The sequence below is a fragment of the Mya arenaria genome, chromosome 9, assembly GCF_026914265.1.
Source record: "Mya arenaria isolate MELC-2E11 chromosome 9, ASM2691426v1".
NCBI classification, from domain to species: domain Eukaryota; kingdom Metazoa; phylum Mollusca; class Bivalvia; order Myida; family Myidae; genus Mya; species Mya arenaria.
Genome location: NC_069130.1, coordinates 1,673,094 through 1,745,182, shown reverse-complemented (window position 1 = coordinate 1,745,182; position 72,089 = coordinate 1,673,094). Strand labels below are relative to the sequence as shown.

At 35.4% G+C, this 72,089-nt stretch overlaps 2 protein-coding genes across 6 annotated transcripts; one reads left to right on the top strand and one right to left on the bottom strand.

Moving 5' to 3' along the window:
* Positions 1-18,493: 18,493 nt before the first annotated feature.
* On the bottom strand, positions 18,494-50,698 carry LOC128246651 (guanylate-binding protein 3-like). 2 transcript variants are annotated; one of them, XM_052964952.1, is made up of 16 exons: positions 50,478-50,698; positions 46,783-46,901; positions 41,992-42,037; positions 41,704-41,743; positions 40,921-40,980; positions 39,587-39,789; positions 38,845-38,972; positions 36,374-36,483; positions 35,337-35,758; positions 32,428-32,702; positions 31,809-32,033; positions 30,268-30,364; positions 26,378-26,652; positions 25,759-25,983; positions 24,218-24,314; positions 18,494-20,646 (listed from the first exon to the last, which is right to left on the bottom strand). In XM_052964952.1, the coding sequence occupies exons 2-16, from the start codon at positions 46,879-46,881 to the stop codon at positions 20,264-20,266; spliced, it is 2,685 nt and encodes an 894-aa protein (XP_052820912.1). In that variant the 5' UTR covers positions 46,882-46,901; positions 50,478-50,698; the 3' UTR covers positions 18,494-20,263. The 2 variants fall into 2 exon arrangements, with proteins under 2 accessions (XP_052820912.1, XP_052820911.1); XM_052964951.1 differs by lacking the exon at positions 50,478-50,698 and adding an exon at positions 49,965-50,180.
* Positions 50,699-52,679: 1,981 nt separating this feature from the next.
* Positions 52,680-63,359, top strand: LOC128246652 (uncharacterized). 4 transcript variants are annotated; one of them, XM_052964955.1, is made up of 10 exons: positions 52,680-52,745; positions 53,143-53,232; positions 56,137-56,418; positions 57,743-58,025; positions 58,458-58,694; positions 58,918-59,003; positions 59,122-59,226; positions 59,743-59,966; positions 60,216-60,380; positions 60,720-63,359. In XM_052964955.1, the coding sequence occupies exons 3-10, from the start codon at positions 56,191-56,193 to the stop codon at positions 60,967-60,969; spliced, it is 1,578 nt and encodes a 525-aa protein (XP_052820915.1). In that variant the 5' UTR covers positions 52,680-52,745; positions 53,143-53,232; positions 56,137-56,190; the 3' UTR covers positions 60,970-63,359. The 4 variants fall into 4 exon arrangements, with proteins under 4 accessions (XP_052820915.1, XP_052820914.1, XP_052820913.1 ...); XM_052964954.1 differs by having other exon boundaries at positions 53,582-56,418; XM_052964953.1 differs by having other exon boundaries at positions 53,579-56,418.
* Positions 63,360-72,089: the final 8,730 nt, after the last annotated feature.

Below are 72,089 nucleotides of genomic sequence, written 5' to 3'. Positions count from 1 at the left end.
TTTTTTATCACTAAGTATATTTTGATCATATAGTTATTTTAATTATTTTATTTCCATTTAAGTTCACAATATTGTGTTTGTCGTTTGAGTTTGTTTCTTGTCACGGAGAAACATTTCCAATTTGAGAAAAAAAAAACACACACACACACTTAGAAACTGTTTCTGAAAGTTTTAAAATGAACAAAAAAGTACTAAACTAATTTGCACATTTTAACTGTTCAGTTACCTTGCATCGAATGTCGCAGATTGTAGATTGGCAAGCCGTTTATATATATATATATATATATATATATATATATATATATATATATATATATATGTGCTAAACCAATACTCTTGACGTGGCAAACATTTTAACGTATATAACGACGATAAATGAACGAATAACGATAAAGGTTACAAATGAACTTGTTACTTATTATGTGTCTTTGCGATATGTGGAGTTATATCTCTTCAACGTGTGCTTGAATGCTCGTACCAAAATCTACCGTACAGATACGATAAAATCGGTGATGGCACAGTTTTTATATATCCGGCGCCGACTAAACGTTTAGAAGGCCAAAAAAAAAGCAAAATGCCACGCGAATACCTTTTTAACATAACATAACATAACATAACATAACATAACATTTATTCAGCAATAATTGATATAACATTCATAGCCAAAATGCAAAACATATGAAATAAATAATATGAAACAAATCATGATATAGTATACACTAAATCGTAGTTTCAAATTCTTATTAACTTGATTAGGTTCTCGATCGTAACAAAGATGCATGCTATAAGTACTAACATTGTGCATAGTTTTTTCGTTGTCTGAAGACAAAAGGGTAATAAATTTTTGTTTTGTTGGTCAATGGCAAAAGTAAGGTTTAAAGAATTGATTTCGTCGATAATGATATTTTGGTCATACTAAAAAAAAATGATGTTCATTAACGATGGCTTTCATATTAAAAAGGTACATATTCTATCTGTTCTTGGGATGTCTTTTTATTAGCAGTGCGAGAGCTTCAAAATATCTCACGCAATTAAACCAAGTAAAGACATAATGAAACTTTGACTGTTGTTTTTGCTACTGATTATTTGGCGGTTTATAATCTGCACAATGGACATTTTGCTGTCAGAGCACATGTAAATGATTAACTGAGAATCTGTCGGCGAACCTATTGGCATGGGCATACGCCTGTAATAAATTTTATTTGCAAGCTATGGGCCTGCATGAGTGTGGTCTGACTTGCCACTCAGTATGTCACATTTTGCCCAGTACATATTTTCAGTACATATATATCGATGTAATTCAATAAATTCTAAATGATCAATGACATGACCAGACATTGCGCTTGCCACTTCCTCACTTTCATTAAGTTTTATTGGTGAAGTTGATGTAAAATGAAGGTTGATGAACTTTGGTGTTTTATTGAAGTGGTATATTTTACTGATATTTAATTTAAAATACAACTTGAAATTTCGGGGAAAAAGGGCCGTCGACCTCGCACACAAATTTGCACTAAGTTTAAGTGATTAGATAACTAGAAATATTTTTCTTATATAAGCTATTATTCATTACTATGCGAATCGTTCAATATAAATTTCATATAATATGAATGGAGAAAAATGATAACACATCAATGAATATAGGATGCTCAAAATTCACAAATATTTGTCTGATAAGAATATCAATATATATATTGATATGATTTAAACTTTAAATTTTAATACTCAAAAGAAATCCGAGTCTTAAACATAATTCGTTCCTTATTACAATTAATCCAATTACTTACAAGTGCACATTCTTAAATTGATATTTTCTCCTCGAAAAACTATAATGTCAAAATCAGGGTGAGGGTGGTCTGATAGTAATGGTGTCCTCTCGCCCAAGAGGTTGTACCAGGTGTACATCTCATGGCTTCTCAAAGTGGGAGCCGGTACTGGTTTTTACCTAGGAAATGAACTCGATAACACTTGATTCTATCAGCTATAACAGTGTGTGTATACCACGTGATAAATTACGTCATAAATGCCACGTTGGAAGGCAATATTTTGCTTCAAATGAAGACTTTAAACAAAGATATACTATTTATTCACCTTATTAAATGAAACATGGCGCAGTCTACGCAGCTTACACAATTTATCGCGGTATACACACACTGTATAGGCTTTCGCCACAATCGAGCCAAGTTTATAAGGCATTTGTTATATCAAATGTCCCTGGTCCCTGGTCCCTGGTCCCAAACGTGTCTCTGTCGCAAGGTCCGCTATCTCTTCAAAACTGTCGTTTTAGTTGATGCCAAGGCTGTAAATACTTGTCCCATACCTTGTCCACAATGTAGTGAGTACTATCAAATATGTCTTGATAATTCCCACATACGACTGTTCTAGGGGGAGTTGACAAATGGGGTCCCATCATAGGCCTTTATCAATATTTATGCATGCTTAACATTCCATTCTCTTAACAAGGCTCAGATGGATCAGATGTAAACGTTGTCACTGATATCAATTGCTACTTCAGGTTTAGTTGTGATTCCGAGTAATTTGAATAATTTCAACATTGTCAATAAAAAGTTCCGTCTGTAAATTGTTTCCCAACTTTCAATGACAAATTTCACCAATGCCAATAATAGTTTCACAACTGTCATTGAAACTTTTCACCACTATCAATAAATAAATTCACCACTGTAACTAAACAGTTTTACCACTGTCAATGAACAGTTTCACCGCTGTCAATGAATAGTTTCACCACTGCCAATTGGCAGTTTCATCACTGTCAATGAACTGTTCAGCACTGTCAATAAACAGTTTCACCACAGCCAATGAACAGTTTCACCGCTGCCAATGAACAGTTTCACCGATGTCAATGAACATCTCAGGACTGCCAATGAACAATTTCACCACTATCAATGAACAGTTTCACCACTGTCAATGAACAGTTTCACCGTTGCCAATGAACAGTTTCACCGATGTCAATGAACAGTTCAGCACTGCCAATGAACAGTTTCACCACTGTCAATGAACAGTTTCACCACTGTCAATGAACAGTGTCACAACTGCCAATGAACAGTTTAACAGCTGTCAATGAAAAAGTTCATCACTGTCAATGAACAGTGTCACCACTGTCAATGAACAGTTTCAACACTGTCAATGAACAGTTTCACCACTGTCAATGAATAGTCTCATCACTGCCAATGAATAGTTTCACCACTTTCATTGAACAGTTTCACCACTGTCATCTAACAGTTTCACCGCTGTCAATGAATAGTGTCACCACTGTCAATTAAATAGTTTTACCACTGTCAATGAATAGTTTCACCACTGTCAATGAACAGTTTCACCACTGTCATTGAACAGTTTCACCGCTGTCAATGAACAGTTTCACCACTGTCATTGAACAGTTTCACCACTGTCAATGAACAGTTTCACCACTGTCAATGAACAGTTTCACAACTGTCAATGAACAGTTTTACCACTGTCAGTGAATAGTTCCACCACTGTCAATTGGCAGTTTCACCACTGTCAATGAACAGTTAGCACTGTCAATGAATAGTTTCACCAATGTCAATGAACAGTCTCACCACTGTCAATGAATGGTTACACTACTGTCAATGAATAGTTTCACCACTGTCAATGAACAGTTTCACCACTGTCAATGTATAGTTTCACAACTGTCAATAAATAGTTTCACCACTGTCAATGAACAGTTCAAAGGACAATGAATAGTTTCTACACTGTCAATGAATAGTTCCACCGCTGCCAATGAATAGTTTCACCACTGTCAATGAATAGTTTCACCACTGTCTATGAATATTTCACCATTGTCAATGAATAATTTCACTGCTGTCAATGAATAGTTTCACCACTGTCAATGAATATTTCACCATTGTCAATGAACAGTTTCAACAATGTCAATGAACAGTTTCACCACTGCCAATTGAACAACTGTCAAGTTTCAATGAACAGTTACACCACTTTCATTGAACAGTTTCACCACTGTCAATGAAGAGTTTCCCCACTGTCAATGAATATTTCACCAGTGTCAATGAACAGTTTCACCACTGTCAATGAATAGTTTCACCACTGCCAATTGACAGTTTCCCCACTGTCAATGAATAGTGTCACAACTGTCAATAAATAGTTTCATTACTGCTAATTGACAGATTCAGTTTCACCACTGTCAATGAATAGTTTCACCACTGTCAATGAATATTTCACCATTGTCAATGAATAGTTTCACCGCTGTCAATGAATAGTTTCACCACTGTCAATGAATATTTCACCATTGTCAATGAATAATTTCACCGCTGTCAATGAATAGTTTCACCACTGTCAATGAATATTTCACCATTGTCAATGAACAGTTTCAACAATGTCAATGAACAGTTTCACCACTGCCAATTGAACAACTGTCAAGTTTCAATGAACAGTTTCACCACTTTCATTGAACAGTTTCACCACTGTCAATGAACAGTTTCACCACTTTCATTGAACAGTTTCACCACTGTCAATGAAGAGTTTCACCACTGTCAATGAATATTTCACCAGTGTCAATGAACAGTTTCACCACTGTCAATGAATAGTTTCACCACTGCCAATTGATAGTTTCCCCACTGTCAATGAATAGTGTCACAACTGTCAATGAATAGTTTCATTACTGCTAATTGACAGATTCAGATTCACCACTGTCAATGATTAGTTTCACCACTGTCAATGAATATTTTCAGTTTCACCACTGTCAATGAATAGTTTAACAGCTGTCAATGAATAGTTTCATCAGTGTCATTGAATAGTTTCACCAATGTCAATGAACAGTTTCACCACTGTCAATGAATAGTGTCACAAATGTCAATGAATAGTTTCATTACTGCTAATTGACAGATTCAGTTTCACCACTGTCAATGAACAGTTTCACCAATGTCAATGAATATTTTCAGTTTCACCACTGTCAATGAATAGTTTAACCACTATCAATGAATAGTTTCACCACTGTCAATGAACAGTTTCACCACTGTCAATGAATATTTTCAGTTTCACCACTGTCAATGAATAGTTTAACAGCTGTCAATGAATAGTTTCATCAGTGTCATTGAATAGTTTCACCACTGTCAATGAATAGTTTCACCACTGTCAATGAATAGTTTCATCAGTGTCAATGAATAGTTTCATCAGTGTCATTGAATAGTTTCACCACTGTCAATGAATAGTTTCATCAGTGTCATTGAATAGTTTCACCACTGTCAATGAATAGTTTCAGGTTCACCACTGTAAATAAATAGTGTCACCACTGTTAATGAATAGTTTCACCACTGTCAATGAATAGTTCCACCACTGTCAATAAATAGTTTCAGTTTCACCACTGTCAATAAATAGTTTCACCACTGTCAATGAATAGTTCCACCGCTGTCAATGAATAGTCCCACCGCTGTCAATGAATAGTTTCACCACTGTCAATGAATAGTTTTACATCTGTCAATAATGACGGAGGACCTGAAAGCTTTGAACGCCCTTCTTGCACATATTATTGTCCAAGATATTTGAGCTGAATTTAAACACGAGGTCTTCGTGGAAATCAGAGAGGAAATCACAGCTACTATTGACATTATGATAAAACCTCTGAACAATAGATTGACTCTCTAAAAAAGGAAAACGCCAACCTCCAAAATTAGTTATAGTAGCTCGCTCCGAGCACGACGAACTCGCCCATTATGTTAGCCGGATGTGCGATACCGGTTCCACCGACGAGCCTTAATAAAATATTTGACTGCTGTCCCAAAGAAGGTGTCGAACTTTATGCTGCATACATTGACAGCTGGCACCGTGAACGTAGATTACGACCTAAATTTATTAGCCAAAGAAAAGTTATCATCGAATTTACGAACTCTAAGGCCAGACAACAAGAATATGACAATAGAAGGACTTTCGGCGATCATGTTTTCGTAAATGACAATTTGACACCGCTGCGCATAAGCCCGTAAGTTAAAGCAAGAAAATGTATGGATTTCCGGTTGGCGGTGCTCGTTTTACTGAACAAAGAGTCTCGGGGTCAGGTGGTCAGCTCTATGGAACAGAATAAAGCCATTCACGATGGACGCCCACTGCAGAACGCACCCCTGTTCGCCATTTATGATGGCCTCGGTCCTTAGAGTCAATAGAGCTGATTGTTATAATATATTCACTATAAGAAAAAACTGTTAAATTATAGCCGGGATACGTGGTTAGTACGTAACCCGATATAGAATATACGGCTCAAAGGAAACCATATCGGGTGAGAGCATCCCATATCGGGTCACCTACTAATCCAGTAACGTATATATCACGTCGACAACCTACTTACATGTTTTACATGTTTCATTTATTCATCGGAATATTCATCAAAATCGGAAAACAGACGCCATTTTGGTATGATATAAATTTGGTGACCCAGTATGGAAAAATATTGGGTCACCGCGTGACCAGTCCTGGATCAATGGCGTTGCGTCATTTATGTTGGAGGCGTGATATTTACATATATTTCAGGGCTGTTTATATTATTGTTTATTGACCTTTATTTATAACCCTGTTTAAATACTATTTTTCATTATAAATCAATCAATATCATGACATTTTACTACTACTTTAAGGAATGCCATTCATTATTTGAATGCAAAGATGTGTTTGTGAATTTTAGACTATTTCGATATCTTATTTATATAAATTAATCATTTTATTATTATAGTATGTGTTTCATATTTGAATAACATCCATAATGACGCTTCTATATTGATATATGATAATTATTTTTAAGGGAGGAAATAAAAGAGAGTATTATTATGATTATATATCTTTAATATTAATTTGATTATTAAATTACATAATGTTTATAATGTAATATTTATGTGTATAAAACAGCAATCGGTGAAAACTATACATTCAATATTCAAACATAACATTGTGTTACTTAAAAGTAAAACCATTATTATTATTTTATAAGTGGTGGATGGATAACCTAACGAAGTGAAATGATCATACTTGAAAATCAGTGTAATATAACTTATAACGGTTAATCCCTTAAGCTTAATTTATTTGTCAATTACTGATAGACTCCTGTTGTCACTAGCCAGTTCGTCTTTACCTTATATCTTATTATAGTACCTTTACACCGCCATAACGGTTTATAATACTAGTACATCGTTTTGTTTGATCAGATATAATGGGAGACCATGCTTTAAATTAGTTTAGGTCAACTTTACCAGCTGCTTCCCTTGGAAATAGTATGTTATGTTTATATTTTAATTTATATTAATTATACAACATTATTTTTCCTAATATTTATAAGCATTTTTCTGCTTGAACATAAACGTACTATATTCCACACAGAGACATAATATGTTACTTATTGATCAAGATTTTTTCCAGACTTCAAGTTAATACTTCAAGATCACGTTTTACTTGTAAATGTGAATAATTTGTATGCTTTTATCAATCTTCTATCTTTCATCTATTAACAAGTTTGTTAATTTCAGGTCATATCACTGGTTTGAAATTGAAGAAATTCGCACAAGTTCTGCAAATCAGACAATGTCCATATCCCGTGCAGTATATTCAGCTGTTTTGCCCATACCCTCTCCTTCGTGAATCAACCACTGTCAAAAGTATGCCCCCACTGGTAAGTGCATAATTTTTACAGTATTCAAATGTTTCACAACTGTGTCCATTCCGTACAACTCTATTAAAAGACACAAACACCAGCTTACGATTAATGCTAATTTACTTTTTGAAATGTTAACGTGTCTCACAGATAGTTATAAATACCAGTTATCGAACATGACTACATGTTTAGATGGGTTTTCAGTTTTTAAAATATGCACAGGATGTTTATTAGCTGAATAGTCTGTTATTTCTGAAAATAGTTTGAATCTGGCAGATTTTCTTATGCCAACCTAATATAGGTTGTCATGTGATATAGAATCAAATCCTGGATCTGAATCAGACCAGGCTCCATATATTTCAATGTTACATCAAAATATCCCAAGTATTTGTTCAAAAATGTACTGTATAAAACGTCATTTTATAATTGACTTAGACGTTTTTTTTTGTTTTACAGAAACACACCTATCAAACGAAATGAACGACGATTTCACACATTGAAAGTCATAAGTATATGTTTAGAAAAGATTATTCGTAAAGTATTTCTTTTTTTTGTTTCTTTTTGACATGTCTGAGACGGTTTACGGGATATTGTCGCGGGATATTGTCGCGAAACCGCGGTCGGCCAAAGTGCGCTCGGGTGGAAACGGTGACGTCAAATGGGCATACGGAGCCGCTCATGCACACCAGGCTAATAACCATGAACCTCTCGTTGGCCAGTCACGTGCACCCTCTGGTACCCGAGACCAACATTCCAACGAAGAGTACGTGACTAGCCGGCGAAACGTTACCCCCCCCCCCCCGCACTGCACCAGCAGTTACTGCTGCTGACAACAAAACTCAGGGGAAAGCCTTGGCATTGATTAACCAGGCACCATAAGAGCAAGGTTTTATTTCATTAGCTAACGTTGCGCTAGAGCAGGGGTCGAATATGTATATTTCACCAAGCATTAGTAGCCACTTGACATGAGACTCAATTGTTAGACCAAGGTGAGTGGAAATGGATAAAACGTATGATTCAATGATTCCAACAATCGAATAACGGCCTGATGCCTTTTTCGTGTACTGTTCCATAGTCCTCAAAGAACCAAAGAGTTGTTGAAATACGGGCGAGACTTGAGGCAAAGAAATATGCTGTACTTGGCTGGCGCGAATATGATCATCAATTGAGAATGTGCCTCGCAATCGACTCTTCCTCCCTATCCTTTCCCAAAATCGATTATGAGCTTTGGCTTTCGTCATTAGGCCAATCACTTGCTGTCGTCATCAATGCAATCAGAGAGACCAATGCGAAAACATTCGTGCAAGACATATTGCAACGCTCACCCTTCTAGGTCAAGCGCTTATAATAGAGGAGGGAATCATTTCTATGGCGGTCCACAACCGTAGCACAGCTCATACCGCGCGAGACCTGCTCTAAATCGTGGATACTCCCACTCAGTTTCTAGGTAGTACTTGCGCTTGCCCCAAACCAGCAGACCACGTTACTAAATATCTTAGATTAATAATTTCTGGCTATTCGTCTACCAATTTCGAAAAGTTGTCGGACACCTTTTACACTACCTTCATACGGCGCACGCAGAGTCATTAGACAATTGTTTCAAATATGGTTCCAGAGAGCGAAAACATTTTGACGCAACAAAATCTAAGATGAGCCAAGGAAATCCCATACATCATTTTAGACAAAGTAAATTCAAGCAGGTAGAATGGCAGGGCCTTTTAGTGCACCTCCGTTTTCAGTTATTCATATTTCATATCGCCTTATTGAAAAATCGGGGCATGCACCCTAAATGAAATGTTGGGCACCATCTTATTACATGAAATCAAAAGGTCGTTGGTATGATGGTTGATTAAGGTCCTAATCGCTTGTTGGTTGAACGAGAGATAAAATCAGCTTTTCTGCTCCTTTTAATAACACCGAATGACTTTAAGTCACTTGGAATGAAACTACAGGGGAAATATTCATTGATCTTAACTTTCCAGTAGGCGAAAGTTGGGCCCCCTTTATTTTGTGGGTTTTCGCAGCGTTTCTTTATTGGCTTGTTATTAATTAGTTCTTGAACAAATGGATCGGGGTCAAAACTTGTCAGTACGTGGTGTTTGTTTTATAAGAGAACAATATTTTTTAGTGTAGTGTGTTGGTGATGAGCAAAGTTGTTCTGTGTTGTAGGAAGCGATGAGATTAGACATTTTGTTAGTAGGTGATTTCAGAATATTAACATTGAAATCGCAAGTGACTATGACGTTGTCTACTCTTTCTGAAAATCTTTTATCTGTACCTTCTTTGAGAAGTGACCAGTGATTGTTGTTAGAATTATGGGGTCTGTATATGTATTAAGTTCGACCCAGACGCATTCAACGCCAAATACCGAGAGGTCAGGTCGTTTGCGATAGTTAAGACCGTCGCGTAAGTAGATCGTTACCCCGCCACCGACTCGATCTTGTCTGTCACAGCGGACGGAGGTTGAACGTAAAGAATGTGGATTTGATCGTAAGGGGTTTAGGGACGCAACCAGGTTTCCGTGAACACAAGAATGTCAAAGGGTTGTGCTTTGATTTCAAGTAAGTGCAGCTCAGGTTTGAGACTTTGGATATTCAAACACATGATGCCTAACCCGGTGTTAATGAGTTCAGAGTACGATAATGTGGAGGTTTGGTCGCTAGATTCAGATAAAGGGCCGGGGTTAGGAGGAACATCGCCAGAGTGGTTAATCAGTTGCGGTACTAAGTAAAGAGCGACCGTGAACACTTTGATAAATAAAAAGGGGTCAGTTTTGAGTATAAGATGTAATTCCAAGATGCAATTCAGTCAGTGACGTGTACAGAAAGCTAGCTTACGAAGTCATGAACGGTGTTTTCGAGGGATAACATATGGTGCCACGGACCGTGTTTCATGGGATGGGCAAGGAGTACGTCAGCATACCAGGTAACAAGGTTTAAAAAAGGTATGTAAAAATGTTATGGAATAAAACAAAGAAAGAAAAAAACTATCATGGTGGCTTTAATGTTGGACAATAAAATGTAAAAATTAAAATAAATACTAACAACAAAAATACAATTGCGAGTAACATTGATTTAGTGACAATGTGAGTGATATGAATAAGACAAAATTATACTACAATTAGTATGTACAAAATATTGCCAGATAGACAAAAATAATAGTTTGTGAACATCTAAGAATATCTCGGTCTGGTCGTATTGCATGAATTACATTTTACTAGCCGTTCTGTTAAAAAGGTAGAGAACATACAATGGATGACGTACGTTTAAAAAAGAAATGGTGCATATTCACAGACCTACTTGGGTCAGACGATGAACGAAAAGCTTTATAGTATGTACAATGTGCTACTTTTTATTTGCCATGCGCACGATTGAGTAAACACGGTGTTGTTATATTAGTAGTATCTCAATTTATTGAGGTTAATAATGTCGTGTTGGAGTTTATTGGTAGATTTGTTGGAAAGGGTTCTACAAGATTGTCATATAAAAGAAACGTGATTGAATAATATACAACGTATGTTGCATATAAAGGTAGGTAAATGTTATTCTCGTATGTTTTTATAATCTCGGGATGACTTCCCTTGTAATATACAGCTAAAATTTAGGCACACTTTTATAATAATTTACAATTGAGACAAACACCTTGATAACTGATATAGTAGCTACTTGCTACATATCATAATCACATGATACATTATCATTAGTATTACTATTATTAGTAAATTGGTTGCAACCGAATTACAGACAAAAGCAACACACATTAAGATATCTAATACACCTGTTGACCGCGCGTGGTTTAATTAATAGCTACAGTGTATGTTTCATGCACAGTTCGGTCAAGTTTGACTACTAATATATATCGTAAGCCACACATAATATCGGTGAATATTTGGGTCGATCGAATGCTTTAATGATCACACTATAATGGTGACACTGAATGAAGTAGCTGGTCATTCAGTAAACACGTAGAAAAAATTCATGCCGGGGAGAACGTTCAAGCCGAGGCGAATACCCGACTTAAGTTTTAGTGCGTTTAAATCTTGCAAAAATTTAATGCGATATCTGCGCTCATCGCTCGTTTTCAAGATGATGACACCGACTGATGTCTAGGTACGATACACGTGTTTGTCTCTTAAAAGTTGTCGCGCTTGATGGAATATGAGACTTCGGGAACGCGTGAGATCCTCATTCATAAAGACGCCCTTAAACCCTTCAGTTTTGTCTTGTACTGGATTAGTTTGGATCGCGCACGGTAGCTGACAAATGTCCCTTGGTTAAAGGTCGCAATCCCCCGAGGCACCGGGACCTGACTCTTACGACGTGTGCGCAGATGCCCTGAAACGTCGTGACCGGTCGATTTCGTCGAGGTTGATGTGAGAGCCTATGAGTTTTTCAATATCAAGTTTGTCAGTTGACTCGGTTGGTCACTCCTTGATGCCACATACACACAGAGAGTTTCTCCGAGAGTATTGGTCAGACCTGTCCTTGTGAACTTCGACAACTAAGAGCTTGGACTCGAGGTTGGAGAATTTGTCCTGCAGGCGTTTGTTTTTGCCTTCTAGAGCTTCGAATTTTGAATTGAGCTGACCTATGATTCCTTGTACAACATCGAATTCTAACTGAAACGTTGATTTAGAAATAGGCTGATTTTTGTCACGTGCGTGATAATTTCTTGTGAATTACCCAATATCAGAGTAAGGACAGAGCCCTTGGTTGTTTTGCTATCATTTAAGTCAAATGACGATGACAGTTCCCTAGTTGTCTTCAGACACTTTTGGTGATCACTGATTGGGCATTTTGACACGTTTTTATTTTCGTTCAGTATACTTAGGATTTTTTAAGCGTGGCAACTTGACCGATGGTCATTCAGTAATTCACAATTCAATTATTATGAGTATATGGCTGATCAACAGAGCGTGACAGTAGGTAGATGTTCAATAGGAAAATTTAATTTATATAAACTTATAAACTGAGTGAATTTATCAAGTCACGTACTTAAATATGAGGGGCTCTCTTCCACGTTATACCCACTGGAATAGTCGAGTTTGCACTTTTAGACACTTATAGCAGAAGTGATTGTACAACAATTCATAATACTCAAGCAGCCATTTTGGCAACTGGAACCGGAAGAAAGAGGTCCAAGTTATTTAACTACTAACCTGTGGGCACCGCAATTAGCCAAAAAGTATATATATATATCACAAACAAACAAAATGCTAAAATAATTCGCATGTGAAACAGCTAGGTAGAAGCTTTGTTTTGGCATGCATGCAGTTTAATATATTCTTATATTTAAGCATTTCAAATTGACACTGATGCAAATGCAAATGCTTATTCCATTCCATGCAAAAAATCCACTTGCTAGCACCAGTGCCTACTCATCTAGAACAGTTGCCACAAACTTTCTGTCTATGATCTCCGAAATTGTCAGTTAATACACTGGCGTCATATAATGTAGGCCTTACAAAATTTCGAGACTTTCGTCAACTGTATTGTTGGGCACCAGAGTTAGAACACATAGCCATGTTTTTGTCAAATTGTCATTAGAAAAATCATACAATTTCGATTAAGCTTTTCAAAACCGCAAATGGTTGTCAATGCAAGCTTTTCGACCACCCAGACATTACAGAAAATCATATCATAACTCGCATAATTAACATCATTTAAAGAGGAAAGCTACATTCTAGAACAAGGCTCCCTATCACCAAGAGTATAAAAGAAAAACAACCTGGTGGATTACCATCTGTTGCTGTTAATTACTATGGACATCAGTTGTTCACTGTTGCTTTCTGCTTGGCTTTATGTTCTCTTTTCTGCGTTAGTGAAAAAGTCAAATGACCTATAATAACATAACAGGTTGAAAGTAGAGTGATCGAAATTGATGACATTTTCATTGTAACCTCAGACAACTCTCTTCGAGCTCATCTAAGAGGTTCTAAATCAGACCAAACATCCAGGAGTTATAGTATCACAATCTCTTAAGCTCTTAATTATATTTGTCCTGTATATACTATAAAACAGTTCATTGCTAAATGAGGTGCATTTTATGTAGATAGTTGACACGTGGTCGATTCTCATGTGATCTGTGAATACTGAAAATAAAATACACTTTAGGAAAGGTGCTGCAACCGCCACTCTGGCAAACTGCCCTATATAATTACTTTTGTATTGACCAAACATGTACTTCGACGTTTTTCAATTGCCCATATAAGTCCCAGCTCAAACATGTCTGACTATAAAAAAAGTAATATTCAATCACTTTTCAAACTGAGTTAATAGTTTTGTTCAATGCGTAGCAAAAACAACAAACGAACGAGTGCGATGCATATTGTGCAGTTCTCCTCATGCATCGCACTCTCTCCATTACTTGTCGATGCTATAGAATCAAATTGAACAAGCTACTCCTCAAAACGCTCTTTAATTTACCTGTGGCCAAAATATTAAACTGTGACGAGATATTTGGAATGTGAACATATATAGGGCTAGTTGAAGTCCTAATGCCGAGCACAATGGCCGAGCTACCAGTATTGCAGTATTAACAGAGTGAACAACTTCCATTGTCACCACGAAATCCATCGGTATACATATATAATTTAACTAAGAACTCTATCACACTGATATTGTTCACTTGCATCAGTTTCACATTCCTAAAAGTGTGGTTCAAATGTTTTATATATTAGTAAAGTCATTTTAAAAGCCAGCTGAATAGTGAGACAATACATAATAAGTGCTGCTACAATTCAATTTGGTAACAGGTTATGTATATATCATTCCTACAAAAGTAGTTACAGCCTAACTATTATTTCCGAAAACAAAACACAAGAGCTTAAAAAAGTCAGCATTATTAAACTCCTACCACGTATTGGTATGGGCTGTATAGAAATCACATATCCCGACCATTCATATTTTGTAGTGACATCAAACTTTATACACATATTAGCCGTGTTGAGAAGAAGTCTGTATAAAGAAAACGTTATTTTTTGCATGGTATTTTATAGTAATCGCCCTATGTTTTTTGTATAGATCTGATAGAGAAGTGCAGTACACATGAGCCATGTTGTAGCTCCAGTATATTTTAGTTATAACTGGCCTTTGTTTATTATTGTACTTATGTCCGTACCATAATTTGAAAATTGACTTCATATACAGATATATTACACCAAGGAGAAGTGCAGTGAACATGCATTATAAGTGCAGTACATTTTCAGTAATAGTACTTTTTTTTAATTTTATTCCTTGGTCGGAAGGGGAGGTTGATACTGTTTTAATTAGGATGAGAATATTACAGTTTGTGGCAGCCCTGGTTACATTTTTTTTACCTCCCACAATAACCTTATATGATTTTAGGTATTGATTTCAACTGTTTAAAAGAAACATTTCTTTGCATTTAGTAATTTTTGCCATGAAGAACCATTAACTTAATTGATGTTTTCTCACCAAAATAGGGCACTCAGTGAGCACACATTTCTCCCAGTGATATTTCTTATTACAATAACATTACTTAGTGGGAATGGAGTCCAGTTAAGTAACCGTTTATCGAAAGTACAATCAGTTTTTGACAATACCTTAATTGTAGTTTTATGCTTGTACAATAACTCATAATCCTTAAGATTGCTTATGTTATGTGTATGTTTGAAGTTATTAAGTGTTGTTGTTGCTTTCAGCCAGATTGTAAACGATAACATCTGAACACGTCCGAATGCATAAATAAACTCAAAGGAGAAAATTGGTGGAAATTAACTGAATGCGAATTATGATAGAAAATAAGAAAAACAACTCGCTGGTTGAATCGATGACCGATTATGACCAAATACAAGCAACTGTCTCCAAGTTCAGACCCATCCAATTAATTTTCGATTATAATCGATCATCGGAACATCACTAGTAGTGTGTGTAGAAATCACATCTAGTGATACATCTAGTGATAGCTCTAGTTTTGAACTGGTAAACACCTTATTTTCCTTTTAGAGGAAATTTAATATCTGTAAACCTTAAAGCTTTATTAGCTTAGCAGACTTCAGTATTACATTGTTTAAATTAAAAAGAAATAAGGAGTACATAGTGCCACTATTGTATTAGATGCCTTGATATTTATCATAATGAAAATTCCTTGTTAGACATATCAGATGGGTCCTATCCGTGTTGTCCTAGGAGATGTGTCGAAAAATGTTATCAGTCGTACAATCGTATCAGTCTACCTCATTCATCTATTCCTACAGCACTTCTAAGAAAGTAATGGACCAACGAATAAAGCATGCAAGTGCTCAAAAAATGTAGTGAATGAGCAAAAAATCAGTATATTAAGAGTACACTAAAGCAAATGTTTAAGCACAGGTTTATCTTGGTGTATAATTGTATCTTCCTATTTCGATGTTTAATCAGTGTTTACTTATTATGTAATGCCGATCTTATTATTTTGAATGTCATCCAAGTAATTTTTAAAGTTTAACTCGTGTTACGTTATACCAAGTTTGTTTATATATGACTTGAATTCGTGGAGTATCAATTTCCGCTATTATCTGCAAGACTATCTTAAAGTTTAATCATTGGATATGATATAAGTACAGAATTGACTTTGGGCTTCGGGTTTACGTTTATTATTATTTGTTTTATTGATAAGTTTCCTCAAGTAAATGCATACTTAGATAAGATTTAACTTTTGCGTTTTATCTCTATTAAGGATTGTTAGGATTAGAGTGAGGTTAGTGCACATAAACTGGTTAAAATCCCCAGTAAATTTACATTTTACAAACCGTTCCAAGGCAGTACCTAAAATTCTTGATAAACATCCCTAGTTTTTAATATATAGTATGTATGCATTATGCTGTGGGTGGAGTTTGTGTGCTGTTCTTCTATGTTTCTTGGTTGTGATATGAAGTTCTATGTCTTTGGCGTTTACCGTGTGCATAAATATTGATTTAGAATTCTGGAATAATACATGGAAGCAATTTCTCGAAATTACATAATATTAAGTCTTTTATAACATCATCAAGCTTAACTCACTATTTCCTTCTTTAATTTGTGAAATAATCCCCTTTTGGTTTTTCTATTGTAAATTGTTAAAAGTTATCTCTCTGATAGTCACAGAAATCTTATTTTCATTTATCAAAAAAGGTTAAAGTAAGATGATTTCCTTAACAAAATAAGCTACATAAGTCTATCAGGCTTAAGAAGTTTTGAGAAATCAGGGCCTTATAATTAATGTTTTCTGTTTAAATTAAGCGATATTAATCATTATTTTCCAAATCAGACTTTGAATGATGCTTACATTACACTGTTTGTAATGGTTAAAAATCGTTAGTATGTACAAACGAAAATAAATGGTTTGATGCAACGCAGTTTCATTAATGTTTATTTTAATGAAGTACGAACTAACAATCTTCATGGTTTTAGTGGTCTACAATATATTGTGTAAACTATGCCATAATTGGGCCATACAGTATCTATCGATACATCCGCCTATGATCAATAACGGCTGACTGCTGATTCACTAGCATAAATGTCTACAAAAAATGTGATGGAACAAATGAAAACTACTTCCTTCTCGTACTGCCTGGAAAATATTTACAATGTGTACCGCTAAATGTTTATTGCCGATATATTTTACATTCCAAATGTATCGCCACCAAAGTTTAATATGAGTGCCACAAGTGAGTGGAGAGCTTTATTCTTTCAGGAGAAAGTAAAGTTTGGTATTTACGTATAATACGAAAGTGTGACGCATTTTGTTCAATTCGCGTCTACGATCTTAACCACATGTTTTTTTAAAAACACGCCAAAGAATTATGGAATCACCACAATGAAAATTGGGCTACCTCCCCGATAGCTTAGCGGTAGTGCGTTCGATTGAGATACGAAAGGTCGTAGGTTCAAACGCCGCCCGCTTCAAACGTCCTCAACATTTGATTCTAGTAGCTCCCTTGCCTAGCAATCGGGAAGTACTAGGAAAATAATGAACTCAGTACTGGTTAAATCCAGGAAAGCTGTATCCCATGTATCGCTGCTTTATACCGATCACTTTAAAGAACCCAGAGGTCTCATCACAAAGAGCTAAGGTTAACAGTCACTTCAATATCTTGTCATTTAATATGGTATTAAAGTTCAATATAAGTGGTGATTGCTTCACGGCGGGATCATAACGCACATATGGGAGCGGGCAGGCATCGCAAACAAAGTAAAAAAAATCAAGCAAAAGCACGAAGAACTTGATGGCTCTTAATCTTTCAACCTAGTAAAAGTTATAAATCTTTTGAATGAATAAATTTATTGGTTTTTGGCAATGCATCTAGGCATTCAACTAAGATCGAGTATTGTCAAATGTTGTTGTGGAAAAGGTGTTCGAAGAACAAAATTGATATAGCGTTTCAAAACTGTGCACATGATCAACAATGAATTGCTATAGCTTTAAACATAAGAAAGAATGTCAAAATGTCTCAGCCTTGGTCATACGAAGACAACATTTAAATTTGGTTCAAAACTATACACATTGATATGGACATAGCGGTTTCAGAAAAGAAAAGTTTTATATAAATCTATAGGCAAACCCGGGGAGGGGTCAGTTTTAACCCATGGGGGAAAATTTGAACAAACTTGATAGAGGGCGACTTCATAATTTTACACAAAAAATATCAAAGGTCTTGGTATTTTCTTTCAGTTCATGTGGCAGCCAAAAATTGTATGAAATTCCTTTCTTTAAACAATTTTGAAAGGGCACCATCCAAGGAACATAAGGTGGACATGTCGTTTGTAGCATTTGTTGACAGACGAACGACGGACGCTTGTCGCCGGCGGGTCGGCGATGGGAACAGCTCATGCTGAGCACTTCGATCTCAGGTGAGCTTTTAATCGACATTTGGTTTAAAGGACAAAACTATTCAATCTTTTACAAGCATAACATGTGCATTTTATTGCAGGCAAGTTCAGTAGTTTAAAAAGTTTACAATGTTTTAAAAGAAGATGTTTTAAAAATATAGCTCGAAAAACATTTACAGGATATTGGAATGGGGTAACGTTCCAAAATGATTGACAATATCCCGTCAAAAATGTATTGTAACTTTGTGTTTCTCGCTTTGATTTTGAGAAAGAAAAATCACACTTTAGAAACTATGAAGTAAATTTTGAAACTTTTTTCATATTTTCGTTCAATCTTTCTTATCTGAAAATATAGTTAAATCACAAGACGTTATTGATTCGATAGTCTGAAGCCTTTTGACAAAAAACATAAAGACGAATTCATATCGCCGTTAGTGTTTTCCGAGTTTTGTTTCTGTAGATTTTTACATAAATATTGGTTTTCTTTGGGAAACGTTCAAAAGTAAAATAATTCAAAGAAAGCATATGCTAAGAAAACTGACTGTTTGAACTGCTCGCAGATTCGACCCAATATTGATTAAACATTTAAATTTCTGCTTATATATAATTACATTACCAATGTCATAAACTATACATATATACCAAAAGCCGAACATTAATAACACAATGTGTACCACATCAATTTCAGACAACTGTATTTTAAGCCTGAAAACATTACACAACATTTTTCGTGGTAAATAGTAACAATTTGCAAACTTATCTGTTACAATTGATAACATAAGATTAATAACAATAGCATTCTTTCACATTCTCCAAATACCACACATGTATTAGTACAAATATTAACATAAAGATGCTTCATGCTAAAAGGATTCTGTTTATATTCAATACTAGGACAAAAATCATAGCCCGATATTTGGGACCAATAGCATGATATAGGTTAAATCATTGGCCTAATATTTTAAACGACTGTCTTGTTAAAATATTATCAAAAAGCTTTCGAAAATGCTTAATGGCTAATATAGATTTATTAAGAATAAGTTAACAACTTAATTTCAGGTTGTGTCACAGACAATCATGGACTAACCAGTAGCCCCATTTATATTAAAAGCATATGCTGTTTCAAACAAAAGTTATATGGGTTATGTTATTGTTGTCATTTTCAGACTGTTTCTGCACAATTGACTCATGATTTGCAAATATTCTGCAAATAGTTGTTGATTGTTTTATTTGTAATGAAGATCCAATAATAGCAATTATCCCCTTTAAGAAAAAAATACTTATTAATAAATAGGATAAACATTATTTAACTTGACTCGTTCACCGTCTTCTACCTATATTACATGGAAATGAATGAAGTTGACTTTCTGGCGTCTTTACAAGTAAGTTTTTATTGAACTACAAAGATTGTAGGATCCTTAAGAAACTACACTGTACTCCAATATTTTGGAGGGATTAAAATAGTTTTAAAATTTGTTCAGTGGTGGTTCGTTTGGTTAGAAGATTTATTTTCAGATTGTTCATTTATATACTTCCAAAGTTTCTTCGGTAACTTTTTAAACTAATTAACTAGTTTGTATTCTCTCTGCTCATTTGTATATTTTGTAGCTTATTTCTAAAACATAGTGTTTATCCCGTGTATAAAGCTCTCTTTCCCGTCGTATATTTGCATATTGCCAACACTTTACTTTAATTGAAAACAAAAAACAAAAACATAAATGAACTCAGTTTCACGTTTTGCAAACATAATAGTATCAAAAATGAATTACGTGATATTCACGTCTTGCTGGTCAGCAATTTTCACACTGGATTTGTCATATAACGTGGTTTATCAAATGTTACAAATTGCATTCCAAACCCTTGAAAAAATATTCTTCTCTTTTCTTTCCTTGTTCATCTTCTTTAATTTCTTTATTTTGTCCCTTAAACGCTGAATCGTATTTTCATACTCGCTAGCTCGATCTTCTTTTTGCTTTGCTTTTTTTTGATCACGTGCTTTGTTTTGGTGTTCCTTATCTGATTCACTTTCCATTCCCTTTTCCTGTAACATTTTAACATGGTGTTCATGTTCCTTTTCAAGCCTTTCGCGTTCTGCATTCAGCTCCTTTTGTTGCTCCTCTAGCTCATTCTTTTGTTTATCTAAAGCCGTTTGATTTGCTTCCGCCATTTCGACCTTCATTCGTTCAATTGAATTTGAATATTCCATTCTCTCTCCTGTTAAAATAAACCATTTGTTAATGATGATGATGATGATGATGATGATGATGATGATGATGATGATGATGATGATGATGATGATGATGATGTTGATAATGATTACGAAGAAAATAGTGTTGTTGTTGACGATGATGATGATGATGATGATGATGATGATGATGATGATGATGATGATGATGATGATGATGATGATGATGATGATGATGATGAGGAAGGGAATAATGGGAAATATTCACAAGGACTCACAGAAATACTAAGCTGGAAGAGCAATAGAAAGTACTGAACACAAAGCTGTATTCAAAGCTGGGTTACTTTGGGACAAAAGCATTGGATGATCGAACCAGCAAAGTCTAAGTATAGTCTAACTGTAGTGAAAATGAAAAAGAAGGACTACACCAAATATATTTTGCGCTGATTTCTCCACGCAATTACACGCTTCGACACTAAACCAATGGTAAACGCGATTGATATAATAGCCAAGCTAAAGACTGGCCGGTTCTTTACTTAAAATTACTTTACCAATTCGTACTTGCAGTAACCCTTAGAAAAGAAATCCAGTCTTATGAGAGCGTTAACCATTCAGTTTTTTTTAAAGAATTTGTCAGCTTGCTTAGCAGAAAGAAGTTACTCTGCCGAGGCGAAAATACACCAATAGCTATTTCGACGGCTCCTCCGTTGTACAAACAATTTTATATAAGAGCATTGCGTTCTGTGTTGAAAGCAACCTCCTAGGCAATAAGTAGCGGTACTGGTCAACGAAACATAATGAAGCACAGATAGCTTGAACAACCGACATTGTGGTTCTGAGCCGCTTCATATATCACGGGTAACTGTGCCTCCGGAATAGACGGTATTAATATGAACATGTATAAATACACAATAGACATTGTTGAAACATACCTATTAGATCTGTTTAACACAATTTATGACCGTGGAGTGTTTCCGCCCGAATGGAGTAGAAATATAGTTACCCCTATACACAAAAAGGATCAAAAAAGGAGTGTAATAACTATAGAGCTATAACACTATCAAACAGCCTCAGTAAAATATTTGTGAATATTTTGACGAAGAGACTGACATGCTGGTGTGAAATCAATGAAGTTATTGACGAGTCGCAGGCAGGCTTTAGAAAAAAATACTCAACGGTTGACAATATTTTTAATTTAAAATCGGTGATACAGAAATACTTATCCAAAAAGGGCGGTCGTTTCTATGTATTTTACGTCGACTTTCTTAAAGCATTTGATGGTTGCTTACACAATAGACTATGGCAGTCAATGCACAGATCGGGAATTCGTTGAAAATTTATAAGTATTTTTAAATCAATGTATGGGCAACTTGAATCGTGTATAAAACTCTCTTGTGAATTAACTGAGTACTTCCTATGTGAAATAGGGACCAAACAAGGATGCATCTCGTCGCCCGGAATATTTTCACTGTTAATGAATGATCTCATAAACGTACTCAAAGAACATTCAGCAAATGGAATCTACGTCACGGAGGAGACGGGAAATTTGTATGCGTTTATGTTTGCGGATAATGTTGCTAGTTTCGCAGATACAGCCCGTAATCTACAAGCTCAAATTAACCTTATCGATAGGTTCTGTGACAGCACAGGTATGAACATTAATACGGACAAATCAAAAGTAATGGTTTTCCGAAACGGGGGCACGTTGAGGCATTATGAAAGATGGTGGTTCAGGGAAATACAACTTGAAGTTGTGTCATCATATAAGTACCTCGGCTCATTTTTGACACCTAAATTAAGATGGACTATGACAACCGATCATCTTTCAAAACAGGCAACGAAAGCAATTTCAGTTATATTCCGCTACCAAAATCATTTTGGTCATTTTCATATTAAAGATGCGTTTAAACTATTCCACTCTACGGTAACGCCAATTTTATGTTACTCATCAGAAATTTGGGGATACAAATACTGCCAGAACATAGAAAAAGTGCATTATAACTTCTGTAAGAAACTGTGTGGGCCGATAGAACAGTTTCAAACTTTTTTGCTTTGAGCGAGTGTGGTAGACTACCAATGCTGACAATTTATCTTCCAAAATGTGTTAGATATTGGATCAAAATTATGAACATGACCAGTAATAGATATCCACGTCAGTGTTACATTATCCTTTTGAATACGGATAATGCTGGTCGTAGTAGTTGGGCAACACCCATTAAAAATATCATATTTGAACACGGCTTTGGATACGCATGGATAGCGCAAGATGTTGGCCTACCAAACATATTCATGAAAATGTTCACGAACAGGTTGAAAGACTGTTCCCTACAGAACTTGTATGCAAATATTGAGTCGTCACCAAAAGCTGAACATTATAAACACTATAAAACTCTTCTTGACCCAGAGCGTTATTTGTCAATAGACCTAACATATCCTTGGAAAAAAATGTTTTGCAAACTTAAGATGCTTAGGTCATACGCTTATGATAGAAAAAGGAAGACACTTGAATATTGCACGGGAAATCCGATTCTGTCCATTATGCTCGAGTACTGGTTACAATGTAATAGAAGATGAGTACCACTTTCTTCTGGTCTGTCCTTCTTACAATGGTTTACGACGTGAACTGTTCCGGACTACCTGGCTCATTCATTCAAGCTTTCAATTGTTCAATAATATAATGTGCACTGATGCCACTAGTGAGATATTCTCGCTAACTAAATTCGTGTATAAAGCATTCGATTTGAGAAAGCAACTGATTTTACACAGATAATTTATTGTACAACTACTAATACATGAAATAGAACTATCTATATGTATATATATGTGTGTGTGTGTGTGTGTGTGTGTTTGTGTGTGTGTGTGTGTGTGTGTGTGTGTGTGTGTGTGTGTGTGTGGTTATATGTTTACATATATTTATATATGACCATTACTTTGATATGCTTGATTTGTGCTACAACATAAAACATGTTTTGTAAATATCCAATATAGTTCATATTTGACGTACTAAATACTACAATTTGTTACATGTATTCTGGGATGGTGGCCTTATATTACAATAAACACAATGTTATGTTATGTTATGTTAGGTAAGAATACGTGAATCTGAGCAAAAGTGGCCAGGAGACACTCGGGTCTTTTGGCATCGGTGGTTGCACTCGAGAATGAAAGTTTGGTCGTAAGATAAAGTTTAGGCTTGACTTTGTTATTATTGATAAATGATTGGTCAAGTGTAAAGTTGTATGCATATAACTAATATAACCCCAGTAAATTCGAGTCACTGTGATTTCGTGTTTCATTGACCTTTATAAGAAGAAAGTCGCATGATTTATTGATAAAGCTTAAAAAAGAATCGCCGAATGGTTGCCAGAAATTGAAATAGAATTGCACATCATATCATTTCAATAGTTAGCTTCATACAAGGTAAGGAAACACATTTATATAGAGGTTTAAACAACACTTACATAGTTATACGCATCTTATATTAAAAAAAACACTATACTACTGCCGACGAGTTATATAAAACAAAACTCTGGAAACAGTCTCTTACTAAAATCATTGAAACATCGCGTTCAAACTTTACGCTTTAATCAGGGGGCTTACTTTGTTTTTCTTCTTCAGAAAGTGCATCGTCTTTTTCAAGAATTCGGTTCTCCGCCTCACCAAGCCAGTCGGCAACAACACTCCAGGGAAATACTATCTGAAATTAAAACGATAAAATGGGATGATAAGTTCTATTACTTTGAAACCGTTTAATTGTTAATAGTAACATGATTTTTTACGAATGTGCATGTGCATTCAAGCCCTTCAAGTAAATGATTAATGTGCCTAAATCGATTGTTTTATTACTTGAAACGACTTTGTCTATTGTGGGTAATCTATCTTAAGTGGTAAAACACTCAAGAAGTCCAAAGTATAATATAAAAATATCCAATTTACAGATTTTCACCTTCTCTGACTGATGCTGCCATACGGGCAGTTTTTAGTAACATGTCGATGTTAAATGTGGACAAAATGGACTTGTTCTTATATCTGACGTTTGTCTCGAATATGGAATATAAATCTAGGACTAGCGTCTTTGATAAGCGTTTTGCAAGTGTTTTATTTGTATGTTCATCATTGTTAAATAACTTGTTAAGGTAATACATATTATTTGTATTAATGAAATATTAACCTTAGAAAAGTAACAAACGATCACCTCAACAAGATTACACGGCTACATCAAAATAATTCGAAAATATACCACGACACTTACATAAATGACGCAATACCATTGGTCCGGAACTGATCACGCGATGACCCTATATTTTTCCATATTGTTTCACTAATCTTTATAGCGTACCGAATTGGCGTCTATTTTACCGATTCCGATGTATAAATTATACATTGTCAGCGTCTTGATTAATTCATAGAGCATGTCGACGTGACATTCACTTTACGAGGTTAGTATGTGACCCGATATGGGATATACGGGACGCAGGAAGCCATATGATTTCATTGACCCCGTAAATCAAAAATATGGTCACCTTCTAACTGAGTAACTTATAATGTCTGTTTACGTTGCTGACAATGTAAACAATCGCGTCTGTATGTAAATAAGAGGTTATTTTGAGTGTATTTTCATTATATCATTTTCCAGAAACCATTTTTTTGATAATGCTGTCAAGATATGTATCAATAAATTAAAAAAAACCCATATCGATAATGAGTTTATATGTACTTTTGTAAAAGGCATTTTCTGCTGATATTAAAGAAACATTTTGGGACCATCCGATATATCCTTACGATGAAAAGAGCGCATGAGGATTGTCTTATCATATCATACAATTGTAAGTGAATAACCCCTTTATCGCGATGTGCTTGCGTAAACTCCTCTGTGACGAATGTTCAATGGTATGGTATTTCTCAAACGATTGCAATGCACACACTTTAACCATGTTCGCTTTTAATTGGGAACAATTAATTATACTTTGGCAAACCAATGTAAAACGTTTGCTCTTTTGTATACCTTTGCATTTTTAAGACACATGTGTAAGGGTGGTTTAGTGGTTTTGAAAGTACACATTCATCAGAAACGCAAAATGGATTGTTATCTTAGCAACATCTTTCTTTTCTTTTTTTCTCGGTTAACCTTAAATTATTACCTCTCTGTGCTCATAATCTCGAAGAGCTTGCTCATACTCTTGCTTGACTATGTCGACGTCTCGTTTGAAGTTCTTATAACCACCAAGGACTTCAAAAGTCTGGTTCTGCAATTCTGTTTTCAAATCGTTGAGGGACTTTAAACTTGAAAGTTTATTTGTACAATGCTTTCCTATTTCTTCGTCGTTTTCACCTTGCTTTTTATGCCCGATCAATTCCATTTCAATCTATGGATCAGATTAATTACATAGGTAATTAATAGTACAATAAAAATACGGAGACAAACACAGTAGTCAAATAATGTCTGCACAAGCTATGTTTAGGATTGTTTCAAGGAACATGGTTAGAGCCCTAAATAACATGGGCGAGAGAAATACAACGTACAAACAAGCAAGACAGATAACACATGCATCAATCATGTCATAACTATAAAAAACACGTCTTAGATGCCACTCTTCTCATTTTGCGAATCATAACCTAGATACAGGACCTTGTCTCAGCCTGCCCTAAAGTCTAATTAAACTCCTGCTGAAGTATATGTATATCAATTCAAACGATCACTCTTTCGATACAAATAATGAATTATTGCAAGAGTCTCTTAAGTATGAGTGTCCTACAAACCTCGGCATATTTTTCAACAGCATTGGCAACATCTTCGACAGCATTTTCACGCATATATTTAAGTGCACACCACCGGGCTTCCGTAAGATGCTTATTAAACTTCGTTGCTGGAATAGGCAACAATATATCATCCATGCGTGATTGAAAAATCTCCAGGCATTCCTTTTTCACTCTTTCATTTTCCAGTTTAGCAACTGCTGTAAATGCATCGTCAACATCAGGCACAGCTCCTTTTGAAAGATCGTTCACATACTGTTTGGTTAGCGATGCGAACACTGAAAAATGATTTTATAAATTTCATATTTAGTTAGTGTAATCAAAAAAGTATTATATTAATTCGGAAAGAAGTGACAAGCATGTATAAGCTTTAGCATCTTCCATTTTCCACAGTAAGTTAGCATACTTTCCGTTTTTTGGGACTGTTCACGTACAACTGTTCAACGCATTCTAGCAACCGCCCACGGGGTACTATATTTTGAAAATTGTTTTACGATAATGAACTATTTTGTTAACAGCCACCAACGCTCACATATAAGCATCTTTAGGCTATTCATAGAATCTGATAATTATAATAAAGTTTAAGTTTGAGAATATATGAAATTCAATATAATTAATTAAAACAAAGACTAACAATCTAATATTTGTAATACGTTCAAAACGTTTAATTTTTAAATTAAAAAAGTAATAAAATACATCCATATGATGATATGTATGTCAAATTCATAAGTTAATATCAAAATTATAGGGGAATAATCAATTATTAACATGTGTGCATATTGTGCTCTCTTTTGCCTAAGTCTGTTACTACCGCTGAAAACAAACAAAATAAGCCCATTTGTACACAGAACGATCATTACCAAGCCGATATCGTTTGAAAATTAGTAAATTACAGCATAAACGAATACATAAGGATTTATGATTTACACGCCATAAGCCCAAACGAAAAACATATCGCAAACAAGGAACGGTACAATGCGACGAAACTAGGTTTTCAATTATTGTGAACCGCCGTTGAGCGATTTACGTGCAACAACAAAAAGATGGTCAGTTTCCTCTTACTTTATTGTTATCAATTCATGCACACTCACTTGAGTTTAACTTAATGGGAAGCAGCATCAACAATTGTCATTTGGCCAGTTTGCAGCTGATGAGTATTTGCTCAAGCTCACGCTCGCTTCTTTCCACCATTGGCATGCTAGTGTTGATTTTCGTATTGCAGATATTGTTAATACAGTTCCAGAAGCAACTCTCCTGTTTTCTGGTTTTCAGACTGTTCATGTAGCCGTTTAGAACTGGAGTCTTACCTCCTTTGCTATTTTCTATGAACCATATATTTACTAGCGCGTTTGCCATTTAATGTGGGTTAAGAATGCAGATGGTGGTGTGTAAGCTTATTTATACTCGCACTCGGGCCTTGCCCATTTGGCTAGTGCTCAGATAAGATTGCTAGTATTTTTAATTATTTTAGCATAGTGCACATACAGAATGTAATCCTGGTTAGAGCTACCCTGGTTCTTAAACGTTCACCAGTGTAGTGCACTGTCACACACGACCCTCATTTAACGTCCTTCCCGGACAACCCCTGAGTTGCTAGTCAAGTATGTTTCCTAGTAGTATCGAGTGCGAGCTTGAACAAATACTCATCAGCTGCAAACTGGCGAAATGACATAATGACGTTAGAGTGTGTATGAATCGATAACTATAAAGTAAGAGGGTATTAACTTTTTTCATACTATGTTAAACAATGACTTACAGTTAGTGACCTGTTTTCTTAGTTTTCAGCTGTTTTGTTATAAGAAATGTTAATTTCGTTAATCAGGACTCATCAGTATTGTTTTCTGATAATTTTCAATCAGTTCTGAATTATTGTTGTGACAATTTGTATTTTATCAATACACAACTAAAGAAACTCTTTTTAAATTTATATATATGCTATTGTTGGTGGAATTCTGTGCTGTTGGTCAATGTGTATTCTTTGTGATTGTTTTGTTTTTGTGTTCTATGTCTTTTGCGTTTACCCTGTGCCATTAAACGGGGTTTATGTTTAAACCTTTGGCTACTGAGCTTGTTTCTGTAGTTTTCACATAAGTAATGCATTGAAAACAAATAACATATTCTACAATAAGTTTTATTTAAAACGAAATGAAACGAGATATCTGTAATAAATTACAGTTAAGTAATATACTGTAGTAGAAGTTTTTGTGTGCAGTTTATTCATTGTTAAACATTATAGAGAATACAGGTAAGTTTGAGGTGCGAAGAGATAATTGGTGATAATTTGTAAGTGAGAAAATTAACGTTTGGAAAAGTGGGATCAAACCATTTCACTCTACTAATGTCAAGTCATAAGAAGCGAGTGTGGTAGACTACCAATGCTGACAATTTATCTTCCAAAATGTGTTAGATATTGGATCAAAATTATGAACATGACCAGTAATAGATATCCACGTCAGTGTTACATTATCCTTTTGAATACGGATAATGCTGGTCGTAGTAGTTGGGCAACACCCATTAAAAATATCATATTTGAACACGGCTTTGGATACGCATGGATAGCGCAAGATGTTGGCCTACCAAACATATTCATGAAAATGTTCACGAACAGGTTGAAAGACTGTTCCCTACAGAACTTGTATGCAAATATTGAGTCGTCACCAAAAGCTGAACATTATAAACACTATAAAACTCTTCTTGACCCAGAGCGTTATTTGTCAATAGACCTAACATATCCTTGGAAAAAAATGTTTTGCAAACTTAAGATGCTTAGGTCATACGCTTATGATAGAAAAAGGAAGACACTTGAATATTGCACGGGAAATCCGATTCTGTCCATTATGCTCGAGTACTGGTTACAATGTAATAGAAGATGAGTACCACTTTCTTCTGGTCTGTCCTTCTTACAATGGTTTACGACGTGAACTGTTCCGGACTACCTGGCTCATTCATTCAAGCTTTCAATTGTTCAATAATATAATGTGCACTGATGCCACTAGTGAGATATTCTCGCTAACTAAATTCGTGTATAAAGCATTCGATTTGAGAAAGCAACTGATTTTACACAGATAATTTATTGTACAACTACTAATACATGAAATAGAACTATCTATATGTATATATATATGTGTGTGTGTGTGTGTGTGTGTGTTTGTGTGTGTGTGTGTGTGTGTGTGTGTGTGTGTGTGTGGTTATATGTTTACATATATTTATATATGACCATTACTTTGATATGCTTGATTTGTGCTACAACATAAAACATGTTTTGTAAATATCCAATATAGTTCATATTTGACGTACTAAATACTACAATTTGTTACATGTATTCTGGGATGGTGGCCTTATATTACAATAAACACAATGTTATGTTATGTTATGTTAGGTAAGAATACGTGAATCTGAGCAAAAGTGGCCAGGAGACACTCGGGTCTTTTGGCATCGGTGGTTGCACTCGAGAATGAAAGTTTGGTCGTAAGATAAAGTTTAGGCTTGACTTTGTTATTATTGATAAATGATTGGTCAAGTGTAAAGTTGTATGCATATAACTAATATAACCCCAGTAAATTCGAGTCACTGTGATTTCGTGTTTCATTGACCTTTATAAGAAGAAAGTCGCATGATTTATTGATAAAGCTTAAAAAAGAATCGCCGAATGGTTGCCAGAAATTGAAATAGAATTGCACATCATATCATTTCAATAGTTAGCTTCATACAAGGTAAGGAAACACATTTATATAGAGGTTTAAACAACACTTACATAGTTATACGCATCTTATATTAAAAAAAACACTATACTACTGCCGACGAGTTATATAAAACAAAACTCTGGAAACAGTCTCTTACTAAAATCATTGAAACATCGCGTTCAAACTTTACGCTTTAATCAGGGGGCTTACTTTGTTTTTCTTCTTCAGAAAGTGCATCGTCTTTTTCAAGAATTCGGTTCTCCGCCTCACCAAGCCAGTCGGCAACAACACTCCAGGGAAATACTATCTGAAATTAAAACGATAAAATGGGATGATAAGTTCTATTACTTTGAAACCGTTTAATTGTTAATAGTAACATGATTTTTTACGAATGTGCATGTGCATTCAAGCCCTTCAAGTAAATGATTAATGTGCCTAAATCGATTGTTTTATTACTTGAAACGACTTTGTCTATTGTGGGTAATCTATCTTAAGTGGTAAAACACTCAAGAAGTCCAAAGTATAATATAAAAATATCCAATTTACAGATTTTCACCTTCTCTGACTGATGCTGCCATACGGGCAGTTTTTAGTAACATGTCGATGTTAAATGTGGACAAAATGGACTTGTTCTTATATCTGACGTTTGTCTCGAATATGGAATATAAATCTAGGACTAGCGTCTTTGATAAGCGTTTTGCAAGTGTTTTATTTGTATGTTCATCATTGTTAAATAACTTGTTAAGGTAATACATATTATTTGTATTAATGAAATATTAACCTTAGAAAAGTAACAAACGATCACCTCAACAAGATTACACGGCTACATCAAAATAATTCGAAAATATACCACGACACTTACATAAATGACGCAATACCATTGGTCCGGAACTGATCACGCGATGACCCTATATTTTTCCATATTGTTTCACTAATCTTTATAGCGTACCGAATTGGCGTCTATTTTACCGATTCCGATGTATAAATTATACATTGTCAGCGTCTTGATTAATTCATAGAGCATGTCGACGTGACATTCACTTTACGAGGTTAGTATGTGACCCGATATGGGATATACGGGACGCAGGAAGCCATATGATTTCATTGACCCCGTAAATCAAAAATATGGTCACCTTCTAACTGAGTAACTTATAATGTCTGTTTACGTTGCTGACAATGTAAACAATCGCGTCTGTATGTAAATAAGAGGTTATTTTGAGTGTATTTTCATTATATCATTTTCCAGAAACCATTTTTTTGATAATGCTGTCAAGATATGTATCAATAAATTAAAAAAAACCCATATCGATAATGAGTTTATATGTACTTTTGTAAAAGGCATTTTCTGCTGATATTAAAGAAACATTTTGGGACCATCCGATATATCCTTACGATGAAAAGAGCGCATGAGGATTGTCTTATCATATCATACAATTGTAAGTGAATAACCCCTTTATCGCGATGTGCTTGCGTAAACTCCTCTGTGACGAATGTTCAATGGTATGGTATTTCTCAAACGATTGCAATGCACACACTTTAACCATGTTCGCTTTTAATTGGGAACAATTAATTATACTTTGGCAAACCAATGTAAAACGTTTGCTCTTTTGTATACCTTTGCATTTTTAAGACACATGTGTAAGGGTGGTTTAGTGGTTTTGAAAGTACACATTCATCAGAAACGCAAAATGGATTGTTATCTTAGCAACATCTTTCTTTTCTTTTTTTCTCGGTTAACCTTAAATTATTACCTCTCTGTGCTCATAATCTCGAAGAGCTTGCTCATACTCTTGCTTGACTATGTCGACGTCTCGTTTGAAGTTCTTATAACCACCAAGGACTTCAAAAGTCTGGTTCTGCAATTCTGTTTTCAAATCGTTGAGGGACTTTAAACTTGAAAGTTTATTTGTACAATGCTTTCCTATTTCTTCGTCGTTTTCACCTTGCTTTTTATGCCCGATCAATTCCATTTCAATCTATGGATCAGATTAATTACATAGGTAATTAATAGTACAATAAAAATACGGAGACAAACACAGTAGTCAAATAATGTCTGCACAAGCTATGTTTAGGATTGTTTCAAGGAACATGGTTAGAGCCCTAAATAACATGGGCGAGAGAAATACAACGTACAAACAAGCAAGACAGATAACACATGCATCAATCATGTCATAACTATAAAAAACACGTCTTAGATGCCACTCTTCTCATTTTGCGAATCATAACCTAGATACAGGACCTTGTCTCAGCCTGCCCTAAAGTCTAATTAAACTCCTGCTGAAGTATATGTATATCAATTCAAACGATCACTCTTTCGATACAAATAATGAATTATTGCAAGAGTCTCTTAAGTATGAGTGTCCTACAAACCTCGGCATATTTTTCAACAGCATTGGCAACATCTTCGACAGCATTTTCACGCATATATTTAAGTGCACACCACCGGGCTTCCGTAAGATGCTTATTAAACTTCGTTGCTGGAATAGGCAACAATATATCATCCATGCGTGATTGAAAAATCTCCAGGCATTCCTTTTTCACTCTTTCATTTTCCAGTTTAGCAACTGCTGTAAATGCATCGTCAACATCAGGCACAGCTCCTTTTGAAAGATCGTTCACATACTGTTTGGTTAGCGATGCGAACACTGAAAAATGATTTTATAAATTTCATATTTAGTTAGTGTAATCAAAAAAGTATTATATTAATTCGGAAAGAAGTGACAAGCATGTATAAGCTTTAGCATCTTCCATTTTCCACAGTAAGTTAGCATACTTTCCGTTTTTTGGGACTGTTCACGTACAACTGTTCAACGCATTCTAGCAACCGCCCACGGGGTACTATATTTTGAAAATTGTTTTACGATAATGAACTATTTTGTTAACAGCCACCAACGCTCACATATAAGCATCTTTAGGCTATTCATAGAATCTGATAATTATAATAAAGTTTAAGTTTGAGAATATATGAAATTCAATATAATTAATTAAAACAAAGACTAACAATCTAATATTTGTAATACGTTCAAAACGTTTAATTTTTAAATTAAAAAAGTAATAAAATACATCCATATGATGATATGTATGTCAAATTCATAAGTTAATATCAAAATTATAGGGGAATAATCAATTATTAACATGTGTGCATATTGTGCTCTCTTTTGCCTAAGTCTGTTACTACCGCTGAAAACAAACAAAATAAGCCCATTTGTACACAGAACGATCATTACCAAGCCGATATCGTTTGAAAATTAGTAAATTACAGCATAAACGAATACATAAGGATTTATGATTTACACGCCATAAGCCCAAACGAAAAACATATCGCAAACAAGGAACGGTACAATGCGACGAAACTAGGTTTTCAATTATTGTGAACCGCCGTTGAGCGATTTACGTGCAACAACAAAAAGATGGTCAGTTTCCTCTTACTTTATTGTTATCAATTCATGCACACTCACTTGAGTTTAACTTAATGGGAAGCAGCATCAACAATTGTCATTTGGCCAGTTTGCAGCTGATGAGTATTTGCTCAAGCTCACGCTCGCTTCTTTCCACCATTGGCATGCTAGTGTTGATTTTCGTATTGCAGATATTGTTAATACAGTTCCAGAAGCAACTCTCCTGTTTTCTGGTTTTCAGACTGTTCATGTAGCCGTTTAGAACTGGAGTCTTACCTCCTTTGCTATTTTCTATGAACCATATATTTACTAGCGCGTTTGCCATTTAATGTGGGTTAAGAATGCAGATGGTGGTGTGTAAGCTTATTTATACTCGCACTCGGGCCTTGCCCATTTGGCTAGTGCTCAGATAAGATTGCTAGTATTTTTAATTATTTTAGCATAGTGCACATACAGAATGTAATCCTGGTTAGAGCTACCCTGGTTCTTAAACGTTCACCAGTGTAGTGCACTGTCACACACGACCCTCATTTAACGTCCTTCCCGGACAACCCCTGAGTTGCTAGTCAAGTATGTTTCCTAGTAGTATCGAGTGCGAGCTTGAACAAATACTCATCAGCTGCAAACTGGCGAAATGACATAATGACGTTAGAGTGTGTATGAATCGATAACTATAAAGTAAGAGGGTATTAACTTTTTTCATACTATGTTAAACAATGACTTACAGTTAGTGACCTGTTTTCTTAGTTTTCAGCTGTTTTGTTATAAGAAATGTTAATTTCGTTAATCAGGACTCATCAGTATTGTTTTCTGATAATTTTCAATCAGTTCTGAATTATTGTTGTGACAATTTGTATTTTATCAATACACAACTAAAGAAACTCTTTTTAAATTTATATATATGCTATTGTTGGTGGAATTCTGTGCTGTTGGTCAATGTGTATTCTTTGTGATTGTTTTGTTTTTGTGTTCTATGTCTTTTGCGTTTACCCTGTGCCATTAAACGGGGTTTATGTTTAAACCTTTGGCTACTGAGCTTGTTTCTGTAGTTTTCACATAAGTAATGCATTGAAAACAAATAACATATTCTACAATAAGTTTTATTTAAAACGAAATGAAACGAGATATCTGTAATAAATTACAGTTAAGTAATATACTGTAGTAGAAGTTTTTGTGTGCAGTTTATTCATTGTTAAACATTATAGAGAATACAGGTAAGTTTGAGGTGCGAAGAGATAATTGGTGATAATTTGTAAGTGAGAAAATTAACGTTTGGAAAAGTGGGATCAAACCATTTCACTCTACTAATGTCAAGTCATAAGAAGTATCATTGCGCGATGTTACAATGAAGTCATAAAACAAAATATTGCGGCACTAAAACAATGAGTTTAACAAGTTACGAAAAATAATAAATGGGTTTATAGTGTTGCGTTTTGCTCCAGGATTCTTGATTGTGGAGGTATTGTTTTAAATCCGATTTCGCAAACAAAATTCTGGATGAAAGCAGAACTCATAAAGCCTGAAGCAATATTTGACGTAAGATTTGTAGAATTTCTAAAATGTCTATTTCAGTTAGTTTTGTATTTAAAACCTGCCCCGTAAAAGGATATTCTTAAACTGCGCAAGTCTTGTTGTTTTAATACATAATCAAAGGTCTTTGTAATAATTTCCGCCCATTATGAAGGCTTAAAACAAAGGAACTATACAAATAATCGATATATTTATTATTCCCGAAATACTTATAAAGAGAAAATAAATATCAACACTATGAACAAAATACAAACCAACTCTAGTGTCAGGTGTAACACTCGTTCTAATTTTTACAGGCAGGCTTTTCGGAATGAATATATCCTTAAATAATTGAATAATAGTTTTACTAACTATATCCGTTGACTGGTTTGCTAACTTGGAGTTGCTTTGGTTCCTGACTGAAGATGTATGACACGAACTTAGCTGCAACACCCTGAAATGTCTTTGAAAGATCATGTAACTTAAGGCTATCGATGCTTTCCAAAGTATCACCGTCTCCAGGAACTGGGAACGCAAAACATCTCCGCTTGTCCTGCGGAAAGAATTTTCGGATGCATTCCAGTGGTTTGTTGAAAGAACCATCTTTTCTTGTTTTATTTTGTAGGCTTACGTCAAGGTACTCGTCTGGTGTTACCTTCCTACCGTCTATGATCATTTTTAGCGTAAAATCTCTCAATGCGAGCACAAACCCGGGCAAAACACAGTGCAAAAGGTTATTGTCCTCATTACATTTACCCCCATATCTGATATTTTTGCCCATTTCAGACACAAATCTGTCCCGTTAAGGTTAAAATTAGCTTGATGACAGTTGGATTTATTCTAACTGATTCTTATTTGATTAGTGAAAACAACTATTAACTGATATGACTCTATTAGTAATTTCCCATGTAAAAACCCTGCATCTGTTTGGCTACATAGATTAACTGAAATGGGTTTTCCTCTATGATTGGTTTAGCATGTGTATGTCAAGATAAGTCAATTAGTTAAGGCAATGTATTGTTCAGTTTTCGATATTCATAGAACTTTTGAATAAGTTCCTTGGAAGTTTTGTATATTTTACTGAAACATTTTCAATTTGAACATAAAAGCAAACCTCTCTGATACAGGGTGTTTGGTAAATCAAAATTTCTTTAAAATATTGACCAATCTTTACAAGTGCAGGAAAACTTCTAAAATCCTAGATTCAAATTATAATTCTGTAAGAATTCTAGGTAAACCTTTAGTTAAAATAATTCTGAGATTTATTGGATTTATTCAGGGCTTATTTAGTTTGGAAATACGCAAATTCAATAAAGATATGTTGTGTACTTTTGGACATTATTTTTCTCTCATTTTTGTGTTGTTTGCTGCTGGTTTTTGTTTCTTATACATTAATTATTAAAGGATACGTGAGTTTGTTCACAGCATCCTGATCAAACGCGCCTTTCATGTTGTACACAAGGGTGCCGCACAGCAGTGTAACAAGTGTGAAAATGCGGTTGTCGTGGTTAGCATCCCCCTGCAATCATGAACATAAAAGGCATTTATAAAAATAATTTCCTAGCAAACCTGTAGGTTTACAGTTCTATAAAGCAATTAGAATTATCACTATTATATTGACACCCTTAATAGTTTTACATGACTTCTGTGTTACTCAAACTACTTTTTTAAGCATCACCGGAATGCCTAAATATTTGATAAAGTAATCAGCATGGTGAGCAGTATTGCAAGACACATTGACTGTTTAAATAATTTAATTCAAGTAAAAGAAACTACATTTTCTTTCCGAGTTATACATCAAGAAACCGACTTGGCCGTTTTATTTTAAAACGATTCTAGCAAGGGACAACACGTGAAAGGCATATTCTAGGCAGAATGCTAGTCAGTCTGAGTACAAAATTAAATTCTTGATCAATACTCGACTATGAATATTCAAATGAAAATCATCACGTGCATGACGTCGGTAAAGGAGTCGTTAGAAAAGCTTGCAAGATGTACAAAGAACTAATGGATATTTTCGAAACGATGATTTTCCGGAGTACAGGATATAATGTATGTACACATGACTAGAGATGACGTCCGTGCACGTACTGTAAATGGCAGTGATCATAAGGTTATTCTAGAAAAACCTATGTTGTGTCCCCCCAAAAAATGGAAACAATGGCAAGAAATTGCACAAAAAAATCATTAAAGAAGTACCACTTGCACATGATACGTTTTTGTCAAAATTGTTTGAGAAAGAAAAAGAATGGAATAAATAAAATCCTAACCTATCTATTTTAACATTTTAACATGTTTTTTTGGACATGTTTACATGCTCAGTCATGCAATAACTCTGTTTAGATTGATGTTCAACCTCTCCAATGCTCTAGTAAATGGACAAATTTCGTATATTTAATTGCTTAAACTGCACATTTAAACAACCGGGAAAACAAACGTACAGGGTTCATGCATGACAGCAGTTTAGGGATCACACAAAGCAAGATTGCATTTCAATGTTTACGACAACGTTAGGACTTATGATAAACAAAATCAATTCACTGATTTGTTAAATAAAACAATTTATTCAAATGGTTTTCTGGATTGCTACAGAACGTATACATGTTTACTCTTGCATTGACAAGACAGGAAATGAGTATTGAAACTATATGAAGAGAGTTGTACATGAAGGAAACAATCCACTATTTGGCAAGTGGGAAACATATTAGGCACATGGTACCATCTTTATTCTGCTGTAGAGTTTGGTGGTCCCCATTACAGTAATCTCGAAAAAAGATAAAACAATTTGAGGCAAAAATACACAAAATAATACGTGAATTGAGGACCAATTCGATTTGGTGGTAAACAAACACTCAAAATCAATACAACCCCAAATTGATAAAAGCCAACATGACATTGTTATTGTTATTGACCGCTCACTCTCATGTTTGACTTTTAATAATCTTGTCTGTGTTATCTCTACACATTTAAGGTACGCATGCAACGATGTTACCCCTAGAAAATTTAAGCTACGCATGCAACGATGTTATCTCTAGATATTTAAGGTACGCATGCAATTCTTTTATTTGACCTGACAACTGCCCGTGTTATGTTACAACTAAGTGCGGGTGCCTGTCGTAGTACTGCAAAGATATTAAAGAAACATTTGGCGCATTATTTGATCAACAGCTGCATTCGAATATCCTACCGGTATTAAACGCAGAAAAAGATGTCCTTGTCACTACAACACTCTATCAGGTATCACGAAAATACGTAAATGTCTAGTATCAGGGTCTTTTTAAGACACAGTGGTCTTAAGAAAACAGTCCTTGAAGACAGTTCTCTAAATACAGCGAGGGCTTGGCATAGGTCAGAGAAGCATTTACGGTAGGGAATCATACATCTGTTGTCAGGTTTTTTCTATAGGCACCCAAACCGGGATACACAGGGAATTTGGGATTTAGACTAAGTTCTGAAGTATTTTAAACAACTATCACCTGTGAAAGACCAGTAGCGGATCATGGGGGTAGACGTGGGTGAAAAACTAGACTAGAAAAACTTAAAACAAAACAAATTTCGGTTCTGAGGGCGATGCGCAAGTCAAAAGCTAACGCCCCTAAGTTATGACTCTTCTAACGACAAATCCGTCACAGGCCCCCGAAGATTAACATTGAATGGCATAGCATAGCAAATCGACCTTGCGTTTAAACATTTAATTTGGTATCTGTTTTTTTTTTTTCAAAACTTACCAACTTCATTAAATTTTATGTTAATGGACTGCTTCAGCAGAGTCGTCCTTTTGTTAACATTCCTTTTTTGCCGTATGAAGCCTATTAGGTAGATAGGAAACTTGATGTAATGTATGTAAAAACATATACTTAAAGCGCACATAACATTTTACCTTTCCGGGATCTCCCAATCCTTCCGTATCTAAAAGCATGAGAACTGTGTCGGTTTTGTCGGGATGAAGTATACACCAAACCCAGATACCTTTCGTCATTGACTGTACTGTGTCGCCAAGTGCAAACCCTAAAGTGTCCATGTTATTTTAAAACAACCAAAATAAAACGATTAGCAACACTAAGATTTTAGAATGATTGTAACACTGGGTTTTCTTTAAAACTGAAAACTATTAATGTAAAATATAACAAACATATAAAACGGGGTCCAACAACGAAAATACTTCGTAGATTTTACCGACTAGCTTTATAAAAAGGTTTAAACATTAATATGATTGAACCCGCATACTACATCGTTTCCAAAAGGTATTTCACACATCTTTCAAAAAAGAGACTTTGTATAATGTATAGCAAATACAAAGTCAAAGATCGATCAAAGGTTGCAAAGGTTAGTTAGTTTGCAGTATAAAGAAAAGCGCAAAAATACATCAAGTATGAAAAAGGTGTCTAACGGCCTGTCATTAAACATATTCCTCATACAATACCCGTTCAAATTGTTTCAACATTGAACTGGGCTCCATGCACCAATATTTACCATTTAACAGTTAATGTACCTATATGATACCGTTGCTCAATTGCTAGACGAAATCAACGAACAAGCACAGCAATACATTTACCTCATTTACAATATATAACCGAACATCGTACTAAATCAACATAAAGTACATTTATCTGAGACAATACCTTTGTGTTTGCCTGCAAGTAGATTCATCAAAAAGGACTTTCCAGTTCTATAAAGACCGGCAACTGCCACAATGACACACGGTTTGTCTATGCATGAAATCTCCTCTAAGACGTTGTCACAGATTTCTAGTTTATTTCCTGCACCTGCACGTATGAGGCACTGAGGTTCTTGAAATACTTTTGAATCGTGCTCCGATAAATACCTAAACAATAATCATTTAGACGTTTCGCAATGTTTTAATATCATTTTTATGTTGAACGAAAATTATTATAAGGGGTCCGTGTACAGGTAATTGTAACATCGGTGAGTACCATGTAGTGGCCAAAGTACATAGAACGAACACAATGGCCGCAACAACTGTCTCTAGTATCGAGTTTAAGGCCTTAACAAAGAAAAACGAAAAGCTCGTACGTACCAAGCGGGTACTATGCGTCTAATTTTCAGATCCTAAATTATCAGGAACAATGGGTTTACCCCTGATTTCTGTACAAATGTACTTCAGGCACAACATGATACTCGCCAGTGTGTACTATTACAATGACATGACCTTCGTTGTGTGACCGTACTTAAATTTCTGTGTTGATTGAGTTCTTAACGCCGCCTTGTTTACATACTGTGTTTACCACAAATGCCTTTGTAAACACATGCATTTAATTGGAGAAACATCTTAGATAAAGCTACCAGATATCGGCAAAAGCAAAAGTTTAAAAATAGTTTGTACATATTTTGCATCAAAATCATAAGATAAAAAAGTTTCCAATTGAATTATTTTAAGGTTTCGACTCTTTTTGTATTTGAACAGAAAATGACGCCATAAACCTTTAACACAATACGAGATCGTAATGGTACAAATGTAATTCTAAATCGTAATGCCACCATCTAACATTTTAAACCAGAGCAAAGCCTATTAAATGTCGTTTCTCATCCATTCTTTTTATAAACTGAATGAGATCGATTAACATCGATCGAATCGATATCTATTTTGTTTTGAATTATTCTGGGCAATACGTTTCTGCAAACATGTAGCACGAGAAATGGCATATCTTTGTGGTTTCGCCTCATCACAATTGCAGGCGAAACAATAAGTATAAGTTTATACAATCAAAATGAGATAAAAAGATCATATCATACACGTTTTTTACTTGTCATCTGATACGCTCGGCGAAGCCTTGCAAAGGCTAACTTACTTCAATTTGTTTCAATTTGTTCAATCAGATAATGTGTCATGTTGCTACTCAGACATATCCTATATCAGTATACATCCCATTGTATTTATATTTAGTTGCTGTCTTTCGTATATTTATCAGTAATGTAAGTCATATTTTTTACTCACTGTGAAGTTTTTCTTGGAAGAGCATGCACTTGTTTAGATAATTCCTCATCAAACGTTGCTCTGTAGGAAAAATAAAGTTTCATTTGGTTAAAGGCTGATATTCGAGACGGTTCTTTACAATAATTTAACAGCCAACACACATTTTCTGTATAAAATATCCTTCCACTAACTACCATGTTTTGCGATCAACAACAATCTTCTTACCTTTATATAAGAGACATTTGAGTTATTTGGCCATCGGTTTCGTAAAATGTTATTAAACAAAAGAAGACTCGTTTATACATCACAAATAAATATGGTATAGGCTTATTGATAAGATGGACAAATAGTACCTGAATCAGCTAACGTTTAGGCAGATGGGACATTCAACTACCCTAAATACATTCGAACATATATCTCAAAACATTTTAAAACAATAATTGTCAAATATTCGGTGGCATAGACGTGAATATGTGAATTAAATCACGACTAAAAAGTTATTGCCACGACTTACTTTCTCGTCCTGGCGACTTAGTTAAGTGTTGGCCACGACATACGGCATACCACATACGAAGTCATTGAAACGAGTAGATCAGTCGTGGCTACGCCATAACTAAGTCTTGATATCGAGGTAGTAAGGATTAACAAAGTTATACATGTCACCACTGTGCCACCGTACAAAGTATATACAAAATGTTGTTTCGGTATACAAGCCATATTAAATCAGGCTCTGTTACAAAGCTGATCCTAAATAATTATAATAAACATAAATTATGAGTGTTCTTAATATGTACTTTAACTCACCCGGCTGATGATTCTGTAAAATATTGCGATTGGTGTGCCCCTGAACATAAAAAGTAAGGAAACATAATTTTAAAAGTTAATGTAATTGCCATAATGATCTTTGTTCAAAATTTATACAATATTCATAAAGATAGTTAATCCTCATCAGTATGATAATTTTCAAGTATGTAAAACACACACACATACACACACACGCAAACGCACGCGCACACGCACACAAACACACGGGCGCACGCAGACGCACACACGGACTACACTCCCATATATATGTACATACATAGCACGAACCTGTTCTTTTTAAAGGTGTAGCTTTTCTCGCATTGTCAGTGTTTTTCTGAAAATATCAATTTGTATATCATAAATGTTGATACATAACATTTCCGGATGGTAATACATCGTGTTAGAATTCAGGCGTGTTAGCATTGTCAATAAAATGTGTACTCGCTGATGATGCGACGCCTTTAAAACAAAATGTGGCATATAAATCAAGACATAATGCGTCCCCTCAAAACAAAATGTGACACATGAAATGATACATAATTTGTATTGGTATATTGGTTATATTGAAATTTTGTCAAAAACATCCTTTGCAAACATACACAAAAGTTCTGCATGGTTTTATTGAATTTAAATATGTGCATGTGGTCATCCTTGAAATCATCCGAAAGCCTACGGGTTGTACAAGATAGTTTATAAGTATCTTCCATGGCCGAGAGTGTAAGATAGGTTCATCCAGACCCGAGCATAGTGTGTTTTGCGGCAACGAGGTTTACCGAGTTTCCGCAAAACACCCTGCGCGAGGGTCGGGATGAACCTATCTTACACGAGCGGCTATGGTAGATGTTTTCTTCCCACCTAAGTAAAACAAAATTAAGTAAAACTGATTTTTTTTTGCTGGAACTCTTTTGGATAATTCGTGGTTGTCATGGATATGCGCGCATTGATTCAGATTATGTTAATAGTCAAATCGGTCTTAAAATAGTTCTGATGAGAATGTAGCATTATTTCTTGCATTAGGTGCGTAAAAACTTTTTTATGGTGACATTTGAAGCGAGAAATAGTTAATGAGCATTCTAAATAATGCCACAAGACAAGGTTTCTGTGATGCTACAGACAACTGTTTTCAACAAGGGACGTAACTACAATGTTCTGACCATTTAAAAAGAGTTCCATACGGGCATTTTACCTTCGCCCGTGGGCAAGATAAGAATTTCTAGCCTGGTTAAAATATTGGATCTACTTATCTGAGCTGGGAGAAAAGTGCATCCAATTTAACGTGCCCGATCGGGTGAAGTAATTATATATGTGCTTGCCATTTGTTTTCAGAATGCAAAATGTACGGTTTATATATTACAAGAATTTCTAGGTCTGAATTAAAAATGTCCCACATATTTTAGAAAAAAAGGAAATGTCTTTTTTGTGTTGGGTAACGGGGATTTTAACTGTTATGTATTTCGACAAGCTAACGAGAAATGTTAAAAGACATAACTTTGCAATAATGATTTGAGCAGTATTGACAATATGCAAATTTACCATTGACCAGTATGAATCACTCGCAAGGGGCCGGACGTATAATATGTATACTGAATTCGGTAGGTGAAATAATCTTGTTTTCAAGTAGACAAACACAGGCTTGAAATAAAGGACGACACATTCTGTTAGTACTTGTTTATTAGAAATTATACTGATATTTAGCCATGCCTATTAAATCATACAATATAACAATACTCGATACATCCAGTTTGTGAATTATAAGTAAGTTGAGGGGAAGAATGATTGGAAGAGGATATTTGATCTAAAGTAGTTTTCAGTATTTGCTTTGTAAATTGTATACAGCCATTTTTTCCATAAATGTGTTAATTTTCATTAAATTCAAACAATGCTCGTTTCAATCCATTATTTCACCGTCGTGTTTTCCTTAATAAGTAGTTTGCCAGGTATTTCGGGGTATTTGTCTGATGAAATCGATGTTTAATCGGGTACCATATGGAACCTGCTGACTTTCTGGTAACAATTATGTAAACAAGAAACACCGCAATGCGACGAAACCAGTTTTTTATGATTGACAGAAGAACTTCAGCCTGTGTGTTTTTCTATTTTTAGTTACAGTGACCTTGACCCTAGGGATCCTAAATGCAATCCATTGACAGGTCTCCATAAACTCTTCCTCTATACCAAGTTGGGTCAGGATATGTCAACCCTAACTAAAGTTATTCAGTTTCAACCGTTTTTCTATTTTTTGTAACAGTGACCTTGACCCTAAGGACCCCAAACGCAATCCCATGAAATGTTTCCATAAACTTTTCCTATAGACCAAGTTTAGTCAAGATATGTCAATCCTAACTGAAGTTTTTCAGTTTCAACGGTTTTTCTATTTTTAGTAACAGTGACCTTGACCTTGACCAAGGAACCCCAAACGCAATCCCATGAAAGGTACCCATACATTCTTCCTATAGACGAAGTTTGGTCAAGATATGTCATCCCTTACTAAAGGTATTCAGCTTTAATGGACCCGCACCACAATCCCCTGAAAGATACCCATAAACTCTTTCTATAGACCAAGTTTCGTCAAGATATGTCATTCCTAACTTAAGTTTTTCAGTTTCAACCGTTTTTCTATTTTTAGTAACAGTGACATTGACCGTCACCAAGGAACCCCAAACGCAATCCCATGAAAGGTATCCATAAACTCTTCCTATAGACAAAATTTGGTCAAGATATGTCGACCCTAACTAAAGTTATTCAGTTTCAACCGTTTTCTATTTTTTGTAACAGTGACCTTGACCCTAAGGACCCCAAACGCAATCCTATGAAAGGTACCAATAAACTCTTTCTATAGACCAAGTTTGATCAAGAAATGTCATCCCTAACTAAAGTTATTCAGTTTCAACGGTTTTTTCTATTTTTAGTAACAGTGACATTGACCTTGAACCTAGGGACCCCAAGCGCAATCCCATGAAAGGTATCCATTAACACTTTCTATATACCAAGTTTGGTCAAGATATGTCTACCCTTACTTAAGTTATTTAGTTTCATAGGTGAGTTTGACGCCGCCCGGCCGTCCGCCCGCCCGCCCAACAACGACGTTTGTCATTCTAATAACTAGGTTTCACTATGTGAAAACCTGGTTAACAAGTAGTATTAGTTATTGCGTCAGGTTGTGCTGCTTGTATGTTCAATTAAAATAATTACATGTTGTAGAAGCATGAAAATGGGTGGGTTTACCCACGTTGCTAGATAAAGAATATATTGACTTTGGCAATAAATCAATTTTCAAAGTATATTGATATTCCTTTCATTTGTTTGAAAGTTATGCATTGCGCTGTACACAACTTAACATAGCCATCACCCAATCGTTTAAGTCCAATAATCGCTTAGTTGTACGTAATACAGATTTGTTTAAAGAAAATCAAAACATTAGGAGGCCCTTGTGCAAGATACATGCCTTGATTGCTATCTATCAATAGTCGAGTTTCATAAATTTCTTCTCAATGATTGAAAATGACGCGTCTGACATTGCTTTTAAAGAAATTTAAAGAGCAAGTGGAACCATATGGCTCCATAAGTTATCACTCTAGCGCTGTGCGCAATTTCACCTCGAGGGGTGAAAGCGAAAAGTTTCTATCTTCGTCTTTATTTAATGTCACTTAGAGCCTTTTCGCATTCAACCCTCGATCTATAAATATTCAAAACTTCAGGCAATCTCATTGAAAAAAACAACAAATGGTTTTGCCCATAAAGGTCACTGTGACCTTCATCTTTTGATATCAAAATTAATAGGGGTCATTTATTAATCAAGATGAACTAGCCAACTAAGTACGAAGTTCCTAGTAACAATCAGTCTGCAATTATTGAGCGAAAATCGAAAGTTTACCTCAAGGATATCTTGACCTTTGTCCTACTGGCCTTTAAGTGAATAAGGGTCTTCCACTAGTCGTGACCAACTGACACAGTATAAAGTTCCTGGTAGCAATCAATTTTAAATATCTGAGCGAAGGCAGATGATTTACCTTATGGTCATTGCTACCTAAACCGTGACCTTTACCTTTGACATTCTGATTAAAAATTAAAAGTTGTCTTCAACTAGTCATGACCAACTGGCATACCATGTATGAAGTTCCTGGTAGCAAGCAATCTTGATTAATTGAGCGGAACCATTTTTTACCTAATTTTTACTGCGACCTACACCGGGACCTTAACCATTGACCTACTGACCCAAATTTACTGAGGTCATTAACTAGTCGAGACCAAATGGCATACCAATTATAAAAATCCTGAGTGCAAGATTTATTATTGGAAACCCTTTCCCCTGAAGGTCACTGCGACCTTGACATTTGACCTATTTATCCCAAAATCAAAAAGTGTTATATACTAATCAGGATGATTTGCATATTAAGTATAGATTTCTTGTGTGCGAGCGTACTTTAGTTATTGAGTGGAAACCGTTTTTCCCTAAAAGGTCACTGTGACCTTTGGTTATCTAGTAGTTCTCACAAATCACTCATGAACAATAGCATATCAAGTATGAAGTTCCTGGGTTCAAGCGTTCTTTTATTATGAAGAGGAAACTGTTTTTCACTTCAAGGAAACAGCGACTATGACTTTCCATCTTCTGATCCCAAAATCAATAGCGGTCATCGACTAGTCAAGACCAACTGGCATACCAATTATTAAGATCAATGGTGCAAGTGTTCTCTAGTAATTCAACGGAAACAGTTTTTTTCGACTCAAGTTTAGGTTGGCCTTGACCTTTAGACCTATTTATAAGGATAATCAACTAGTCATTACCAACTGGCATACCAAGTATGAAGATCCAAGGTTTTAATACTCTAAAGTTATTTTGCAGTAAACATCTTTTTCACCTAACGATTCCCGCGACCATGGCCATTGATCTACTGATCTGACAATTGTTTGTGGTCATCTACTTGTCCTGACCAACTGGCACATCAGCTAAGTTCCTGGGTGCAAGCTTTATTTAGTTATTTAGCGGAAACTACTACTATTACTACTGCTACTACTGCTGCTGCTGCTGCTGATGATGATGATGATTGCTTGACAAGTTTTGAGACGCACGCCTACCTGGATTTGTTCGCCCTGACTGGATATCTCAAATAGTTTTTGCTTCGCATTAAAACCACTGGCAGCCGCGGGGTCAACGAAATTCTCATTTGAATCCATTGCTGATCTGCATAATATCACTGAAAATTAAATGTGTGTGAGCTTTATACTTCAAATCATTTAATGTGTTTTTGTTTTATGAAAATAATCAGCTCCTCGTTAATCAGGAATAAAGAAAATCACGTGCAAAAAGAGAAGCGTTTATATACATTTTTATAACAGAAAAAATGTGTTTACATTTGGTAAAAATCTAAATAAAAATTATAAGGAAAACTCGGGTCGTCTCATATGCTGGCTGAAGTTTACCATTTCGTGGTGAAATAGGATGAAGAAACGATAAGTTGTGTGATTTGTTTGTCTTTGATTTAGGGCATTATGGTTTGAGTTATGTTTGCATTGTCGGTGTGTGAACCCGAGAAAGGTCACAAAGTGGGCTATATCTTACGTTCTTGCACCGTCAATACACCACAATAAAATGGCAGAAATAGGCAAGCATAGTATTCCGTATGTTTTAAACAAATACTTGACAAGTGATTTAATGTTATATTGTCTCTTTGCACAGCTTAAAAAATCGACATGAGATATTTATTTAACGCCCAAACCCATCTTTAAAACGACTTTGGCTTGCTCGATATGTTTTGGCATGTAACGTCTTCTTGAATTTTCTTACGTAGGTAATCATGTGGAAGAAAAGATTAGCTAATATATGTCGTTTTTATTTTCAATAATGTTTTCTTGACATGTTCCCAGTTTTAGTACAATGATGCTTTTATTATGTAACTCTTTGATCACACAGTTTTATTTTTTTTTTATTTTAAAAGGCAGACTTTTGCTCATAGTTTCAAACAATGACTGCATCTTATCTTTGAAAAGTTTTTGCATTAGGTGCTCTGAATTGTATTCCTCCGTCAGCAGATAGAGTTGGGATCTCTAATCATTGACGTACTTTGGGTTTACCTATTAGTTTATTATTAATTGTTTTATTATTAAGTTTCCTCAAGTTAAAGCATAATCTGATAAGAATATCCCTTTATGTTTTTTTCTTTATTCAGGATTGTTGAGATAAGAGTATGTTTGTGCACGTGAACTGGTTTAAACCCCCAGTAAATTTACATTTTACTGACCGTTCCAAGGCGGTATCTATCAATCATTAATAAACATACCTAGTTTTTTTATATAGTATATATACACTGTGCTGTTTGAGGAGTTTTGTGCTGTTGTTCCATGATTCTTTTTTGTGATTTATTTTGTTTTTGTGTTCTATCTCTTTGGCGTTTACCCAGAACCATTTAACGGGGTTTTTGTTAAACTTTTGGCTACTGAGCTTGTTTCTGTAGTTTTTCACATAAGTCTTTACAATTTAGCTATAATATGATGCATGTTACATACTTCACCCATTGTATACCTCATATGTACGTAACAAAACTTATCTTTAGACCCTTAAAAACTTGCATTCTGTTTAACCAAACGAAATGGAACTGCGACTTGTCATATTATTTTGACGGTCTTTCGCAAAGAAATATATGAAAATATGTATTCAAAAGGTGAATATCACTATCATAAGAGCATCACTGAAATAAGTATAATTTGCAAACCAACAGTCAGACGTATATTCTAAACCATAGACTTGAACCTTATTTTTTAAAATATGTCCACACGAAATGTACCAATTACAATAAATGAAACAAAGCCAATAACTCTAGCTTGAAGATAGAGTTATTCCCCTTGACCGACTTAGACTGAGGACAGAGCCTTTAAGATGATTGTTCAGACACTAGAAAGTCAAATAATTAGTGCATTTCCAAATACATTTGCAGAACCCTTGAAACAGAATTACTCATGTCATGTTCAGATACCTGCACATTTTAATGGGAAATTCTTCATAAAAGTTAACAATATTGGCCAAATGATAAAGGTCAACAGTGCACAAGATCGTTTTAGTTATTTTGCACCAATGTCTTCCTCTCTATTGATTATCTAGATAAACATCTGAATTTGTACATGATATGCGTTTATGTTCTCATGTATCTTGTAATCCTGATTTTTTATCATGTATAAATCTAATACAAATTGTAATTCATGTTCACATGTATCTTGTAATCTTTGTTTGTCATATTTTCACTCGTGAATTATATAACGTTTGGTTCACGCCGAAATATATTCGGATCTAACACTGAAACAAACAATTATCCTCAAGTGATCGGAGGAATAACTGCGATTTCAATTACGTTGTTTTTGTGGTTAGTATAGCCATCATGTAACGTAAAAACATTTGTATTGTCTGAGTATCAAATTATGTAAACAATCTAATGCCAAAACAATGAACTTTACGTTAAAGCATTTTTCATAGATTTAGCAGATTTGTTTTGCTGTCAAATGTGTTATTGACGGAGAATTCTAACAATTCCTTATATTTCTGAGCTTCTGCTTGTTTTGGTTATTCAAATATAATTATTGTTTGATCCAACATTTCTTTTGAACTACTATGTCAGATTTTGAGGTATAAATTGTGTTTTGAAGATCAGAAGATAATTATGGATGGCAAATAGATGTATATATTTCTTTTTAAATGGCATTTGAACAGTTGTGTTTTTACCCATTATACGGTTTATTACTGTAGGTTTGTTTACAATTCTTCAATGCTATATACCATATTATACTGACGATTTAATCCAACTCGTATTGTTTAGGTTAGGAGTATACAAATATTGGCAAGGTTTAAAATAAAAGCTATTATGAATTACATATTGCTGATACGTACCAGCGTTACACACCAACGGTGTATTATGATCCCGAGGTCACAACTTTCATGAGGGGACACCTGACATTTCAAGTCAGGTGTCCCTGCACGAACAAAATAATAGTTTTCCAGAAAAAAACAACCGAGGATACATGTTAAGTTCAAGCTGACATTAAATCTTTGTTTTAGACTCCTGGTTTCATCATTCTCAAATTTTCAAATCAAAGGCAACTACGAAAAAAGGCGAATTATGCATCAGGACACGAATCAAGTTATTTTTTTAAAAATATTGATAGACAAGATTGTACCTTGAACCTTATCTTGTGAAAAAGACAATAGAAACCATTATAAAATCGGAATGATTTGATTAAGCCTTAAACACAAACATCTCAGTAAATCTTACCGTGACACGAATAAATCCGTTGTTTTCAAATCTCCGTTTGCAGGCAAAAATGTGAAATGGCGTTCTACTAAATTCAGCCGGGCGAAATGCGGATTTATACAGTCTTATAAATCTTAGGTTATAAATACTTCCCTGCACTGTATTTTGCAAACTCTGAAGTTATAATGCATTTTGTAAAAACCAATACCCTTTTTTCTCAATACATGAACATGGTCTGATCTCAAACAACCAATGAAAATCATAACGGAAATACCCGATGTACGTCGTCATTTGTCGTATGTGATGCACCCCCCCCCCCCACATTTACGCTTACGTAGGATGTAAAGAGTTCTAGTATTGGTCCGTATTGATATATTGTCCATTCAACAAAATAGTCCATACTCTATTAAATATTTCCAAGTTTATATTTAAACACTAGCGCCTTTATGATTTATCCATCTCTACATTATTATAAAGCCAAGGTAAGGAACATGGTACAACGTACTACAAGGTAAAATTTAAGGTATGACTCACCATGTATCAGCCCTGCCTTTGTCGTACTATGTATTGTAAATAATATGAGTATTTAAAGATGCACTCTTATTAAAAGTCAATATTACAAAAATAAAATTTGAGTGATAATCCTGTAAGTTATCACTAAATAATGCACTTGTGGAAAATATCACTTTCTGATAACAAATCTATAACCGTGTATGTGATAGCTGAAATCGCTAAAATATTAAATGATTGGTAAATGAAAAAAGATTTACGGAGATCAACGATCGACTCCGTAAAATTCGTTCGGTTGATATCGGAAATATCTTGCATACTAATGAGGTAGCGGAAAATTCAAAATGGAGGCAACAACAAAGAAACGCGGAAGACCTAAACTGGCCGAATCTGAGAGAAAAAGGAGGATGGCCACCAGAAATTTAGAGGCATCTAAGTCAAGAATATATATTGGAAGTGAGACTGAAAGATGGGAGAGGATTAAAGTCGAGAACGGATTGAAAAGCGACCGAGAGTTGGCAACCTTTTTGATTGACAGGTACTTTTCTACTTTCCTTTTTGTTTTGATTTAACTACGATGAACTTAATTATTCATTTGTTCAATGTAAGCATTTTTTATTTGTATTTGAATGCCTGGATTTATTGCCATATGTGACACTTTGATAGGAAAAACTAGCTGCAAAATTTATCGTAATAATTCGTTGATAAATACTTGTTCCCAATTCGGATAATGTACTACCGGATATTTTGCATTGCTCTTCTGCCTTAAACAGGCTCCAACGTGTGTGCAGTATTTTGTGCTGATATTCAGATTGTAAGCATGATGATTATTTGAGAATAAATCAAGTCACATAGTCATGATAATAATCAATATGCATTGGATATGGATGGGTTAACAGATAGTCATTCTAAAATGCCGTCCAGGCTTTTTTTACTGATGGTTAGCCTTGAACGTCCAGGCTAACCATCATTAAAAAAAACCTGGACAGCATTTTAGAATGACTAGGTTAACAGACTGACACTGAGGGACTGACAGCACAGTACACATGATTATGAACACCTGGTGAAGGTAAATTTTTTTTAATCAAGATGCAATATTGCTTTGGCCACTTGCACATTTCATCAGTTTCCATGTCTTAAAACATAGGTGTCAATTATGTTCATGTACTTGTTCTTCAGTATTGTTTAGTAGAATGTCTATTTGATGTAGATCACACAAATTATTGTTCATGATTTAAAACAGAATGTACATGTATATGTTATAACCCAATCTTCAGCATTCACTAAATCCATATTGCAGTTTGATTGGGCTTAATAAATTATAGCCCCCCCCCCCCCATTCACCCTAACGCATAATATCTGGAAGCTTTATTCTTGAAAATGCTATTGCATTATGTCATATTTGTGATGTTTTGAGTAAAAAAGGGTTTTTCTTTTGCACAGTTATTTGCATCACAAGGACAAACCAGAGACTAGAGTCATGCACATGACACATATGACCTCAACCCCATGTCAAGGATACAAACCACAACACAGTCAGAAAACACCATCTGTATCAGAGGTTTCTGCACCAGAGACTGACAGGTAACTGTAACCTAAAGTTTAGTCCTTTACTATTGGTTACACATATTCCATTGTCAAGAAACAACTTGACTTTTATTATTAAAGTTTTAAGAAACCTGAAGAAGTTATTTATTATTTTCTTACGTGGATCAAAGAATTTGTATGTATACAGTAAGGCTGTATTGTAAGCAAACAAATCATTTTTATTTTCAAAAATTAATGTTATGATTTTGTTTCAGTGTGATCATGTCTGGAATTGAAGTCCTGAAATCTTCTGATGAAAGTTTAACATAGTAAGGATATTTTCCTAAATAATCAGTTCTATCAGTCAATAGGCCCTGCCTTATAATACTCTATAATTCCTTATGGTACCTATAAATGGTATCATAATTAGTAACCAGGTATTTGTAAATAATGTATAGAGGTGAATAGACTGTCTTACTAAGTTTTCCTTACTGAATACTAGAATAAAAGTCTACTGACAGAGCAAGGAGAAGTGTGTTTGAACACCGGTGTATATGCACATTGCAATTTGTGCAGTGTTACATTGTGCATTATAAAAAATCATGAGCCTATGTACTGCAATGTTGTATTCTTTCATTACATATAATAGACAACATATCTATTACATTTGATAAACCTTGCAATGTTAATGTTTTACAGGCATTCACCAGAGAAGAGACCATCAAAACAGAAGTTGCAATCTTCATCATTTGTCAACCCTTTAGAGTGAGTTTACCTTTGTAATTGAAATAGAGTAGATTAATGTGATTGATTTGTCTGCTTCTCAAATAAGGGTCTTCACTGTTTCAGACTCCATCAGATTTAGTTACTTGAATAATAGAAGTGGTTAAAACACTTTTTCTACCCAAAAGAAATTTTGATTAATAGTAGGTACTGATGCCAACTTCAAAAAAGGGAGTTTTGGTTGTGTTTTGTTTCATGCCCTAATGCCATCTTTTTATCATTCACAAGTATTGATAAACAAATTGAAATAAGGATATCATTTGTGATATACTGGTAAACAACTGATTAGATTAATAGAACTGTTTACAAATGAACAGTGTATCTATTTGTTCCTATGAATGCTTTTTGTAAAATCAATTTGTTATTTTTCTTTCTAAAGCATAACCCTCGATTGCACATTCTCGGATACCGATGAGAGCTTGACAGATGATCCTGACTATGAACCCAGCTTTGCTTTGACTGCAGTTCTGTAAGTTTTCATATAGACAGTTCATTTTTTATTATGAAATACAGAAATGATTCATCTGCAAATAGAATAAAAACAACATGTTATACGTAAAAACAAGCAATGTCAACAAATAGTATTGTAATTAAGGGGGATTGGTAGTCATCATATGGGTGACTGGTTGGTCTGTTGCAAATGTTATCCAAGTAAGTAAATCTTGGTACAACTGATCAAAGTAAGGTGTAAAGTACTGACCATACCCCTCTTAACCACTCAGCCTGTACAGTTTGAGATTATACTTTTATTAGTCCTTTCCTTCTCAAATAAGCAATCTTTTTATGCATTTTATGTTTTTATATTTTTGTTTCAGCAGGGTTAGACACTAACATTTTTCACAAGGTAGTCCCTCGGACTACTGGATCCAAAATCTGGGTAGTCCAGCAAAAACTCTGGTAGTCCATAAAAATGAAAGCCTTCAGTGTTTTGTGAGACTTAGCCTTCTTAGAACATTGTCAGTATAACCCTTTGATTGGTCATGATTTTTATCTGTCTCAATCTTAAAATTTCCACATTCTTCAAAACAATTTTTGGCCTTTAAATTTAATTTTAAAACCTAAAAAATGCTAAAAACTATGCTAAAATACCTCAGATTAAAAATCTAAAAACCATGCTAAAATACCCCATAATCTGTCACTTTCAGGAAAATGTTGCAATAAATCACTTGACACTAAAACACCTCGACTGAGATCGTTGCTAAGTTATGGCACAAATGACAGACATCTTACTGATAAGCAATATTTGATTATTGGTATCCTACTATTGAGTATTCTTTGTTAATCTAAACAACATATCATATAATACTTAATAAAACATGATGAAATAAATTCCGAAAGTGTTATTAATTATTTTTTGTATGGGAGTAAGATAACAATTAACATGACGCTGCCTGTCACTCAAACTAGCGTCCAGATTAGGCAGGGCTTATCAGTTGCCGTTGCTATCCGCCATGACCTCCGACAATCCTCACATATCAACAGTAGTGTAATTACGCTGTTATATATATTTAACACAAATTATGTCTCATAATTGAGAGATAGTAAAGACAGTTTAAGAAATCCGAAATACTGACATTTTCCCTTTATGCTGCGAAAATTATAATTGATAACAAGGTACTGTTTAGTAGACTAATTCAATTCTCAAAATTTCTTAATGTAAACGTACATAATATACGTATATTTCCGTTTTAATAGCCTTAAAATAATAAATATCATTATGAGAATTCTTGTACAATATTGATGATATCTTGGGATTTAGTTTGATTTTGAAATTTGTCTCCTTATTGTGCGAAGAGGTTTAAAACCGAGGTATATACATTTGCATTTAAGTTTGTTTGACATATTAGTGAAAAAGACACCTCAATTTATGTGAGTTACATTTTTTATTAAATTTAATTAAATATTTGATATATAGCTTAAGGTCACAAAAAGTATATACGTATAGATAAAACAAAATCATATTTTAAAAAGACGCAAATCAAAGTAAAAACCTTTGCATGTATAATGACTATGGTCGTTTCAAAATTTCTATGCTGATTGTTAGAACAGTTTTGCATTTCATTTAAAACGGGAATTTATTCATTGAGAGAAACAATAAGGTAGTTATATAAATAATGATAATAATGCATTACACTAGTATAAAACAGGTGATTCTGAATCGAAAAAGGAAGAAAAACAGCGAAATCCGTTAAGTTTTGACAATGGATCTATACAAACATCTTTTTTTGTTGATTTTCGGATAGGAAATTAATACATGTTTTGTTTCCCTTTATTTGAGTTTTAAAATAGAGACTGTTATTGTACTGTAACAAAATTCCGATGTTATTTAGAAATAAATTATTTTAAAGCCTAGACATTTTTCTACCTGAATTATACATTGCATACAATTAATAATAATGAACTTATTTAATGTTATACTTGGTTTTATTGCTATGTTTTACCATGTTCCATGCATTTTTTATCTGATTGTCATTTATAACTTTTGAATTATTATCGTCTGCTTCTGGGTATTTTTCGGAGGTCCTAAATTAAGAGGTCATGTGACACTGTAGGTGTAGCCTTATCGCTATCGGCGTGGTGTTAATTGTTATTTGCCCTAGCTTCAAAGTATAAATGTTACATTTTGGCGCGAAAATTAAAGCACACAACTCTGTCATCGTCTGCACTTACACTGCATTATACCTGTTTTGGCAGTATGATTAATTTATCAGCTGTTCTTCTAAAAGCCAGTTTGAAAGATATCATAAGCCAGACATAATGTTCCTTCTGTTTGCTTTAAATAAACACCGACATTTGGCAATACCCTAAACCATAATAATTATGACGTATTTTCAGAAAATCTAAAAATAGTAAAAACCTTCAAGTGTTTATCTGCATCGTATCTTTCATTGTTTTTGACTGAAAATGCAAGGGATTTAGAAAATCTGCCACTTGGACCCAAATCTACCTTGCTGACATTTAAGCAGAGGTGCACATGTCTGACGATTAAAACACACCATAGAGTGTGAAAATGGTTTTTCCCTTTCTAAATAAAGACATTCTACTGACTGGTTTAAACATTAATCGAAAGGCTATACGAAATGCGCGCGAAATTCAGTTAACAGTCCATGTTGTCCGGAACTGCTTGGCCATCCTCGGCAAGCTTTACAATGAGTGTTTACCGGTGATAATCGGCTTCTTGACATCAAATTTTACGCAAGTTTAAGCGTAATAAAGATTTTATGCTCAATTAACTGATGTGATATTTACTTTCTTTTAGAAGTCCGACGGACTATTGACTTAAAATGTCTTGTAGTCCGACCATAAATCTGGTAGTCTCGGACTACCGGACTACTGTTAGTGTCGAACCCTGTTCAGCCCTCCTTATTTGAAGGATTGTCCAGATGTCTCGTATGAAGAAATTGAGCTTGACAGGGATATTGTGGAGATGGTTGAAGACAGCGATGAAGAAGATCTGACTGATCTGGTTGATGGAGTTAATCACATAAAATCAGATGGTGACATTGGTGTTTTATGTGAAGATGATACTTTGCTCGTTTTCATGGACCAGCTGAAGATTCTAGCCAGCAGAGCAGTGCCAGCATGCAGATCCTGTAAATCGCATGAGGTGGAGATTAAAGACACCTACAAGGGATCAGCTGTCTATCTTGAATGGGTAAGTTTACACAGCATGTCAACACATGACAAAACATGTCATTTTAGCTCGACTATTTGAAAAATAAGGAGAGCTATACTACTCACCCAAGCGTCGGCGTCACCCGTTGGTTAAGGTTTTGCGTGCAAGCACACATAGGTTAATATCTCAGCAACTACTTCAGGTATTGCATTGAGACTTTATACAATGGTACTCAACCATCCAACCTAATTAATTAACCAAGTTTTATAACTCTACTTTGCATTTAATGCCAATAATATGCCTTTATTATTTGACTTAGAAATTCTGGTTAAGGTTTTGCATGAAACCACTTTTAAGTCAATGCTTCAGCAAATACATCATGTGTTGCATTGTAACTTTACACACAGGCTCCCAACCATTTAACCTTCTTTTTTAATCAAGTAAGATAACTCTATCTTTTTTATTATATAATTTTTGCCCCTTTATTATGCGACTTAGAAATTCTGGTTAAGGTCTTGCATGTTAGCACACATAGGATAATATCTCAGCAAGTACTTGATGTATTGTATTGAGAATTTATACAATGGTATTCAACCACCCAACCTAATTGAATAATCAAGTTAGATAACTGTGTTTTGCAAATAATGGCCCTTTATTATTACACTTACAAATTCTAGTTAAAATTTTGCATGTAACCACATTTATGTTAAATATCTCCGCACATCATGTATTGCATTGAAATCTAATCTAACAGTGACCCATGCATGTTTCGCCAAAACTTTTCAATCCTTGCACTGAAAAGCGGTGGAATAGTCGAACGCGCTGTCTCTGTGACAGCTCTTGTTTATAATTTCCAATTTGTATTTTAAAGCTGCACTCTCACAGATTTACCATTTTGACAACATTTTTTGCCTTTGAATGAGCCAATCTTTGTGTAAATATCTGTAAACCACTGATATAAGATTGCTGACATAACATCAGATCACAGATTTTTTAAACTTAAGAATGAAAAGTTGTGCTTTGATTTTTTTTGGTCAGCAGTCTTATATCACTGGTTCCCATGCCTTTTCTGCATAAATTTGCTTGTTCCACAACAAAATATTTTTTTAACAAAGGGTTCAATCTGTGAGATCGCAGCTTTAAAAAATACATAGTAAACGGCTCATGTCACACCCTACATGTTTATAAGATTTCACTCGACACATAACATGAACATAATCAAGATTTTTTACATGTTCATGATTTTAAATTGTTCGATTTTGCTTAGTTCTGTGTATGCCCTGATACACTTTAGCCTCAAATGTTGTCACTGATCAACAAAACTGAATATACGCTTAGTTTTGTTCATTTTTTCAACAACCAGGTTTGTAAAGAGGGTCACAGCAATGGCCGATGGTGTTCCCAGCCCCTTCTGAATCGCAGAGTGCACAGTGGCGACTTCCTGATATCTGCCACTACAGTTTTGTCAGGGAACAACTTCAGCAAACTGAAGCTTTGGGCTGATATGCTAAAGTTAAAGTTTCCTTCAGAACAACAGTTCTTCCGTGTTCAGGGAGCTTACTTGGTACCAACAGTTGACAGTTACTGGCAAGAACATCAACAGGATCTAATACAGTCATTTCATGGCCAAGATGTCATAGTTCTTGGTAACTATACAATACATTTTATGTCTTTTTATGTCACTCTATGTTTTTTTTTGGCTGTCTGTTTCAATTTGATTTTTAGCTTCAATGTTTTTATCAACATTATTAAAAATTGCCATGAATATCTAATAAATCTGTGCACAAATGTTTTATCTTGATTTATGCATATAGATAATCAGACAGAAACAGTCTATATCTGAGACAATTACAACAGTCAATCCTTTATTTGGGCCAGTGAAACAAACCATTTAGATTGTATTACCCTACTTTTTGGGAAATTTGTTAAACATGATTAAAACACAAGGATTTCAGTAATAAATGCATATCACTTAACTTTCAATTTTACAGTTAAAGGGTATGTTGCTTAATTTAGACATGTGGCAAAAAGGTAATAAGGACACACACATAATGTCCATCTGTATTCTGCCTTTTCAGGAGATGGATGTAATGACAGCCCAGGCCATTGTGCCCAGTACTGCTCCTACACCTTGATGGAGAATGATTCCAAGAAAATTCTAACCTTGAAGACCATGGACAAACGTGAAACTGATAGGAAATCTGCTGCCATGGAGAAAAAAGCACTGAAAGCCTGCCTTGAAGAGCTGCTGGACAAAGATGTTTGTGTAAAGGAGTTGGTGACTGATGGACATTTGGGAATCACTGCCATGATGAGTAAGAAATTAAAAATTGTTTTTAAGGCGTCTTAACAAAGCTCTAAATGAGTTATATAGCATTATCTAGCGGTTCGCTGCTTATATGTTCCAAGTGTTTATGCATCTTGAGTGAACTGGCAGTGTACTTGAAGTTCATTTAATGTCAAGTTTAACCTTTAAAGTAATGTATGTTCTAACTTGATGCTATTTCTATAACTTTATTGATTATATGACATGTTCAGGTACAGATAACAAAGAGCAGAAGGGTATTTTCCACTCGCATGATATTTGGCATGTGGCCAAAAATTTAGGCAAAAAGCTGACGAAGGTAAATACAATATAAGTTTGCTCAATATATACATGCATTTATTGACTCCTATAACTAAGTGTGAATTTCAATTGTTATGTATTGATAACATTATTATCTTATAAAATTTTCCTTTCAGCTCTCTCTGAAGAAGGACAACCGCATCCTGAGAGATTGGATCAAAGACATAGTGAACCATTTCTGGTATGCATGCAAGGTTGCGGAAACTGAGGCCCAGTTTAAGGTAGAGTCTGCTTAAAATGTTTTTCCTCTGTGATCACTGTAAAGAGAGATACATGCACAAGATAATTTGGTGTTGTAGGGTCACAAGCCTTATTGACAGCTTTGTTCATTTTAATGCATTGCCAGTTTAAAACGGATCTACCTGGGCTCCATTACCAGTGCATTCCTTAGTTTTGCTGCAAGCAACTGACAGCTTACCCACTTTTATTAGCACTGGGAGATAAGGTGGGTCCTCAGATTATTTGATCAAAATATCATGGTGAATTTTGCACATCAGGCTCCTGAATGTGCTAGCCGTTACCGCATGGTAATTTGTGCAGTTCTTTCTTGATGTGTTACATGTACTTTATTTGTGTTTGGATACTGAGAAAAAAATAATGATGGCAAATGAATGAAATTAATCATAGATAAAAAGGTCAAAGAAAAAGTTGTGTTGCAGAAAAACTCATGTATCTTGGTGAAATTGAAATTCATAGTATTTTTCAGAATGTTAAGCTTTTGTTTTCTATGTATTCAGGGAATATGGGTGAGTGTGCTACACCATGTCACAGATGAGCACGAATGGCTCATATCTTATGGGGATGATGGCTGTAATGAATGCCACCACGGTCCACTGGCTGCAGAAGATCGTGACAAGCCATGGCTGCACAGGATCAAAAATTCTGCAGTTCTGAAGGACCTTTCTTCTGTGGTGATGGACAAACGTCTACTAAAGAAAGTTGCCTACTATCTGAAGTTCAGGTAACAAAAGTTCACTTCATTTTCATTACCTTATGATTGGATCCAATGGCCAATGACCATATAATTTAAACCTTTTCATTTTAACCGACATAGCCTCTGAAACAACTGGGCAACCTTTATAATTATACACTTTCCATGTAGCATCTGTGGCATGACCCAGAACTGTTCACATAGTTCTGACATAAAAGCCACATTGTTGTATATATATGGTTGAACAATTGTATATAAATATGGTATCTGATTTTCCAGAAGCACTGCAGAACTGGAAGGCTTTCACCAACATCTTTTGATGTATTGTGCAAAGCGCTTCGCCTACACACCACCTGTGTACCGAATGAGAAATTTGTTAGCTGCACTGAATCATAACCTGCATCAGGATCGCTCAGTACAATTCAACAAAAATGGATCAATGAGGTATGCCATTAGATTTTGCATAAAATTCAGAGTCATTCAGAATGTAAGATTTTAACAAATGTAATGTTTTTTTCTCATTGATCAAAACCAATATGGAATACACATGCCTTTTTATCAAAATCAAATATCACAGCTTTAATATTTGATGGGGTGAACCAGAGTAAATTTGCTTTCATAGCAAAAGTTCACTTACACAATTTAACATGCTAATCATTTTTTGAATGTGTTTGTGAACTGACACTTCAATCATTATTCTTACAAGCATTTTACTCCCACTGCCTTGCATGCTATCCATTTGGCCCCTGTATCATTCTGGTTTTGTTATGACTAACTTTGCAGATTGAGACGGGTATTTAACAAAAAAAGCGGTCGATGGTCAGTGTATCCAGTTAAAGAACAAAAAAAAAACCAATATATAAGGACAATGCTGAAAAGGGCTTTGAGGCTGAGACTGGATGACCGGGTTGGGATGAGCCAGAAAAGGGTGCTGAAGGAGGGGGACCCCAGGCGGATTTCAAAGAATCTGGCCCCATTATCCCCTAAGGCCACAAAGGAGATCGTTCTAGAGCAGAAGTCACGCTTTAAGTGAAGACAATGAACATATGATGTTTTGAGGCAATGACGAAAAGGGCAGGAAGTGTAGACATAGATAATCGTGCGGACAGAATCTGAACCTGAATTTAGTTTTTACTAAGAGACAATTATAGTTATTGCTTTTTGATCTCATTTTTATATTGCGCAATCAATACCAGTATTTACATTATGTTCAAACTGATATAAACAGTTGTACCACCCCAATCTTGAAAGCTTCAAAGAATGTGAAGTGGCAAGATGTTCCGGAATCGTGTTACATATACATGCTAGGAAAAAGAAATATAGATGATTGTAGTTGCAGATATCACTTTTTTACAACATTTAGAAATTGTTAATTCATAAAAAGTCAGGTTTTTTTACGCATGTAATCTGCGTGACTAAGTGATATACATACTTACATTGCCGTTATAGGACGTACTTAATAATACTGAACGCCTTGTCATATAAAACTATCTTTGTTACACGAAATCACGAACAATGATCGAATGTTAAGGGTGTATATCTGAACAATTCGGTATAGCAGTTTTAGATAATAACTATTGCAAAGGAGTCTAATTTTTCATGCTTTGAGTCACATTCACCGGTAAGGAGTGCAGGTTTTAGAAGCTGTTCACGTTATAGAAAGTGTAAAGTCGTCTTGCACGGAAAGATTTGGATATCGTCCAGTAGGTAGTAAAGATATGTCCAATTGTGGATCAAACAACAAACACAGTTTATAGGGAATAACATGTTCTTTCACACGTAACAAGTCAACATACTGAAAATACACAATGGAATAGTAATACGTGCATAGTTATATATTTTACTATTTAACAATCACTTACATATTTATAAATTACTGAAGTAAGTTATTGACCAGTGACCGTTAACAATGATTAAATGATAACGAGTACAACATGACCTAACATAACACAATAAACACAGACAGGCGTCTGCAGCAAAATGTCCGTCAAAGTTGTTGGGCCATCAGACTGTCTATATTCTGCAATATGCCAGAATTCACAAACCCTTCAAGGTTTTATATCATTGTATCTCCTAGGCATGGTACTACGCCATTTTCGATATAGTATCCGTATATGTATGGTTATGTTCATTGTTATGAAGATCTTCTTATATCAGAGTGTGGTTTGTCTTCTTAATCTTCATTTCTCTCTTATAATCCTCTGCGTCTCAGCTAGACCTTTGGTTATGCTTTGTCTTTCAGATTTTCTCGTTCTTGATCTGATTCTAGATAGAAATTGTAGCTAACTGTTATGTCTTTTACATTATCGTACTACTGATCTTCTTCTTCATGGTCTGGTCTTATCTGATTTTTGTCTTCTTCTAGAATTGTAACTACATTCTGACGTTCGAGTTCTTTAGTTCGTCTCTGTTTTGGAGTTTTATCTACTGTAATTCCTGGTTCTTTTCAGTTGTTACATAAGGTAATTTCGTTTTAATTTTAAGTTAGTCCTTTTACCCATTGTTCCTTTTCTTTCCTTTAGATAATTATGGCGTTCATTCTTTTGAACAGCGTGCTCAAGGGACTCAGTTTCGAGTGTTTGGTTTTATCTCTGGTAAAGCTGTTTTTTTATTGCTACCTGCTTCATTGTCTACTTTTTCTAAAAACATATTAATATCCCGTTCAGTTCCTGTAAGCTGACGGACGTCCCCATTTCTATGTATTGGAAGCTTACTTCATCACCTAAATCCGATTCTTCTTCTGTGACGTCACAGTTTTTCTTGAAGTTTCCTTTCTCTACTCTCTCTTCAGCCTTTACATCGCCATTATTCACGGTCGATGCATCTTAAGACTTTCCAGTTTCATTCTCGTAATAAACTAGAACTGGTTTTATAGGCAATGCATTCCCTCTTTTAGTCTTCCCGCTTGTAATCTTGAATACAGGAGTTTCCTCTCTCGGTAGCTCAATTACATCTTAAACTTTATTTCCAATCTTTTGTTTGCCTTTCTGGACTTATATCATTTATAAGAATCTAGAACCAAGTTTGGTCTTCACCGCTTTTGCTATTGCGTCGTGGTTCATTTTCAGCTTGCTCTTGGCTTTCCATGTGTTCTACAAAACTATTTTACTTGTTGTTTTTTCGCATCATGTCTTTTATCTGAGCAATATATTTTCTGGTATGTGGAATACAGCATATCGACAGAGAACGGTAGTCTTTAGTTTACATAATCTTAGCCATGTTGAAGACCCAGTGCCATAAAACCGGGTTTATGTTTGAACTTTTTTGCTACTAAGCTTGTTTCTGTAGTGTTTTCGCATAAGTATACACGGTTAACAATGTTTGTGGTGATAACTAGCTGCAAAATGATAAAAAAAACTATGGTAAACGTTTTGAGACGATACACTTGAATTTTGTAAAGGGTATAAAATGAAGTTTATTGTAAAAAAACAGAAGAAAACCTATTGTGTACTAGTTGTGTCATAAAGCGAGGTGGTGTGCGAAAAATGGGAATATCAGTGTTGTATAGATTATATAACCTGTGCTCCCTCGATCCAAGGCTGACGTCCAAAGTATTCCACTGACCATCGCCATTGCCCATCCACGCCTATACCATGTACATGCTTTCCTCGTAGTAATATGGGGTTACAGTTCATGATGAACAATTCTACAATGGTATACTATTTCACATTTTTACCGGTTGTGAGTTTGGTTAGTGTTTTTTTCCTGGTACTTAAGTTTTCCCAACAACACATGTTTATACTCTCGCGCAACATTAACCTGACCTCTTAAATATTATTTATATACAAACTTAATGAGTCTAACAGTAAAAGGTAATATATCCACAAAGTTACACTATTCCACCCACTCCCTTTGGTGCCATTTATAACATGCCTACTTTTTTCTTATAAAAAAAGGAAAAGTCGGCTGGTAGGGGTAGGAATTGGATATTGTCCAGTTGATAGTTGTAGATGAAATAACCAAAACAAAATTTACAGTCCTGTGTTTATTCAATCATTTATCTCAAGTCAAGCCTGCAACGAATTACATTTCATTATTGTATCAGTGGCTCCATTGCATATAACTCGGCATTAAAAGGGTAACCATGAGATTATGATGTACTAAGTCCTGGTACAACCAACCAAAGTTGTATTACGTGTAAATTAAAGAACCAAAAGTTCTCTTCGCAAAGGGCTAAGGTTTTGCATCCGGGTCTTTGTATCTCGATCTGTTCCTTTAAGTTTTTAAATGTTTGGATTTGATGGGGAATGGCAGTGTGTTTTACCTACTGTCATTAATGGCATTTGAACAAAGTTAAAGTCGTGGTTGTGTCACGGCTGGGTCAACCCATAATGCAGTCGATAAGAGCGGGCAGACTGTGATAAAATTAACAAACAAACATTCGAATATTAAACAAGAAACTGTCAATTAGAAATGACAAGGTACAAGACAAGATAAAAGGGCAACACGAAACAGTATATAGAATATTCATTTGTTAAATAAAACTTGAAATAAGAAACGCTCATGCAATCTTAATGTATGAAGACACATATTATATGACATTAATCATATCACAAAACAGACAAAACTGCAAATAAGCTTTGGGCTACATATACATGGCTGCAGGAACCACAATATTGTTCTTGTTTTGCGTCATGTGCTTAAATTAGTATTAGGTGAAAGGCGTATACAGATAATGATGTCAAATTAATATGTTGTTTTCAATTGTGCAAATTACGATAATTCAGCCATTATTCAGCTTAAAAATACAAACAACTTGATAGTAAAGTTTTAAAACAAGAGATTGACACAGAGTAATATATCTTAACAATACTTCCATTCCAAAGTAACAGCCACCTATCCTGCAACTCAGCCAGTCCCTTGTCCTGCTGCTGATCAAGCCCCTATCGTGCAATTCTCCCAACCCCGTCCTGCGGCTCACTAAGATCTTTAGTCCCCTCACTCCTCAACCTTTCATCTGATACAGCTAAACCAGCATGTACACTGCAGCGCCCCAGTCCCTATCGATTAAGTCACCTGCCAACCTAATATTTAGCCAAAACAAACACCAATCCTGCAACTCACCCCGCTCCATGTTCGTCAGCTGTAACATTCCCTTTTACTGAAGCTCACCTAAACTGCAGGTCCTCTATCAACATATCCTGCAACTCAACCAACCGCCATTCTTGTAGCCCACCCAACCACTGACTAAGCTGCTTACAATGCATCTCACTTCCTACACACTGCATTATGCAGCCTACATAGCAACCTTCATTACAGCTCTCATAGCAACCTATCCTGAAGTAGTCTCAACCCCTTATCCTGTAGCCCCCTCAGCTGCCTTCAGCTCAACGTCCAAATACCATGCAGGTCGATCAGCACCATATCATGCGATCTCGCACAACGCAATAATGTACCTCACACAGCGACCTACTCTGGCAGGTCTCAAATCAACCTACCATGCAGTCCTCTCAAACCCTATCATGCAACACCCATACTTGCAAACAGTGCAGCCCACACAACAACTTATCATGCAGAATACCCAGCGCCAAATTCAGCAGCTGACACAAACCCGTCCCTACATTGCAACTAACTAAGCCACCTACACTACAGCTAACACAACCACCTTAACTACAGCTCACGCCCTCTCACTCCCTAACCTATAGCTTCCTCAGCGACTACCATGAAGCTTAGACAAACCTCTGCCATTCAGCTCAACCAACACCGCCTCATCTATCTCTATAGCCTGCAGCTTCACGCATTTACCCTTCAACTCACCTAGCCCCCTTTAATGAAGCTCAACTCTCTCCAATCTTGATGCTCATCCAGACCTCTTTAATACACCTCACATAGTACTATACGCCGCAATGTACACATCCCCCTATCCTGCGGCTTATACATTCACCAACCTTTTAACCAAACCTTTCCTGGTTACCACGAGCCTTGCCTGCAGCTCATCTAGCCCCCTATCAGTAAGCTCAACTAGTTTCATTCCCTTCAGCTCACCTAGCAAACTTTCCGGCAGCTCTAACATAACCCTTACCTGTAGTGCACATAGTCCGCGGACCTGTTAGTTAAAATGCCCTATGTAATTACACATAGCCCCACTCTAAACTCAACAAGCTTCATTTCCCTGCAGCTCCCACAGCCCGCTGCAGCTTAAATTACAAACTAATCTGCAGTTGACTCATCCAATGTAGCTCACACAAACCCATGTTTTTCAACCCTATAATAAGCCCCCTTTCATGCAGATCAACCATCCCCCAGTCCTGCAGCTCACTAACCACATATCCTGCAGTTCCCATTGTTCCTATTCTGCGGTTTACCCAGCACCCCCCTTCTCCCTACCACGAAGCTGATAAAAGGCTGCATATAATGCAGCTCACACAGCCCAACTCCCGCATCATGCTGCTTACACATCAACATACATTGCAGCCCACTCACCTCACTACCCTTTAGCTTACTAAGCTGCCTACAATGCATCCCACACAACCCCCGGCATCATGCAGCTCACACAACAACCATCACTGCAGCTTTCAAAGCAACCTACCCTGGAGTCCTCTTACCCCCTTTATAATGCAGCCTGCAGAACCGCCTAAAGTGTAGCGCATACATTCTCTTAGCATGCAGACCTTTACTTTTTGTCACAAGTTATTTTGAATAATGAAGTTCTACTCAATACGGCACACATGTTAAAACAAATAACTATATCATGAACCAAACAAAAAACACTCATGATATGTAATGCGTTGGTAAGTAAACGAATGATTCACTTAATTGCCTCAGTTTTTCAGCACTCTCGGTGCTTTGATAAAGGTTTTCGGTCTAAATTTGTTTTCTATCAAGTAAAGTAGAATGAAATGTTTTATGAGGGTACTTTGATATCTCATTTACCCATAATCTGATATTTTAAACCAGGCCTTCATTATTCGTTGTTGAAATTGGAGATCGCCAAATTGCATTGAATCATAAAAGGGAACTTTAAATAGAGGTTTGTAATTATTTCATACACAAGATAGCTATCTATCAAAATGCTTCATTCAATGTTTGCAAATTCAAAATCTTTAAACACCTTTTAGAATCACATTCATAACAATATCCCAATTTACATTTTGCAAATTTAAAACCTATTGCACATTTGGATAGAGTACAATACTTCAATTGACAGAATTATCAAGAGCATAAGATCTACAGCCTTCAATGTCGGGTACGAGTATGTTCAAAATGATTCATTATCTTACGAAAACCAGCTGCCGATGATAAGGCGATGCATTTATACTATACGTACTACCCATGTTCATGCGCAGTGAATATGTGTTAAAGAAAAAAACTACAATGGCTTCTGAATAATTGAACATCCTTCTGTTAGATAAAAGAGGTTGGAATTTGATTTCAATTTAATTGATTTTTTATTTTTTATTTTCTGCAAAAAGAAAGTTTATCTCCTAAAACGTTTTATTCTAATTTTTATGATGCACTTCCGCCTATACTTTGTCAACGTATTTAAAGTTATAGTAAGTGGTTATTTTATTTAAATTCTCGAACGATTTGGTTTAGCAGGCCGGGCAATTTATTTGTTACATCTAAGTGTTTACAATACCAAAAACAAATGACTGTTAGTGTTTAGCGCGAATGCCTTTACGCTAGCCAGTGCGCGAGCTAAACCTTCTAAATAAATTAATTGATAAAACTACTAAATTACTAAATGAGAGTTTCGCGGTTGTTTGCGTTAGTACTTGAAACTCGTGCATGCGCAATGGCTAAGATAAAGGCATCAACGGGGCATTTCCCACTTAGATTTTCTTAATTGATATCAACTTAGTATTCCTCACGGAAATAAAATGATCGGATAGATCTTTAAAATCTGGTTAAAATGATGCGGATACTACATTTCTGCAATGCATGTAACGTGGGACATATACTTGATTTGTAGTATTCGGGTGAGGTATTATACTCTTATAATAGTTTTATAGGTTTTTAATGCTATCGAAATTCATGTTAAAAACACCTAGGCATATATAGCTTCAATGTTCAGAACCATGCTTCCGCCAATGGTATCGCCGGACAGATTCATTTTTTTATAATTTAGAAAACTCTTACAACTAAAACTCCATTTAGCAAATTACAACTGTCAAAGTTCCAAATAATGACTAAACAACCACCAAATCCCATTCAGTTATAAATTGGCTTATAAATGGAAATATATAAAAGCTCGAATATGAGCCCCGTCTTGCGAACAGAGCATTCGCGAGACATTTCTTGTTAAACACTAAGAAAAAACCCATTCATTTTTGGTATTCTAAACGATAAGTCGGCGCGGAGCTGCGCTGATCTGCACACTTTCTCATTGAGAAAACCGAAAATTAACACAGTGACATCTTAACGAAAAAGTTAAAGCTGCACTCTCACAGATTGAACGTTTTGACAACTTTTTTTGTCTTGGAACGAGCCAATTTTTACGAAAACGCATAGACACCAGATTTATATAAGACTTCTGACAAAAAATAGACCACAGATTTTTATATTTAAGTTCAAAAATTGAGGTTTTATGCATTTTTCTTAAACCGTTAGTAGCTCTGAAAGGGGGGTTCTGGCGAAAAATCTTAAATCCCATCCACAACAAAGGGGGGTTCTGGCGAAAAATCTTAAATTCCATCCACAACAATGGCCAAAACTAAACTGCGCCAGAAATTCCAGTGGTCAAACGTGGTTACCATAAAATTATCCATAAATATTTAACCAGGTGTTGTTAAATATGTGTCACCTCACTACTAATGTTGTGGTGGCAGGAGAGCGGAGACGAACCCCCGCTAGAAAGCCCCGAACGCTGTGACAGGCGTCGAACCACTGTCTTTTCGGATACTCGGTGGTTATAATATAACCAGCTCCTTATTGACAACCCATTGTTTACATACGCGAGAGACAGTCCCGAATCCGTACTAAACTCCGTCCCAGATTGCCCAAACTTATCAACTGACATAATTCTTTTTTATATACTACAAATAAATTTCTAATAAGAGTGAGACAACGGCACCGCTGACAAGTTTTGTTGTCGATTCTGACACAAAGTTTAAAGTGTCACCAGACTCAAGATCGACTTTTGGTATGTCAATCACATGAGTGAACTCTCTTGATGGTTTTGTAATTTTATACTTTGAGTTCACCCCATTAATTACAATTGCAACAGTAGTCTCTTCTGCCGGCGCAGTAGAAGAAACAGATACCCCCATCTTTAAAATTTTTGACCTTGTCAGTACAGGATAATCTCCTCTTTTTCCAGTCGATCCATCTCCAAACGAGAACTCAATTCTACCATCACTCAATCCACCTCTCTCCTCAGCCCAAATTGTTATATAGTTAATATATATTTCACGTTGCAACTTTTCAAGGTATTTCCTGAGTTGCTTATTTTCATTTTTCAATTCAACTATAGCATTAGCTACTTCACCCTTCCTTTCGTTTTTATTCAGGTATGATAATGAAATACTATCACTACTTTCTTTTCTAATTTCTGAGTTCATTCCAAATTTGTGAACAGGCATCTTCTTTTTTTAAATAAATATTTTTTTTAAATCAATACAATTCGTTTATTATATCTTGAAACCTTTTCTCCGCACATATCTCCTTTAGAATATATAAACACAAATGACCACAAAATACTTGGTCAGCTTGTTGAACCTGTTCTGTATTCTACAAGATCCCCCGCAACAAATACGATATCAGCTCATTATGTGGTTGTAGACCATAGCTATCAAAATAGTATTTAACCTTTTCCCGTTTAAACCAAGCGACCCAATGCGTTTCACCACCATCACTAGAATCTAAATTCAAAATCCCACATTCCTTTCCCTGCGGTCTCTTCGGTAGTGTATCCCGCAGAAATACCCCTCTAAAATGTGGTATTTTTAATTCTCTAACAGCCTCAATTAATTCGATATTGCTCAGCGGTTTATTTGGTAAAACAACTTTGCCCACTGAAATGTTCATTTTTTATTTATACCACATTATATTCTAAAATGACCGTAAGCCAATGTTTGTATTCCACCTTCTAAGATCACTCTCTTATCGTCATTAGCTGAAAGGGCAACCTTGTTCACTTCCTCTGTATATACTTCATGACCATGACTTCTAATGACATTCATCTTCCTCAGTTGTTCCATACCAGTGAACAAGCACTCCTTGTAATCCCCAAACTGTATGCTCTTTTTAACAACAGGCTTCTTGACACCTTTACATTTCTTCTCCTCATTACCTTTAAGCATCTTATAACTATACAATTTAGCTCTTAACCCCACAAACTCCTCAATGATCTCACCACCAGCTTCATCCTTAAACATACCTACAACCTTCTTGTTATGCCCATCTTCGATTCCACTAGGATGGTTTTTGGGAAAGTTACTCGTGTCAAACTTGGCAGCCACATCACCAGAGATGTCCTTGTAAAAATCTTCGGTCTGCACCTCATACGCTAGACTGTCCGTATCACTGAACAACAGCTTTGCTCTCTCCTCATATTTTTTCTTTATATAGTTGTAGTGAAAATCATACATCGACGTTTTACTTAAATCTAAAATGCACATTCCGAGATAGACGGGCTTGTTGAACACTAGCTTAGTCTTTTTCATGTGAATAGCCACTAAATTCTCATCAAAGATGTTGCAGTGTTTATAGTTTGGCTTTGCCGCAAGCTTCTTTGCTTTCACTTCATTATTCACTAACCGGATGTCCACCCTCTTTCTGATGTTCTCCATCGTTTTCCCAAATACAGAGTTGTTCATGAGCTTGAAGAAGTCTTTTTCAAACTCATTGTTTGCCTTTGTCCGAAGGTTTGTATTCAAGTCAATGTATTGCATCAGCCACACACTCTCCTCAAACTTGATGCCTCTGTGGATCTTTGTAATTTTGAGTCCCAAGCTCTCATACAACTTTATGTTTTCATAATGAGTCACATACTTTTCCTTGTTGTTGAGATTGGGGATCAGCTTCACAACTTTATTGACTTTGAGACTTTCTGGAGCTAGTGGGTAGTCATTGTGATGATCATGCAATTCTTTCGGGTATTCCATGTCAACCTCTAGAATACAACTATGACTCTTCCAGGAGTTCAGTTCACTTTCACTCATCCATTTAAAACGCTTTGTTGGAAGCGGTTTGCTCATAGCCCATCCATATAGATTGTTTGCATCTAGGTAAGTGATGTATTTTGTGATCTCATTTTCATTGTATTTACCTCCCATGTATGGGTTGTTCGCTTTCCCATACCTATTGCTAATCATTGAGATTCCTCCCCTTATACCCTTTTCAACCATGAGCAACATGTCTGGATCTGATAACAACTCCAGCTTAACTTCGGTTATCTTCAAAGCAGCATCCCATGCCAGACCTGGAGCTGTGTAATACCATGCGGGGTCCAAACCATAGTTCTTACTACACACATCTCTAAAGTTTTCAAAGACATCAGCCAAAAGCAACACATCAGACTGGTTGTACAAGTCATGATAGTCTCTGAGCGTCTTCATCCCAAATTGTTTCCACACATTCTGGGCGTGCTTATAATCCTTATCACTAATACCATCACCACTGAGCCTGGAGTAGAATGCTTCTTTAGGTGGAAGTATCGTTTCATCTAACCGTTTGAGTGAATCCATATATTCATACGGGTAGACACCCTTCCTCAATAGTAGGTCTAATTGACCTCCATTATAATATTTTGAAGTATTTTTAAAGCAATGCCTATCTAAGTTACCAGACAGTTTATCCAAGCTAGATGACATGAACTTGAAGCTGTCAATAAATCTGAGTTGATGTTTTACATCCTTCTCCTTTCCGTCCTTATCAGTATAAGAATCAACAATAACCTCCTTGGTTAAGCTAATGTACTTTTCTTCATTGTTAGGAATACAGTTGATATTGCCCTCACTTGTCCCAAGGTTCTTGATGAATAAATGGCTATCATACCCACTCAGATTATGGAACACTATAGGAGTGAACTTTGGTTTCGTATACTTTAGATTACATCCACCACTTCCACTATGAGAGTGCCATCAGGGTATATGAACTTTATTCCATGCTTAGACTCCAATTGCTTGAATTGGTCTAACTTATCTTGTGTAAGCTTAATTTTTCTCAATTGCCTCATCTTAAACTTATCCTTAATGTCGAGAGGTACAAAAA

Excerpts from the sequence above, each read along its gene's own strand:
- LOC128246651 (XM_052964952.1), bottom strand. The coding sequence starts at position 46,881 with ATGGATTCAAATGAGAATTTCGTTGACCCCGCGGCTGCCAGTGGTTTT. Across the intron at positions 35,759-36,373 it reads GATGCTGTGAACAAACTCAC|ATTTGTGTCTGAAATGGGCA; the intron begins GTATCCTTTAAT and ends TTAACGGGACAG. Across the intron at positions 32,703-35,336 it reads CAAACCAGTCAACGGATATA|TGTTCGCATCGCTAACCAAA; the intron begins GTTAGTAAAACT and ends ATCATTTTTCAG.
- LOC128246652 (XM_052964955.1), top strand. The coding sequence starts at position 56,191 with ATGGTTGAAGACAGCGATGAAGAAGATCTGACTGATCTGGTTGATGGA. Across the intron at positions 59,227-59,742 it reads AAACTGAGGCCCAGTTTAAG|GGAATATGGGTGAGTGTGCT; the intron begins GTAGAGTCTGCT and ends CTATGTATTCAG. Across the intron at positions 60,381-60,719 it reads AACAAAAATGGATCAATGAG|ATTGAGACGGGTATTTAACA; the intron begins GTATGCCATTAG and ends CTAACTTTGCAG.